At 41.6% G+C, this 72,089-nt stretch overlaps 1 protein-coding gene and 1 long non-coding RNA gene across 3 annotated transcripts; one reads left to right on the top strand and one right to left on the bottom strand.

Moving 5' to 3' along the window:
• The first annotated feature begins 8,644 nt into the window (after nt 1-8,644).
• Nucleotides 8,645-55,015, top strand: LOC116964817. 2 transcript variants are annotated; one of them, XR_006164879.1, is made up of 6 exons: nt 8,645-8,730; nt 34,296-34,393; nt 39,130-39,225; nt 52,715-52,794; nt 53,265-54,198; nt 54,789-55,015. It is a non-coding gene; the product is annotated as an uncharacterized LOC116964817 (long non-coding RNA). The 2 variants fall into 2 exon arrangements; XR_004408965.2 differs by having other exon boundaries at nt 53,265-55,015.
• On the bottom strand, nt 18,359-35,953 carry LOC104368903 (long-chain fatty acid transport protein 6-like). The gene is given in 10 exon segments (XM_033005615.1): nt 18,359-18,535; nt 21,445-21,575; nt 23,258-23,355; nt 23,722-23,920; nt 26,061-26,151; nt 27,940-28,134; nt 31,530-31,654; nt 33,359-33,517; nt 34,333-34,545; nt 35,476-35,953. Coding segments are annotated over 10 exon segments (1,866 nt in total).
• Nucleotides 55,016-72,089: the final 17,074 nt, after the last annotated feature.

Here is a 72,089-nt window from a genome sequence, read left to right on the forward strand (position 1 = left end):
TTCAGGAGAGATACTGTGTTTTATTCAGGTCTGGGTGCTCGGTGGATCTTCCACAAATCAAACACACCTAACAGCAGGTTCAGGTGCTGCTTTTATACACAAAAGTCACAGGTTAGTACTTTTCCAAACGTGCCAATTAGATACTGATTGGTCAGTGATTATAATACATTTATAATAGAGATTATGTAAGGCTTTTGTCACTACACATGCTCAGGGGAAGGGTCTTTAACATGGTCAGGGGTCGTTCTGACCTGGGGATGTGTTTTTTAGTATTCTAACAAAGAGTTCACTTCAGGACGCTTCAAAAGTTAGTTTCATTGCCATGTTGCTTAATTGAATAGTCACTTTGCCAGGTTGTCAATTTGATGTATGCTAACTATTGTCTATAACCACCTGCAGGTACAGAGTGTACTTTTTATCAATTATTAACCGTGGCCACTTGCAAGTGTGAAGTGTACTACGTCAGTGGCAGTAGGCTCATAATTTTTTATTGATTCAGTAGTGTTCCTTACCTGTAAGGTGCAATGGACGTATCTGTATATGTTGAATCCCATATAGGTGTACATCTACAGGAAGACAGAAGTCTAGTTTTTTGGCTGGTTACTCAAATGACTATAGTTTAAGACATGAGGAGCAGTGCTTTGTATGTTATGCTAAATGGAATGGTGAAAAATTGAACCCTTAAAAATTGTCAGACACATTTGACTAATTTTTCTAAGTCAGATTTAGCTCATGAGTATTTGTGAGGTAGATGGCTGTCTATGTTGGTTGTAATGGGAGCTTGCACCAAAGAAAACTTCGTATGACTAAGGGAATTCAGAGTCGTTCATCTGACCAAATGCTGATGTCTAATTTGGGGTGAGTTGAATTGCTTACTTGACTCTCCTGTCAAGGTCTCAAATTAACTGTAACAGCAGGGTAAGAATGTGGCTTATACACATTATCTGTACCTTGGTCTTGAATCAGTTGGCCATGATTAGGGATCTAGTGCTATTGTAGATGCCTTGGCAATAAATGCCTGACCTTTAGGTGCCCGTGTAGAAGGTGCTGAGCTTCGGAGTTTCCAGTCTCATGCATCCCAAGTGGCACTTACATGCCTCAGTTTAGGTAGCCAGTCTAGCCCCTCAAGTTAGGAGACCTAAATCCACTTTCAGTATTTTTGCTCTCTACACTTTCAGTTTTTTTACCTAATGGAGATGTATGCACATTTCATAATATTTTTAAAAGTAAATAGCATAGGATTTCAAAGGCTCAAAAAGAAATTAATAATTTTATTTAATGTTAACTAATACCAGCAGTGAAGATAAAATTTTCTGCATAGGAAAATTGTGTGTTATTACGAGATTAAAATTACTAACGTAACACATATTTGCAAGAGATAAATTCATATTGTGAAGAAACCTTAATTAAGGGTATTCCAAAGGTTAACTAAAAAAAACCTCTTAAAACTCTTAAATGTAGTGATACTTATTTTTAAGTAAGTAAAAGCCCAGAAGTATAGCAAAAAAATTACCAATTGATCAGCTTCTTGTTATGTGTCATGAGCTGCAATTTGTTTTACTCTTGATATTACGTAGAACTCATAAACTCATACCACAGACAAACCACTGAGCCCTGAATTATTTAGTATGCTGTAATTATTCTGCTCAATTTCCCTTGAACAGAAACCATTTTGATGCCCAAGAGTATGGTATGACCCAGTAATGAAATATAAAGGAATTTAATTTTCTTCTGGTGGAACTCAGATGGAAGAATTTTTTTTTTTTTTAATGTGATTAGATAAAAGTAAAATACTTCCCTGTAACATCTCAGTGTAGAATGAAAATATGCACAAATTACTGAAATGCTTCTGTAGTATAAAAAACAAGTAGTTTTGATAGTATAATTTTGACACATTATGCCTTTTAATATCCAGATAATGCAATATAGTGCTGCATATAAATTTGCATTAACTCTGAACCTGGCTAATACGCCCAAGGGCATTAGCTTGTGCTATTTTAGTAGCATAAGAGTCAACAAAATGAAATACTTCCAGTTTTGAGGGAAAAAAATAATAATTGTTTTAAATGATGTATGTTATATGTATGAAGTTTTTTTTTGTTTTCTTCTCAGGCAAAATAATAGCATAAATTTTGAAGTTCCAGCTATTTATTTCCATTTTTTATTAAAGTAATTCTGAAGTGGTGACTTTTCTTCTGGAATAAAATTTTTGAATTTTACAGCAGAAAAGGTGAATTAGAAATTCCCATAAGAGTGTCTATGACTTAAAAGTGGCTAACTTTTCAGATTGTCAAAGAACACTGAAATATGTAAAAGGAAGTAAACAGCTTCACAGTCTGAAGATTATTTTGTAGCTTGTCCCCCCACTTACTGAATTCTTCCTTAATATCTGCTGAACCCTTTTCTATATTTTAAAAAATGGAAACATATAATCTAAAAAATCTCTATAAAAATAAACATATTCTAGAAGGCACTTTCCAGCTCTTCACATCTTACTATTCAACTGCATCCCTAACAAAGTAAAATAATTATATGCCAAAAATGGTGTCTATTAATCACTACATTTTATCTGTGAAACTTATGTCTAGCAAAGACTAGAATCTTAAATCTTAAACTAGACAAGTAATAGGCAAACCAGGAATGGATGGCTGAGTGGCCAGTTAGCAAGTCGTAGTGCTGAAACAGCCAGACAAAACTAACTCTTGATTAATGTCACATGGGGATTTGGGGGTTGAGTGGTGTAGTCATACTAGAGATACTGGAGGGACATAAGGAGGTAAAGACTAAAGTTGTTGTGGTGGCAGAACAGGATGTTATGGAAGTTTTTGATCATTTATCAGAAAAAAAAAATAGGACTCAAATCCATAAGGAATGAAAAATAATTTTTATAATATTTTGGAATGCTTCCTTATTCTGTAGTTCTGTGAAGATACTCATTTAAAATACTTAGATTACATGAAGCATCTTGTCTCAAGTTGTTCTTTGCAGCATGTCAACACTACAGACTTGTGTCAACCTTTCAAGGATGTAAAGAAATATAATCTCTGATGTAATTTTATTAACAGAGAACTTTACTATGAATGTAATAGATTGTTTTTAAAAAAAAGAGTTTATTGTTGTCTGTTGATTTGCCTTTAATAAGCTCTGTGGGTAAATCTGTAGTTTGCCTGAATTCATGAAACTGTGTTCGTACTAGGAGCCATTTGCCTATATATTATGCCAGTGTATTAGTACTCTGGTAAAATTTAGCCATAACCTCCCAGAGAATCAAATTGAAATATTCAGATTTTTCACTCCTTGAACAATGTTGACTGCTCATGTAATAACACACAACAATGAGGTTTTTTGATCCTGCAAAGGTAGAGTCAGGATTCAATCTCATTATCATCCAGAAGTGATCTGAATTAAGAACAGATAGCAATCTGCAAATATAAAACCCACTTTTTTTTTTTTTTTTTTTTAATATATATATATATATTTAGTTGCCGGTTTATACATTTGAGGTGAAATATAATAATGATATGGAAGACTTTAACATTTTCACATTTTACTCTGGTAGACTCAAACCTGTGTTTTTGATTTTATTTCTTACACAGTTCCTGTCTTACCGATCAAGTATAAGACACTGCACTGACCTGTCAAGGGGACGCTTACCTTACTTGACTCTTGATGATGGCTAATTGCTTGTAAAGAAAGATCAAAAGCATCTCTTAAACAAGAGTCAGATGAAGATCTGAATCTGAATATAGATTCTTCAGAAAGGATATCTTCTAGTGCAGTCTCAGATGTAACATAGGCAAGAAGAATAAGTCTTTAAAGCATGGGGAAAATCCAGACAACATGAACTGAATGGAGAAGGAAGGAAACAACTTCTCAGTATGAAGTGCCATCATTTTCACATCTTTTAAATAGGGATTTTATTGACAGCTAGTTTAAGTTATGGGTGATTTGAAAGTACCTAACATACAGGCATTCCACACCTTAATTTTGGTATTTCTTATAATTGTTGTTCTAGACTACTAATGCAGATCATAGTATCCTGATTTGTTTTTTAAGAAATGTCAAATGACAAAAAGATACTTCTATGTTATCTTGTCTTGGAATAAGATGACATAGGAGTCTGGCAGAAAGTCTTCCAGTGATCATCAGGGAATTTTTCTGGCGTGTTGGCCTGTGTCAAAACAGTGTAGAGCACATCTGAGGCATGAAGGTCTTGAGCAAAACTGCAAGAATGAGTAAATCCGACAAAATGGCTCTAAGAAATCATCTCTGAGCTAGATGCCTAGCAATTCCATGCTGTTTGCTCCTGATTTGTGTTTATGTGCTAGGGAGACCAGAGTTAATTTAAAAGAAAATTAAAAAAAAAAAAAAAAAAAAATTCTAATCGGGGTGTTTTTAATAGCTACCAGTTGGAAGTATTCAGTCTTTTTATTATCCTGTTTCATTTCTAGGTGAAAGGGCTGCTGGAATCATCCTTCAAAGGATTATAGCAGAGTGTTTGCCTTCTGTGCCTTCAGGCATCCCTCAGATAGTTTTCAACTTGCCTCTGTTTTCTGAGCTTTCATGTTTCCATCACAGAGTTGAACAGTGTGCCAGAGAACATCTGTCGCTTATTTGTGCTTTCATTATTTTGTACTTTGATTGCATTAGAAATTTTACCTGATGATTCTGACAATAGTATTATCAATGTTAACTGATAAAACAGTTTGTTTCTGTGGCCTCCTTTTAGCAGTACTTCCTGTACTTGTACTTCCATTTCTGAATCTGTTCCCCTGTTTTAAAAAATTGTGTCTTCTCTGTGAAACACCACTTTCAGAAATAATTTGTCATCTGGTATAACTGAGTTATATGCTAAAATACTGATTTCTTTAGTAGCAAAAATATTTGCTTATTTTCTTAGTTTTCTCCTCACATGCTTCTTTGCTCTTGTATGGAAATGCAGGGGGGAAGGAACTCTCTTGAAAGCTCAAGAACCAATTTACAATGGTAGAGGGAGAAATAATAACTTAAGAGTTACACGTACTTGTGCTTCTCTGCACATGTTTGGGCCATTTCTTCTGAATCCTGAAACTACAGTCATTTTGTGGTGCAAGAGACTCATTCCTCAAGCATCTTCTACCTAGATCCTAGTAAATGCAATTGTAAAGCAAATTGGTCTTATACTAAGTCTCCTGCATCGAATTGGTCTGTTTTTTTACAGCTAATAGTTTCTGGCATACATGAATTTCAGGCTTGCTTGATGTGATGTTTGACATGCTCTTTGTGTTCCCCTTTTTTCCTCATATTCTCCTTTCCCCCTTCCCAAGGCAACTTACTCCATGACTGAAAACTCCCACCTCATATTACTGTGACTCCAGTTCACATAGTTGGTGTCACTAAGCAGCAACAGCAGGTCTAATCAACAATCTGGGGGACAAAACAGGTACTGAGGATGCCCACAACCCAGGCAGTGGTACCCCCCCGACCCAAGGGCAGTCCTGCTGCACCTGAACACACCAGGGTCTGGGGTGCTTCAACATCGGGGCTGTCAGCAGTACCAGACAAGGCACAGGGATGAATCAGGTCCAGGGTCCATCCAATGATTCCAGACAGGAGATGAGGCCAGAGGTAGGCGTAGAGACAAGAATACAGCAAGGTCCATTGACAGGACAGGACAACATAGTTCAGGTAGGAGTGGCTGCTCAGGCCTAAGCTTAATAAAGCTCTTGGGGCCTTTGGAGAGATGGAGATCCTATGTGACTGTTGGTCAAGGCCATTGAGGCCAGTTAGTGGTATTTGCCCATGGTGGTGCTCCCTGGAACTTGATTCTCACCGTTTCTGAGATGCTGTAATGCCCTCTGACTCTAGCTGGAGCCCCATGTCTTTGGCAGTTTTCTGAAAAGTGTTTCTGAAAAAAAAAAAAATCATTCAAATAACTTTTATGCAATGTCGATGAGATCTGCCATATTCAACCACTTTGATTGATAAATATCATAATATTAATGGAGAACAAGTAAGGTGACATAATCAGATATTTTAATGTCATTAACTTTGCATTTATTTGATACAGTCAGTACTACATGCATGGAAAATATTTTTTGTATGTGTCATTTTATGGTGTTTCTAAGTTGTAAACCATGAACATTTCAGACAGATTAACCATTTTCTTAGTTTCTAACTGTCTGGGGTGTGTCTGTGTTATTAAGTGGTTATCTTAAAAATGAGGAGGTAAATAGGTAGGTGTCTTCAAATGCTAACCTTGTAATAAAAGTAAAAAGAAAGTGGTAACAAGGCAAGTATAGACACTTATAAAATCAGCATTATGTGAGCAAATAACAGTGCTTTTGTTTCTGAAAGGGATTTTCTTGCCAGAAACTTCAGCTGGATGCAGTTTAATAACTTTTTATTTCTATATGAATGATCTTGTTGCAAAACGTAACTTTCATGCCAGGGTGTTGAAAAAGTAATTTTCAAGGATATGTCTGTGTGCAGTGGCCAATTTTTTTTTTTTTTAAGGATTTACTGTAATGAACATTAGTAACCTGTATTGTACACTAGTCCATTAACCACTTAATAAGTGGCCTATGGGCTAATTGCAGCTTCACAGTCCTGTCTCAACAGTGCTAACAATCCCCTTACAGCATGAGTGTTGCTGGTCAGTGAAATACTAATACATGCTAAGGTAATCCCATTTTGTATTTTCTCAGCTAACACAGTGTCCACTCAGGTGCCACTGTGTCGACAGCACTGAAGATTGCTTTAACATGAGGTAGTCAGCTCCATTTACGACTGAAAGCAAAAGGAATTCTGGAAGCTTTCAGGTCAGCTGACCATGCAAAGATGTGCAAAGATGACCAACATGGTCTGACTGGGGTAATCTGTGGTTAGTATGTCTTCCTATGTTTTCATCTGCCTGTAAACTATGATAGCTGAAAAATAACAGCTTGGAGAAATTAATTTAAGAGTTGCTTTTGCAACTACTACAGAATGTCAAGGCAGGAAGGTTTGTGCCTGATTAGCTTGTGGAATAAGCAAAACAGAGAATTGCCTAGCTGGAGGAATTAAAAACACAGACTGCAGCAGAATTTCACATTTGTGATGGCAGTGACTACAGCAGTCTGCCTAGACAGCACAGGCTAAGGTATAGCAATAAGTCACTTCTCTCATGCACTCTCTTCTTTAAGTAGCTTAGTGAAGATCTGTCACCCCAGTAAACAGCAAGGGTTGAGGTTTTTTTACCTTAGTCTTCTTCTGACAATGGGGGCAAGAAAAGATGAAGATGGACTTGGGGGGAAGGGGCTGTAGGAAGTATAGAGAGGCCAAGGACATGCTGCACTCCTTATCCTGTCTCCTGTCCCTCAGCACTGCATTGCCTTCCAAAGGTTGGGTATATGCTCTTCGCATTGTCAGAGGTCAAGGAAGTGCAGTGGTGGTAAGGAGGGAAGCAATATGCCATACTCAGATGTCATGAGACCTGATAGTTACTCTGACTGTCAGTACTGATTATTTGTTTTTCTGAAGTTAGAAGTTCAGAAGTATTTGCTATGCCTATATATTTCAGAAATACAGTCTTCATCAGTTTTTCTGAAGGATTTTAGAGCCTTACTATTCATTTGGAGCTCTTACCTTGGAAAGTGATAAAGGTTCCATCTGGAAGCTGCTAAAAATCCTTTTCGGAATGAGTGTTAAGTGTACTCATGATTTGATTGCTCCGTATTTATTTGCATTTATCTAATAACAAAATTACTTAATTTACATGCTTTGCAAATGCCATGTTCAGAAATTACTAGTAAGTGAAATATTTTGAGGAAGACTGCCATAGTTGATCTTTAATAAAAAGTCAAGAATTATCTCCTTGAAGTTTCAAAAACAGATCAGAAATATTATATGAGAGGTATTCCTAAATATAACCTATTTAGAAGAACAACCATTTAACACACTTCTCTGTTAAGTGTTCCACAGGCAAGAGATCTGTTACTTTTAAACTGTTTTTCAACACAAAACATAGCAATTCTTAAAAATCTTTGTCAGTTGAAATTGCTAAATAATGCTATATATGTAGAAAAGCTCTTTGACAGGACTGACAGAAAATAATTAACAGAAAGACCTATTGCTACACAATGCCTTTTTCCATTCGTCTTCTCAACAGGCAGACTCCAAATGGCTGTTTACTGTCTGTAATATTCATAAGCAGAATATCACACATCCCATTATCCCTTTCAGCTGTCGCACAAACCCTACTGTAAGGCTGCATAAATATATCTGTCTGAGAGTCCTTAATACCTTTGCCATATTGTTGTTGCTCTTCTTTCTGGGAAAAAAAAAAAAAATAAGAAATGGTCCAGGTGATTTACGGATGAAAGACTTCACAACTAAGGGTTGTAAAGCAGGTATGTTTATTCGGCGCCGGGCACATGGGGGATCGCTCCGCCACAACAAGCCTGTGTGTCCCCGCCGCTCCCGCCTTGCTTATATGTTACAAAGTGTTGCATATTCATGAGACTCCTATACATATTCATAACCCATCCCCGCCTGCCCTCCCGTCTTATTATAATTAGGTCTCCTCCTCCTTGTGGCTGCGCAGTGAGTTCCTTTGGTCCTGGGCAGGGGTCGTGAAGAGCTGGGCGGTGGTCGTGGGAGGAAGTATCTCCTCTACCTCACTGCCGAACTTTTCATCCTGAATTCCTGCGCAGTCTCTGTCGCCTCCTGGACCCGGGCCAAAACGCAGAGCGGGTTTGTGCTGGTTGTGAGGTGATCTTTTACTAATACACAGTTATTTAAGGAAAGAAAGGGGGGGGCTTTGTTTTGAACAGGAAATAGAGGTAGAGCAATACAAACAATGTATCTTGTCTCGTGCAGGCATAATACCAAATTTGGTTAATATCCCATTTCACAGGGCTCAAGACATACTATAGAATATTTAGGTTTTTTTACAATGGAAATGGTAGTTGTGTTAAGATTATCTAACTGTTCATCTTTACCGTGTCCTTCTCAATACTATAGTCTTCTAATTTTGGGGGGAAGGTGGCTGAGACTCCTAATCTGTTGATACTGACATTTTTCCTCATTATTATTTTCTTATTTTTCTGATTTTCTTATTGAAGTAAGTAGATCGATCCTTTAGCTTTCTTTTTCTTTATGCCCTGAAGTACAAGTACAGAGAATTTTTGGTAAGGATTCTCTATATTGTAGTTTACATAAAATGCAGATGTATTATTAGTACTTATGTGGCAATGTAAATGTCCATTAACAGAAAGAAAAAAGGTATGTAAAAAGTAAACATACGTACAGAGTGAGAATAGGTGAAAATTTATATCACCTACTTTGTACAAGTAAATAACAGGGTTTTTTTTAAATGTGGAGAGTTTTGTACTTCTAATTTTTGTGATTCCATTTATTATTTAAAGTTCAGTTGTGGATTGTAGCATATTATGTGTTTTAGAGGAAGAGGCAGCCTACACTGAAGAATATGTTAGATCATAATCTAGATTTCATCAGTGCTATTACTTCAAGAGCTACAACTGCCACCATACATAGGAATGAATGAGTTTTAAGATGCAGGCAATACAGAAGACAGTATGAGTATCTGCTATTGAATGGGCCCATAACTTCATGCAGCAATTGTTGTTATGATAATGATCAAGACAAAAATTGAAATTTATTTAGTTATTTTGGAAGAATTTCTTAACTTGGCACCAGTGTTGCTTTCAGGAAGTCACTGTTTCAGGGAAATTTTGTAATTCATATGTGAAGGATAAGTGCATATGTCAATATACCTGTGTAGTAAAAAGTAATGGGAGCTATGATGTTATCAGATTTCTGTTATGAAAAAGGCTATGAATTACTTTATAGACACTTTTCTTTACTCATTGCTCCAAATTCCAGGGTGATCTAGTTGAAAGACTACTGTATATGTAGTTATTTACAGTACAGCATGCCAACATTGTTTAATTTAGATAAATTTCTTCACGGCTTTAGAAAGAAATCTTTGGTGACTTATATTGAATTTGATAAAATTCAAGCAAATACTTGCATGTTAAAATAGACACTAAAGCAAGCATTATCAAATAGTAAACACACTGTGATTTTTAAAATATTGTAATGTTTTTTAATTTTTTAGGGATATTTAAGTCCAGATCCCAAGAAACTTGGAACAGTTTAAAACTTACATTTAGTCTTTTTTGTAAGCACCTTCCCTTCTTCTTGACTTGGGGCCTCTCAGAATTTTGGTTTATCTGTAGGGCCTCTGAAGATGGTGTAAATATGACTCTTGAATAGAAGTCATAGTAAAATAAAGCAATATTATTTTGAAAGATGTTTCTTTATGTCCATTTAGGTTAGACTATTTTTCCTGCAATTAAGGAAAGATGATCACTCATCTTAGATCTTTTATTTCTCTCATTTGTCCAATTTCAGTATGTTTAGGTAGCAAACTGATCTTCATGTTGCTTTATTGCATGAGGACTCAACAGCTCAGAATACTTGGACTGAAATATGCTCACCCCTCTTCCTCTCTGCTATTTGTGAAGGATATTAGCGTATTTTCAGCAGCAGTGACTGTGGTAAAACGTGCCTTATTTGTGTATTTCAAAGCAGCAGTTATACATGTTTTTGAACAGGATGAAAAGAGCCTTTTAGTTTTTTCTTCTCAATATAAATTTTTCTGCTAGTGATATTTATGTTTTCTTTTAAGCTTGTAAAATTATCTGTATTTGTGTTGCTGTTGATTTAAAGCAGGGTATTTTGTATAATATGCCAACAGTTACCAAATTCTCTCATTTAATTTCTGTCAGTGTTCTTTTAATTAAAACCCCTATTTGTGGAAAATGTTGCACTATGTCAAATTTGTTTGACATGTGTAAAAATTACATAATTAATCTAGTCCTATCAGAGAAAACAGACAAGTGTTTTTAAGTCTAAGGGAACACTAGCAATGCCAGATAAAATTAGCAATACCACGTAAAACCTCTGGGTTATTTTAAAATCAGCATGTAGCATGTGAATTAGAATGCCATGCAACACTTCAGTAGGCCCTGAACTTTTAATAACATTAGTCTGCTTTCTGACAGTTTGTTTAGCTGCCTGCCTGAGGCTTGGAGCTCCTGTACTGGCTAATACCTGCAAAGGGTAAAAACCTGCCAGGTTTCTGGACGTACAGGGTTTCCCAGTTACTGTGCTGCTTAGCTGTCAAGGCTCCAAAGATTTGTGGCTATAGAGTAAGAAACATCTATTTTTATTTCTTCCAAAAGAGGCTGTAGGAGGGTTGGTTTTTCTCTTCAATGCCTTCCCTCCTTTATGCATTTTCTCCTTGAGCTGGTCTCCCAGGGAAGATTTTGAATACTTAACTTGCTTTTCAACTCAAAAAACCAGATTTGTTCATATCTAGGGATGATTCTTGCGCAAGTTAAATCATGTACAGGAACAGTGTAATGATGAATTTGTGGTGCTGCACATCAGCCCAGACAGAAGCATTTTCTGGGGGCTGCAGGACTGTTACGTGCATGACCCTGACATGGGCAGGAGCCTTGATGGTAAGAAATGTTCAGCTGCTGTGTGGAACAGACTGCAGAATCTGATCAGCACTCGGCTGTTATATTGGAAAAAATCATCAGTGACAATAACAAACACTAAATCTCAAGTATAAATCTCAAAAGTTTCTTGACAAAAATGACAAGAGGCATGTCTTTGCCAAATAGTTTGCTTATGTACAAACCATAAATACCTCTTTCTGTACTTTTTACTGATATATAAGCTTAACACAAGGCAGCATCAAGGTATACAAACTTAATCACTTGTAGCATGTATGTACACTTCTGTGTAAATACTGCTGTAGCACATACATATAAATACATTGTCTTCTGAACTCCTTTCCAGAGGTGATTTCTTTCTGCTTTTAGCATGGCAAAAAGATGCAAGTATCACTTACTTTCTTCAGATCTTAAAAAAAAAGGCAGCATTACCAGCAAATAAAAGTCCCGGTATCCTTTCAGCTGAAAGGATTCCAGTTTTAGAGTAAAGAAATGAGTGGCCCCTCTATAACTGTTGAAATCATTAGCGCGTTAAGGATGTTTTTTGTCTTTTATAGGACTTTTTGCCGATTGCCAGAAACATTTAGGTCTGCATATGAAATACTCAGTCCCTTAATTTCTTTAAGGGTCGTCTTATTCTATAGGTCACTGTTGTTTCACTTCTGTGACACAGGTTAATGCATTATATACTTAAAAGTTTTTCTGTGCTAAAAATTCTTATTACACTTTTTAAAATCAGTTTTTATAATGGTTGTTTGACTCTGGTTTAAACACCTCATGAGTTTCTGCTGTTGTAATTTGTTTAAAGTTGTTGTACAGGCCCTGGTGGAGTTCTTTTATGAAAGTAAGTTTCTTAGGTAATATAATTTTCAAAATTGAATGCATGTCTTCCTCCAAAACAAAAGCAAAGTCACTCATACAGAAATTTGAAATATAGAAATCAAGAGATGTTACTGATACTGTTTGAACTGAGTGCTGAAATGAGAAAGAAACAATGCAACAAAACAGACAAGATGCTGAAGTCTGATATGGTCATGGAAAGTACCTAAGGAGAAACAAAAAACAAAAGAAATATTAACACTGGAAGAGATGACTAACAGCTTTGAACTGTGAAGCAGATGAAAGTGTATGGAAAAATAGCTGACTCTGCCATCTGTGAACTGTTCTTACCACAATAACCTTACCAATCTTGAATTTTGTCAGGTCACCTAGACCTTATTAATGCATACAGAAGAGATTACTTTTAGTGCTGAGATAAAACTCCTCCTGTTTTTGAATGAAAATCAATACATCTTCACTTAAAAAAAAAAAATCAACTGTAAAAATATAATAATAATATAAATATAAATATATTCCCAATAATTATGTCACCAACAAATCTGAATCATGAAAACAACATACGCAACCAATCCTTGTGCCCATATGAAGATACATGATCTGCTGTGAATGCCTGTCATGACTGGATGGCTGCTTTTTTTACGTCACAGTGTGATGATCTCAAGTAAGTCCATAAGAAGCTATTGGAAAAACCCTGACCAGAAGCTTAGGGCACATGTGAGCTAATTTTTTTTGTAAAAGCTTCCAGCAACATATATTTCACAGCCTCCTCGGCAGTCTACCAGTTTCTGTGAGCATGTGAGTGTGTTTCATAATACCCAGCTAGCTTGTTCTCTCACTTTGAAAGCAGTATTTGGTTCGGTTTTCAGGCATTGAGAGCTCTTCACCCAGAGATACCGTCTGTGCTGCTGCTCTGCTGCTTGTGAAAGTGTGTGCTCATACTCTGGCTTTGCAGGACCAGAGGAGAATGAAGGGAGACCCATATGAAAATGAATTCCTTTTGAAGAGGACTTTCACTTCACTTTGCTTCGCTTCATTTCGCTTCGCTTCGCTTCTTAACTGTTCTGTGGGTATTTAATGTAGGTGCAACTCAAAGCACCCAGGCTTGAAAGTTATATCATTAGTAGGAAGAGATAGGTGCTTTCAGAGGCAGCTTGCATGCTTAATTTAGGTGGATGATAAGTGCTATTATTGGTAGAGGTAATAAAAATTACCTTTTAGCATTTTTGGTTGTATTTTCAGGGATAGATGCAAACATAGCTGATTTGCTCTCTCTGTGCTCTAAACTGTTCTGGAAGCAATGTAACCATGTCAGTCTTGCAGAAAGAACAAGCTTTCATGCAGGTCAAATTATCTTGGCCACTGTGCTTTGTACCCAGAGTAATCTCAATGGGTTTTGTGATTGAAACTTGCTTTACATGGTCTGCTAAATAATGAACAGCCTTGGTCTGCTTGTACCTTCTTTAGAAGACATGTCCTTTTATTTGATCGCTCTGACCAATAAACCCTCCTCTTCAAAAAGTTGCTGATTGGTTATTTCCTTTTTGTGTAAGTACAAATCATTCCTTCTTGCATTTAGCTCTTTATATGTTTTTCATCTTGTTGCTTCCTCAGTTAATTAGGACTGTTGCATTCCACTTGTACTGGTAGCTGAAAAAAAGTACTGATAGCAAAAAAACTACTGGTAGCTCGGCCATCAATGGTCAGAAATTTATTAGTATATCTTTTGTTCCTTAAAGCGAGAGATTAAATTACAATTTGGAACTGAACTGGTAACAAAAGAGATGTTTCTTTTCTAGGGCTTTCAGAAAACATTAAGCATAACCACTTTCAGATGGAGTGAGCTGGGACATAATTTGCTGCCTGTAAATATGTGTAAATGAATAAGCTGCTGACTTCTAATCATGCAGCCAGGGATAGAATTGTTTTCCTGTGCTCGTGCAGCCAGGGATAGAGTTGTTGTCTTGTGCTCTTCATTATTTTAACTTTTTCTGAAGAATGAATATTGGAAAGGAATTGAACGTAGAGAGGAAAAGGGTGAGGAAGAAAGGAGGCAGTAACAGACAAACAGTGTTCTGTAATGTGTCTCTGTGGTAAGAGTAAAGCCTAGTAGGTGACCAGACTTTTCTCTGAGCTTCTGGGAGCTCTCCAACATTATGTTTATTGCTAGAAAAGACTTATCTCACCACTGTGTACGAATACCTGAAGGCAGACTGTAATGGAGGCAGAACCAGGCTATTTCCAGTGATGCCCAGTGACAAGAGTCAGTGGGCACAAACTGGAACACAGGAGGCTCCTTCTGAACGTCAGGAAAAAGTTTTTGTTGTGGGGGTGACCGAGCACTGGTGTGGGTTGCCCAGAGAGATGTGGAATCTCTCTCCTTAGAGATACTCAAAAGCCATTTGGACAGCTGACTCTAGGCATCAATGCTGGAGGAGAGGGGTTCGACCAGAAGATCTCCAGAAATCCCTTACAGCCTCAACCATTCTGTGATTAAAAATCAGACTACTGCTGTTCTGTAAAATTCTGTGCATTGGAACACTAGGGAAGAAAGCAAGTACAAGTAATGTTCAGAAATGCTACCATCTTGTGGTGCCTGAAATGACTGAATATACTGATAGCATTCTTGCAGTTGAATCTACCCACACAGTATATAATTACATGTAGTGTCTACATGCCTGCTAAAACAAGTTTTTAAATTAGTTTTGTGATCCTTTAGAACTATTGTAGTAATTTCTTTCAGTGGATCAGGTTTTTTTGGTTTTGAAATTAAATACTTTTTAATTACTTTGCAACAAATTATTTTAAAAGATTATAAATGGTCTATGGCTTAGTGGCATATAAAATATTCGTTTATAAAACAAAAGACTGTTTAGAAGGGTTCTGTGACTCTCAGAAAGACCCTTGAAACAGAATAAAAATATTATTTGCTGTGGAGAGCTTACAATTGATGTGCTCCTTTATAGCTGACGTGATAATGTAAATGTAGGGACTTCATGACACCTTAGTTCTTTTATAATGCTTAGTGAAGACTTTGTCCCCATTGATTTTATACTTCCATTAGCATGTCTTGGTGTCATATGACATCTGCCATATGAGATCTAACCATAACTCTTCTTGGCACTAAGTATTATGCCTTTATCTCTTTACATTGTCATTCTCAGTTACTGGAGAGATTCTCTTTGTTTTATTAGAGAAGATACATTAAAAATAGATTTTACAAAAAATGTACATAGTTTGGGGTTCTCAATTACAATGTATAGAAAATTAAGCCAAAAGCTTCTAATATTACAGCTAAATAAAATTATTGTGCTGGGAATTTGTTTCACATGATTTAATGTGCACCATAGTTTATCTAAAGCAGAATGTTATCTTATGTGCAGTATTTACCATTTAAATGCATTAGTATATCTACAAAACTGTGTTGTATTAGAAGCTTTTTTTACAGCTTTATAAACACAAAATTACACCTACTTTCTAAAATTGACTGTCACCTGTAGATCTTGAAGTATCCTTCTTGAGATTATGTAGATAACAAGTTTATATAAATAACGATAGCAAGTTTATGTGACAATATTATTTAATGTAACAAATGTTACTGTTTTTTAAAAAATTGGGCAAATGAATAAGTTACAGGACGTCTCAATGTGAAGCATATCTTTGATGCATTGTATGAATACTGCCAGTTATATTTTATGCTTACTGTCAGTTCTATTATGTAATTTTTTTCTGGTTGGCCTATGTGCAAGCGAATAAGCTACTGACTTTTAATTGTGTATCCAGGCTTAGAAATGTTGTCATGTGCTGTTCTTTATTTTAACTTTTTCTGAAGAATGAATGTTCGGAAGGAACTGCATGTAAAAAGTAGGAGGACAGGGAGGAAAAGAAGAAATAGCACACAGACAGACAGTGTTCTGTAGTACATCTCCATAATAAAAAGAGAAGTGACCAGACTTTTGCCTGAGCTTTTGGGAGCTCTCTGAATGTTGCAAACTTAATTGAATGTATTGGTATCAGCAGGTATATAGGGATAGTCCCCATAAAGCTTAGTGGTATGCATGTTTAGAGGGTACATGCATGTGTTTTTATGTAAAATTTTAGATGGTAGGAAAAATACAAGTATTTTGTTTACGGTAGCCAGTTCAGAGCTGTCTCAATACCATGTCATTTTCTGAAAATTTTTGACAGTTTGGAAATAAGATGCCAGTTTATAAGATGAGCTCTACGTGAGCCTTATTGTTTCATGTGTTAGAAGACCACAGTAGAAGTGTCTGGATGAACCACTTTGAGTCATGAGTAACTGATCTGTTCCTTTCTTGACAGTAGGATGCTCAGAAACTGAGAGCTCTTAGCAAGTCATAAGATGTTCATTGCCTCAGTCAAAGGACATTTTTGGGTGACCTATAGCCACATGTTGAATTCAGACCATTGGAATTCCTTGGGCCTTCCTCAAACCCACATTGGGCTCAGCATTTTTCCTAATCCACCAGCAGCCAAGTCTTAAGAGTAAGAACCGGAGACAGTGTTTTTATCATGGACTTCTGCTTGTCTCACTCCAAACTCACAAACCTTGTGTCTCATAGGAGATGTCAGTGTGCCACAGGTGTATGTAGTACACAGAATATAGTATGCTGTCCAGTTCTGTACACTTGTTTTATTTACCAGCTTCTAGATCTCAAGCAGCCCATTTCCAGTGGCTGTATTAGGTCTTGTCACGCACACTTCTCATAACTTGGAATGGCAGAGGCATCATGATGGATCTTAAGAGATACACTGCATCATCAGGAGTTGCAGGCCTTTATGATCATAACTGAGTTTATTTTGTTAGTCACATTGTTTCTTATGTTAGATAATGAGCTTTTGTGGGGTGCAGCTTGCTTTTGTTCTGTGCTTCTACAGTAGGCCAGTCGTGTTTTGGTTGGTCATCATGTTTCAATGCATTACAACAGTAGTAGCAGTATTAGCAGTGGTAGTAATAGCACATACTGAAAACCAATAATAAGTCACGTTTGAGAAAAAGGTAACCATGCAAGTCTGTAAAATGGGCTCCAAATGGGGCAAGAATTAGCTTAATAAAATTGCTATTTTATTCATCCAGACAAAAGATCCTATGAATTCAGGGGCTTTCCCTCATGTAAGTGTGGACTTGTTTGATTTTTAAATGTGATCAGATATGTACAGTCAAGGAAAGTACATACAACACATGTGTACTAATATTTTATTCTCTGATCTGCTTCTGCCTATAAAACTTTATAGCACCTTCTAAGAGGTTCTAGGTGTTCACTTACAGCAAAAGCTGGAAGTTATAGTCATATCTGTCCTGTTTTCATGAGAACTCTATTTCAGGAAGATGACGGTATGTTAAGGAAGAGGTCGTGTGCCAGCAGGGATGAATTGTTGCAGATAGTTTAATCTGTATTAGTTCTAGTGTAAGTTGTGAAAAATAATGACCACCAAATACTACTACTGTATTTTGACACAATGCTTGTTGTCCATAAAAATCTGAAATGGAGCATCACATAAAATACTGCAATTAAATATTACATAATATAAATAACAAACACTGAACTGAAGTCTACCTGCAGTGCATGTGCAGTGTTTTACTTATGTTTCTGACTGTCCATTTTATGTTTTATTAATGCCTATGACATTATTAATCTACCCATTTATGCATTCTAAAAGCAAAATCAGTATTATGATATGAAGGAGTAAAATATTCGACTAAGTTAGGATACTTGTGGCTTAGACAATAATAATTTGAATCAGTGAGAAATATAAAATTAAAATTTGCATGTGTGAGCCCTGGAAGTAATATGAGCAGATGCAACATAGCTTACACAGTGCACATAACTATTGTGACTCTGTCGTATGAAGAGACAAATTCTATCACAGGGAGATGAATTTGATTGTCTTACGGTTTTAGAACAGATACTGCATACTGGCTTTTGTTGAATTAATTGCAGGAGCATTTTTGAAATTTACTTGCTGTGTTGTAGAGTAATTTTTCGTATGCTTTATAAATGTATTTCACCAGAAACGACGTTCTTGTATACCTCTCTTGTCAAAGGAATATAGGAAAGTGCAGGTTCATGCATGAAATATAGAGGTTCGGATATAATTTCTGGATTAAATCCTTCGTTCACCAGATGCATCTTCTGATGCTTGAAGGTTGCAGTAATTTACATAACATCCTAAAAAAGAATTAATTCAAGTAAAGTGCAATATTCAATTTCAGCATATATCAGTGCAAATATAATACAGTTATTGAATAAAATGGATCATACAAGTTTACTATAGAGTGTCTTCAGTTAGAGAAAATTATCTGATTCACAGGAGCAGTGAAATTAAATATAAATGCAGCTGTTATTTCTTACTAATTTCTCTATCAAAGCCACATGCAAGCTTGCAAGGTTTGGTTTCAGAATAACCATTTTCTTTAATTTTCATCAGTACAGCTGATAACAAAATCTGTTATCGGACACTTAGTGATGCCCTGCAGAGAGCTGGATGATTTTATGGTACTGACTTTCCTCTGACTTCCAACTGTTATACTTCATTTAAGACATTAAACCCAAAAACGTTAAATGCCTTCTTGTGTTACTTGTTTGTGTAAGCAGTTGCTGTACAGCAGTTATTCTAATGCCAATTCATTAACAAGTTGGTCTGCATGCAATAGTCAGTGTTTGAGAACAGAAGTTGCATATAAAATATTCTCATGAAAAGTGTGGCTCCCATTAAGTGAAAATTTTAAAACACACTGTTCTCAATCATTGTTATTACTTGTATGATGTTTTCAATGTAGACAATATTTTCTTTTACTTCTCATGCCAAAACAGTCCACTTTTTAGTTCTTACTTGTTTTTCTCTCTTGATCTGTAACCTGCCTGATTCTCTCTTCACACTGCTATTCCACTTCCACAACTCCAGGGTCATTTTGTCTTCGGCTCTGAGCTGAGACTAGTAAGTGTGTGGGTTCATTCTCTCTTTTGGCAGCACTTAGGATAGGAACTGCACTTAGGCCACGAAGTCATTTCACTTCGTGAAATGTTATAATAACATTATAGTTAATAATAATGTTCAATATTTACCTGGTGGGATTGCTTAAAATTGAATAGCTAGCATGAATTTGTCTTGGTAATTATCTAAAAAGTTGCTATAAGACTGAAAGTCTGATAAAGATGGTATTAAATATTGTAAATGAGTATTATGAATACAGATTGCTGAGATTTTTTGTTTAAATGATCCCCTTGATGTTATTTTAATAAAGTCAGATTTTTCTACATAGAACTAAAAGTTTTGGGAAAAAGAACCAAAACTGGAACAAAATGAAAAACCCAAAACAAAGTAGAGCACAAATAACACAAAACTGAAATCACTCCCTGGATGCTCTTAGAAAATTCTTCCTAATGTCTTTCAGCAAACGAGAAATGAAGTTAGGAAGTGTCAAGTGAAAAAATTACTGTCTCAGAGCCTTGGGGTACCCTGGTTCTTGTACCATTGTCCCCGTGCCTGTACTCCTCTTCTAAAGTCAAAGAGGTTGAGAAGAACAACTCTCATTCTGTCTGTTTTTCACAAAACCAGTCAGCCATGGTTGCAAGTTGTATTAGAAGGAGCCTACGTACAGACTGCTGAAAATGTTTCAGGATTGATTTTCTATTGAATCCAATTCTGAATGGGAATTTCATATTTTTGTCAGACTTGATTAAGATGAACTCTTTCTGAAGACACATCTTTTTTTCAGAAGGGACTTAATTTTCTGTCCACTCAGAAGACAGTTCAGCATTCATCTTATTGTCCTCCCCTAAGATGTGTTTTAAAGTAACAACATGAGTTTATAATTTTTATTTTTAAATAACATTAGCCATATCTACTTCAATAGGAGTTTACATATATGTAAATATTAATTATTTAGTAGTGATCATGTCTTTGGTAGTAAGCTCCCTTCAATTATATAAAAAAAAAACTTTAGTCAGAGAACACATAAATGCAAACAGGTTTAATCACTTCCATATATACAGGCCCTAGAGCTCCATATAGATTTTCTCCATCTGATGGAACCAGTAAGACAAGCATGTTCCAAAGGTTTTTTCCAGAAGAGGGCACTGCTGTGCTTAGGCACCATAGTATAACCTATGCTAACTGCATTTAAAGATCATTTACTTAATAAGAGGAACCTATTAATGAAAAAAATAACATTTGCAATTCTTTAAACTCTCTTAAAACTTAACACTTCTCACTAGATGTATACATTCTTTTACTCCTCTTCCTCTCCAGTCTCACTTGCTCTGTTACATTCACATCTTGTTCACAACCAAATTTGTGCTTTCAGACAATTTGCTAATATTGAGGGAGAGGCAAAACTGCTGAATGCCTTTCAGCATCCCCTAACAGCAGAAAACTGTCTGCTACAAACTTTCAGAAGATGCAAAGTGGGGCCCTTTCCTTCTCTTTGCAGTTCATGCTCTCCTGTCCTGTTGCAGATGGTCATCCTGTAGGGAGTACACAAGGGGTGTAATCCTTGAATTTTTAAGGTGCTTGTTTAAAAAGAATTGTATCCCAGTTCTGCTTTTATACTCTACAGCGTGTGAGTACATTTTAGTTCTCAGATTACAAGATCTTCACTGTATTTATCTTACTATCTGTTTGCAAAGAACTAGGTATTTCTTTGATACTTTGTCGGTAACAGTGGATAATAATCACTTTAAGAACAACCATATTAGGAAAAGGTTTTAACTGAATCATGTAATCCTTTTATAAAAGCACACTGTTATGTGTAATATTACCCATTTGCATCTGCTTAGTCTTGCATTGGCTAGAACACCACACTAGTTAAAGATGAAGATCTTTGAAAAAAATCCAACTTTGCCAAGTTACTAATCACATCTAGGATTTTTAGGTATTAATGGATTCTTAAAGCAAAATATAAGTTTAATTCATCAAATACTTGCATCATAGCAACAGTAATTCAGACTGATATTACCATTTGTGTTTCAGCTCTTGAAACTGTTTGTAAATTAATTCCTGCATTCCATGATTATAGAGACCAATTTTCAGGTCAGATAGAAGATAAATACAAGTAGGAGGCAACTGATTATCTTACCATGATTCTCACAAAGCGTGCTTGGGCATAATTTGGGAGGAAATCCACAACATGCTTATAAAGTCTTTCTCCATTAAAGGGTTGGTCAGGTTTAAGCACAATAGCTGCCATCCCTGTTCTTCCTTCATAGTCTGAAAAAAAATGAAAAATATTATGACAACTAAGAGTGTATATGAGTCTTGTATGACATTTGGAGGGGTTTATTATTGGTCAGAGAAAATATTTTGATACTGTGAAATATCTGCCCTCTCAGGCATCATTGAGTAGAAGGTACATGATACTTTATATTGGAAGACTTAATGTTACTTTCAGTGTTTTTATACAATTAAAAAAAATGTCACCAACCACTTTTAGGAATTCTGTATGGCTGGCAGCTGGCTGCTAGGTTGTCTTGCTACCTTGCTTCATCTTAACATTGGTAACATAGTGGTCTAATGAAATCAGTGACCATTAGTTCAATAAAAAACTGAATGCATTTCCACAAAGACCAGTGAAAAAGATGGACATAGACATTTATGAGATTGTACTTGGTCTGTATAAAAAAATCTAGTGGCTCTTGTGCATTGTATAAGCAGTGCTGTGTGTTTTCTGTTCTATTCCACAGACAGATTAGTGAAAAATAGGGGAAGTGCCTCCTAGTAAATCACAAGTATCAAATTATGTTTGACATAAAATCATAAAGAAAACCTTTTTTAAAAAGATGTAACAAACTTAGTTCCTGATTTCTCTTTATTCAAACACAAGTAAAAATTCCAAATGGAGAAAACACCTAAATTAGAAGAAATGAGCTCCCACAGTTAAATCTGTCCAGAATGAGAGAGAAGCTTTGAGGTGTGGCCAAGGCACTGGAAATGTAAAATATGGGTGTTCCCTTTCAATGAAAATTAACTAGCAGTTGTTTAATTGATAATATGCTAAAAGGTTTGTTTTGGCAATCTTTGAGACTCAGAAATACAATTTGATTCAGAAATATGAAAGACTGTGCTATCTAGATTTTATTAACACTACAACCAAGAATTAATGTAATTCATAAGAGCTTGTCGTTTTATTTTGATGTGCTTTTCACTGCCTGAGATAACAATAGCCCTTTGAGGAGTTCTTGTCAACTCCAACTGTAGATGAAAATAAGATACGCTTTCCAAGTCAGGTTATAGTTCTCTTTGCATGAACTTGAGGATGCCATCTCTCACAAGTGAACAAGCTAGATTTTGTTTGCCTTCATCCAGAGGAAACATAGAGCAGTTATTCAGTACCACCAGAAAGATTGCCTTACTCAGCCTGTTCATTCAGTGTATGCAGCTTCTGAGTAATTTTCCACCTCATCTTGTAATTTAGTTGCCTACAGTTTTTCAGCGTGGCATTTTTTATTTTTATGAAGCACCATATGTGATTTGGAACATTCCAATGATGAAAAAATATGTATCTTAGAAGAACTGCACTTAGAAGATTGTGACAGGTGTTTTCAAACATGTCATCTCTTAATATGCCCCTGTTTTACCATTCTTCAGACGAAAGCCTGTAACCTAAGGGAAGTCTTCTGTAGTTTATAACTTTGCAATTCTCACATCTGTGTTACAAGTTTTAATTCATCTTGATGATTCTAGCATTCATTAAAAAATTTTGGCATGTTGTCTTTATTAAACACAGCATTTTATTGAAACTGAAATTTCAAGGCACTGTAGGAAAGCCTGAATTGCTGAGTTGACACCATTTATTTTACATATAAGTATGCATTCTGTTGCAAGAATAGAAAGGATAGAGTAGGAAATTACTATTTTCATTTTATATTCTCAAACTATAAGGAATGTCTTACTTTTTATGCTTACACCGTAAACATTAACTTCTTGGACAAAATCCATCGTACCAATGATCTCCTCAGCTTCTACAGTGGCTACATTTTCTCCTTTCCACCTGTTGAAAATATTTTAAAATATAATGTAGATAATAGCTATGAAATTTTTATTCTATACATGGCTATATGTGATGGAGCACTACTTTTAATGTGGACTACTGTTATTCTTAACTGAAGAGCGTAGACTGTAAATCCTTTTCTGATTTAGTGCCATCTCATTTGAGACCCCAAACTTAAGAGAAATATAAGTGCCATTTGACTCAAATTTGAAAAATTCTACTGTGTTGATTTGAACTTTGGTGGAATTTGATTGCAATCCTTAATGGTTCTGTTAAAAGAAAATTGGTCAGACCTATGTCATCCAGTCCTTCATATATATGATTTCTTCCAAGCTCACTGGGTTTACTGTTATCTCTCTACTATACCTGAAAGTGTCTCCCATCCGGTCACTGAAGTAGATGAAGCCATCCTCATCCATAACTAGGAGGTCTCTTGTGTTAAAATACACATCTCCTTTCACAAACACATTACGCAGGAGTTTCTTCTCTGAGGCTTCATTATTTCCAACATATCCAGAAAATGGGGCATCCTGAGTAACTTGAGCAACTAGAAGACCAGGTTTACCTGTAGGCCATGAAAATGAGATGCAAAACTCCCTATTTACAGTGAGCTATTTAGAACATAAAGTACCATATTAAAAATCTTTTGGAAAGCCATATCTGTTCCACTCATTGCTACGCTTCCATAACTATTTCCTGAACAGCATAAATAGGTGAGTGGAAGAGGGAACATAATTTTCCTTCCTTCTCTTCTGAAAAGCTAGACCTTAGGGAAGAGCTATTGTACCTAAATTACACTGAAAAAGCATTTGCCCAATGAAAGGATGATGATTCTGTCATCTGGAAAGGGTGCTGGTAAGCAAACAATACACATGGGAGCAAAACACAGCGCCTAACCTCTTATGCTTTATGTTTTTCTGGAGGACAGGGTTGCTACTGCTCTCAGCACTGTGCTGGTGTGCAAATGCACATTGTAAGCTGTAATGTACCTGGGACTCCGAACGTCAAGGAGCCTCTGGAACCTGCAGCGTATCCCTAGTGGGCATCACTCCTTGTTGCTGACTGTATAAGTCCCATTTATATGAAGGGAAAATCTTCCATTGGCTTCACTGTTAAAATGCTTTTTTATTATTCTATATCTATGATGGTTATTGGCTTATTTCTCAGTCTGTTCCTGAGGTTAAGAGACACTTCCATTTTCTAAAGATTTTTATTGTTTTTCTTTCAGCAGATGTATGGACATGTTTTCGAACAACTCTGCCTCTTCTATTACATCCTCTTTATTGTTTTGAACTCTAAATGTGGAAAATAGAATGAAAGCTTGTATTACTGTTCAGAAGAGCAGCTGGCGTGGCTGCAAATAGGATACATGCCTTATAACAAAAGACAAACCAAACTGAAAATACTGAATTTTAAAAAGAGTTGTCCTAAGCCCCAGTCAATTTTACAGCTTGATTCTTTATTCCAATTTGAGAATTCTCACATTACATCAAGTGATGGCTTCAGGGTTATCTAAAAAATATATGTAACAACCTGCAAAATTTCGCTAGTTGTGTCATGAAACCGGGCATTTTCTCAATTTCACTGAGAAACCCAAGAATTTCTATCCAGTTTATAATGTAACTGTAGTGAGGAAACAAGCTCTTTTCAATAAAAAAAAAAAAAAGTATTTTGCTTGACTTAGATATTATTAGCAAATAATGTATTATCAGAAAAAAAAATAATAATTGGTACTTTGGCTTCCAATACCACTACCAAAATATATTATCAGAAATAACTAATAATAATTGCCGCTTTGATGACCAGGACTACTATGTGTCACTGAGATTGGACATTACCATGACAAACACTGTAATGTAGATTAGCTGTACAAGCTTCTCTTTTGTCTTCTGGACTTTTATCTCAATGATAGTTAAATCTACATACTAAAACTAGTGATGTTAAAGACCTTTTTCCCACAGCTATTAACTTTGACACACATGGATTCATGTGTGTGTGTACACAGACACACAGATATTTAATGTGACTTTAGTAAAATGCAGTGTTAGGTCTTTTGTGAGAGTAAGTTTTTAGGATTTTTCTCAAAGATACTTTCCTCTGTGAGGCCATCCTATTTTTGGTGTGGGAGCTTCAGTTCTTAGAGTAGGAGTATTCCATTCTAAGTAGGATTGTGGAGATTTTATGCACCTAAATAGTTAAATCTGTTTTGGTCACTATATGTAAAGATATGAAAAGTATTATCCAGATTTTTAAATTGTACTGTTCTTCCTCAAAACTTTAAATTTGGAAACTGGAAAGCATTTGTAAACATCTGGTCTCAGAACACATCATAATTAGGAATTACTGTGTCTCCATTTTATTTGGAAAAAAAGCAGCACTAAGAAATCTGATTTGTTCAGGAATACGAACAAGTTTTTGCAGGTGAGAATAAAAGTTTCTGAGCCCAGGATACTGATTTTGTTCTTATATTATTTGTTTTTTGGTTATTCAGGTATATTATAAATATTTGGATATGTTATTGGGTATATGAGCAATAGATTCCTATTTGGATCTATTGACAATATGTTTTTCCTGTGTCATTTTCAAGTTCTAAGGGCATGTCAAGAACGTGTTGCTTACAGAACAGAGGGGTAATCCCTGCCCCAAAATATCACCATCTAAATTGATGTATCTGTTCATTAATAGATAACAATATTTTTCCTTACCTATGGGTGCTTTCTTACACCTTCCATTTTCATCCTTCATAAGTTCTTGTTTCCAGACATCATACTTCAACAACTCAAAAGAATGTAGGAACTAAATTTAAAAAGTGCATATTCATAGTTAAAAACCTCACTGTCTTGCTCACTTTCTAGTTGTTCTGATAAAAATTGCTTTGAATTAATGGATAGTGTCCAACTGACTTTGGAAAATTTGAAACAGCCTGAAATATACTGACAGTATTTTGAGAAGCAAATGTCAGAAAGTGTTCAAATCATGGTAAGCAACACTACATACACATATAGAGATTAAGTGTTCAGCTCTGTTGTCAATAAAAATAAATTACTTGTTTTAGAGTATGGTCAGGTTCAAATACTTTATATAAAGTAAAGTGAAACAGTGCTTTTGATCAAATTGTCCATTTTTCTTTAAAACTGCTATCCATTTCTAAGTAGAGGTTTAACATTACTGGAATGCAAAGCAAGAAGATTCTCTGACAAAAAATACAAATTAAATTTACAGCTATCTAAAAAATTACTCCAGCCAGATCCAAGTGGAAACTTACTGCTCAGTGGTTTGATTTAGGCTTTCTGCCTTCATCCCCTGTCCACATACTTAAAATTGCTAAAAGATCAAAAGCATTGCAGTGTTGTTATTATACCCATGGGAAGTCATTTTCAGCATCTCATTAAAAGCAGAAATCATTTGGAAGTCATTAATCTGGTTTTGATGTTAGCTGATCTGAATTTTTAGTATCATTTAAACAGTATTTTATTGTAGTATAATGTTCATGATTCACAAAGAGTCTATACAAATAGGAAAAGCATTCACGACTGTCTAGGCATTTTTATGGGTGGTAGATGTATATCTCCAACAAGAGTTTCAACAGTAGTCATATATATAAATTTTATAGTTCCTATATCTTGAGATTTATATTTTTCTCCTTTATTTGATGAGAATTTTGATTTTTTTTTTTTTTTTTTTTTGCTTATCTAATTTCAGAGAAGAAAGTGTGAGTCTGGTTTTAATGAATTAAGATGCAGTCAAAGACTAAATTTTTGTAAATTTGCTCTGGAACACGTATCTCCTGATTCATACCAAAAGTCAAATCAAAACCAATTTCTGCCTCATCACTTAGTATCTGTGGGTTTTCTGGATGATAAGTAAACTTCAACAAAAAGTATCATTAATAATTCATTAATTCCCTCTTCCAGTCACCTATTTATGCTGTTCAGGAAATAGTTATGGAAGCGTAGCAATGAGTGGAACAGATATGGCTTTCCAAAGGATTTTTAATATGGTACTTTATGTTCTAAATAGCTCACTGTAAATAGGGAGTTTTGCATCTCATTTTCATGGCCTACAGGTAAACCTGGTCTTCTAGTTGCTCAAGATTAATTAAGATGCAGTCAAAGACTAAATTTTTGTAAATTTGCTCTGGAACACGTATCTCCTGATTCATACCAAAAGTCAAATCAAAACCAATTTCTGCCTCATCACTTAGTATCTGTGGGTTTTCTGGATGATAAGTAAACTTCAACAAAAAGTATCATTAATCAGTCCAGTGGATAAGCAATTCTATACAGTCAGGTGTTTTCTTTATATTCTGGGGGAAAAGTCAGATACACAAAGCAGTAGTTTCAGCTTCTGTGAACATGTTCTGTATATTTATTCTAGCTTGTCAATATATACACAGATAATAGAGTCACGCAAGGGGATAAGAAAAAGGTTTCGGTTTCGGTGAACCAAATTTTGCTACATCTGGACTGTAGTAAGCAGGTTCTTCCTTGTACACTTTCCTGCTCTTTATAATTTCTGCCTTTCATCATCATTTTTTTTTGGTTGGACAGTTATTGGTTAGTTGGTTGATTTGATTACATTTACCTTTGAAAAGATGCCAGCATGGCCCACAGCTCCTATTTTATTAGTATAGTTCAAGAAACTAAGATTTCCTTCTGTGGATCCATAAAATTCAAATATTTTAATTGGGCCAAACCTCATCAGAAATTGCTTCCAGACAGCAGGTCTGATACCATTTCCTAGACCAGTGCGCACTTTGTGAACTCTGTCGTCTTCTTTCTGTGAACAGCCAAAAGGAAACATTCTGCAGCTGGGAAAAGTGGTTCTAAATACCTAGAGTTGATCTAAAAATTTTTAATAGGACAATTTTCCTTTAGAAACTGCAACTTTGACTAAAATAATTCACAGAAGGATATTCCTTTTGTAAAAATCAAACAGAAAATCATTAGCATTCTTGTTGGTCTGAGGTTGAAGGATTTTAGTAAGATGAAAACATTTCTGTAGCTCTTTGTATTTTCACTTATAAATTCTGTAACTGAAATGTATGTTACAAAGTTTAAAATAACTATTTTATCTTGAAAATGTACATAATTAGGTTTTAAGTAAGTGCCATTCCCTATAGAATGGAAATTAATTTCTGAATGAAAGAATGGAATTTTTCTGCATAAAAAAAATTGTGTCCTAGAAAACACTTGTGACACGTTGTGGTCAGTTCTACATGTAAGGATATTTGGTAGTAAATTTTGCACGTCTGCCATGTTGCCTAAGTAACCTGAAAAAGCAGCAGAATGACTTAAAGCTCCTTACCATATCTCACTATGATTAGATGCAGTTTTTAAACTTAAATCCAGATTCATAAAGGAAGGTAATCAAATCTGCAGTAAAAATGTAGTTGCTAACATGTCATTTTTTCATGTCATTTTTTTCATGGGTGTGGCAAACTAGTCAGATGCTTACTTATTCAAATGTTTTCTGCATGGGCCCAGACTGCTCAGCTCCCTATATATAGGATTATAGTCAAGACTCTGCCCATGGAAAAGCCCCCACTTTTTTTGGAGATGTAATTGGAATTGAGCAATTAAGTTAATGCCATGGCTGAATGACAGCAGAAAATAAAATCCTTTCAGGTCCACAGGAATAGTTTCTTCAAACCAAATAAACCCATTTTGTTTCCATTTCAGTGATATGTTAAACTTTAAAAATTGTACAAACACATTTGATTTCTAAAGATATTAAGGTGATTTTGAAATGGAACATTGCCTAAGAATTACACTGATATATTTTAACAGAATCAGTATTTCAACTTTTTCACCTTTTAAAATATTAATATAGAATTATTTTGTGAGCTCTGGATTAATAGACAAGTTCATTTGATTCTGAACTGCATTTTATGGTAGATAAGTTATTTGCCACAGTAGGACCAGCTGTAATGGAGACTAAACTCCACTTGTTAAAAACAGGAGTAGAGACTTCCCTGCTTCTGCTTAATGAGCTCTGTTTTATTTTGCAGTTTTAATGGTAAACCTGAAGGAATAGTGTAGTTTGATCAGTTACATGTATGTGATCAAACCCAATTATGAACCAGTTGGCAGGCTGAGTGGGAGGGTTACTTCATGCCTAATATTGTCCTTTCTTCAGCACTTGGTCTTCAGGATGAAGTAATGGATTTTGTTTTGTTTTGTTTCGTTTTGTTTTGGTTTTCAAAATGGCTGGTAAGATTCTAGGATTTAGAGGAAATCTCAGGAGCTTCAGAACAGGAGAAATGTTATGCTTATCTTGTTTCATACCTAGTTTAACAATCTGCAGGACTTCTCTGCATTACCTTGAATTTTAAAATGTCTTTATTTATGGTTTTCTTTTAAAAAATTCAACATACATTCTGTTTTGTTTGTTACTTACTGTGGAGTACCGTGTTTAAAATTTAATTTTCATAGGTACATGGGTGATGGGTAAGCTTCCTGTAGACATATTTAGTCAGAGAGTAGTGTCTAGAATCTCTGTCTACATCAAGAAATCCAAGAGTGCCTCCTAGTTCCCAAATCCATGTTCTTTCTCAATTTCAGTGTGAGACCTAGACATGCTCCGTGAAAAGAGGTAAGGACAAACATCCTGGATATGACCTAGAGCATACTTCAATGGGTCCTTCATTTAGGTAGTCCTACTCCTGGGCAACACCAGGACTGCTGTGCTGTGTCATGCCACAGCACAAGGAGTCTAGGTGAAATACAGCTGGCTGACTTACTAGCCTGCACACGTTTATTTCACTATGAAAGAACCCATGTGGTACACTAGAGGTTATATGTATTATACTTTGTTGAGATATCTGATCTTGACAGGACTCTGGATTTACCCCGATCCACTTCTGGTGGCATCTTCAGCTTCCTCAACTCATCTAGGCCTTCCTTCTGTTTTTCCCTCTACTTGCCAGTTGCCAGTTAAATATCAATATCTTCTCTGTTAAATTCTTGTTACTGAACCAAGTAAAGAAAGTTCTCCCTGCCTTTTCCTTCAGGAGACAGCTTTATGCAACTAGTTTGGCCTAGCTAATTATTCCTTTGTTTTTTTGATCCATGGGCTACTGACATAATGTTTGTAGAGACTTGAGTTCTGGCCAGCAGCTTTCCTGGCTTGTTCCCTTTAAAACCTTTTTGTCTTTAACCTCTCTCCTACATCCGGACCACACAATGATAAGTCTCTGTTCAAATCAGCTGGTGGTTTCTCTCAAATATTCCCTTGTTGCTAGTTCCTGCGGCATTCTCACACCAGTGCAGTAGGAGATCATTTGAACCATGTGCTTGTACATGATGCTTTCTGTGGTAGGTAGGAATACTTGTCACCTCCCTTCAGTAACTTTCTAACTCCCAAGTATAAAATTAAGAAAATTAACCAATCTTTTCCACCATCACTGAGAAATAGGCGTTGCAATATAATAAGTATTTTCAGACTTGCTCATTTGCTGCTGCTGTGTTTGGTGACATCTTACTTTTGTCCTAAATCTGATCATGATTTAGCTTCCATGTTCTTTAGGACTGTTATCCCAGGGGTGACCAAGGTTTTGCACCACACTATTAATTCTGTGGCTTTATACATTTAAGTTTATCATCACATCCACAGCCGTGGAACCAAATGTGCCTTTGGAATGCCTCTTCAGAAAAAAATTTAAACAAACGGAAACTCATTCAGCAGTTTCAAAGCCATACAAAAATTAATTATCAGCTATTGAATACTGAATAGAATATCCTTCTCTTAATAAGTAACTACTTTGGAACAGTGCAGTGCAAGTAGTTAATAATTTAATCTGGATGATGCTGTTGTTTGATCATTGAGTCTGATAAAACTCTAACTGCTTCTGTCTTTTCCTTACTGACCTGCTACTTGTCTGTCACTCAGATGAAAAGCTAACAAGCTCAGCTTTCGAAAGGAATTTACATTAGTGTCTGGGCATAACTGTCCCATCCTGCCAGACTTGTTTCTGTGTAACCACTAAGTTTGCTGATATAAACTCGATTGCTATCATACAACTACAAGGAACACAAGACCCAAATTTTGTGTACACTGGAAAAAACCTATCAAACATTAAAAACAGTATACTATTGAGAAACGTGTAAATCTATATGACTTATAAAATATATGTTTGCTATATTTTAAAGCTGCATTTGCAAACAAGAACTTACACTGGGCTGGTTACAGAGGTAAGGACAGAGTTCTCCTATGTACAGAAACACTGTAACATTGTATTTCCTACAGTCATTCCAAAACTGGCTTGCAGAAAATTTCTTCTTCAAAACACAAGTTGCTCCTAAGTGATGAAAACAGACAAGAAAATTCAAATAAATTTTAAAATATATTTTTTCTTCTACTATTATCGTTTAAAAAAAAGTTGTCATTCTCTTAATTCAACTAACGATAAATTCAGCTATTTAAACAAATTGTAAGCTGTTTCCCACAAGATCGTTCTGTTAAAAGTTAACTAGCACAATGGAGCCTTGCTTCTTTTTCTGACTAGTAACTAAAAACTACATAAGAAGCAGTAGAAGCGAACCTTTCAGTCATCTCCAGTTGTTAAGGAGTAAGTCACAGCCTAACCGTTTTGTTTCTTTCAAGGTCGTGACAGGTGTAACTCTAAAAAAAGGAAGCTTGAAGTGGGGGAGAATGTAGCTCACAGCTTCTCTATTTGTATGAGAAGTTCTGAAATGGAAACCGGCTCAGCCTCTGTTGTTTCTGTCTCCCCTTTTCCTGTTTCTTGGCAACTCATCATCCTCAATTTTTTGTTTCTGTGGCCCTGAAGTTCCTTCAGAGCTTTCCATTCCAAAAGCCATCTCATCCTAGACCTCTCATGTCTACTACCCAGTCCCTTTTCAGTTTTTTCTAAGTGTTATCAGCTGAGAATTTGCAAATTTCCCTATTTTTGTCCTCTCCAGAATTCCTTTTTGCCTCTGTCCTCTTTGTCTCACATAAAGCTTTTCAGTGCCTTTTAAGTTCTGAATCCCTTCTAGTCCACTTGCTCCTAGCTTGCCAGTTCCTCCATGACAGTTACCATCTCATGCAATACTTGAAGCCCTCTCTGAGCTCTTCACTCTTACTCCTCTCAAAGCCTTGTAATTGGAATCCCAGGCCCCCCAGTATCCCCATCTGAATGGCCCGTGTAAGAAAGCTGCTGTTACCATACTTTTTCTGTTCCAAGACAAATCATAGCTTCAAATGTTTCTATACACTACTTTCCCCGCTCCTTTTGTGTTTCTGTTAGTATCAGTCTTGTTATTATTTGCTGTAGTTGTCTGTCCATGCTGTTCCTGAAGAAACAAAGCACTGAAATGTCTTTTATAACAGGTCAGATATATGCTTACCATACTAAAAAAACAGCAACTGGGCAAGATTTTAAGGACAGGAAAGGAGGACATATCTGAAAAAATATCTGATTGCTAGCCCTCTACAAATAAGTCCTATTATCAGAATTAAAAGGGGAAGCTCCATCTTTCTTCCTTTCCTTCACTTTAATAACATTACTCTAATTTTATGGTTGTTACTAAAATATGTGACTCAAAAACCTCCAAAACACATTTAGTTGACCTTATTCTGAAGGTTAGTTAAAGCTTCCACAATGCATTTGTTACCATCTGACACTAAAAACCAAGCCTGATTTCTCAGATGCAAGTGTGAATACCCTTTTAGACGTTTTGTGTAGTATGTAAATACGATTTCCACTTAAACTACAGAACATATTCAGTGGTATTAGTGATACACAGACCTCAAGCCATGTTATGTTGGATCTGTGCAACAACTGGTGTCTGTTCTAAGCTTCAAAAACTATGCATGTATCTTGATATTGTTTGCAGACTGGGGAAGGTGATAAAAATGAGAAAAATTACAAAAGCCTATTGGTAGATGTAATATTTGAGTTACTCACCAAATGGATCTACTCACCAAATGGAGTTACTCAACAAATAATAAAATCTTACAGCCTTCTCAAATTAATGAAATTTCACTAGAAGGTAGATATTACCTAATTCAATGCATCCAGTGATGCCAAGAAGAGAAGCACTGATGTGATACAAGGGAAGAGTGAGATAGATAATATCCTGAGAAAATGCACCACACTGAGTAAATCCTAAGCAGGCTGATAGAACTATTAGATGAGTGATTATAGCAGCTTTTGGGAAACCTGTCAAAGGGAGAGAATCAAATATTTGTAAATGTACTGCTTGCATTAATAATTTTGCTACAAAGAGAATTCTGTTGGGAATGTACAGAGAGAATCGTCTTTTCTTCTGAGTTTTTGTCTGTTCTGACCTTCAGTCTTTGCCTCATGATTATATCTGCTTCGTCTCTTAGCTTCTTCAGCCTTTTTAACTCTAAGGCTGTCTAATCCTCTTGTCTGCTTTGTTTGTAGGAGAAAGTCCATACCCTTCACAGACAAGTGCAGACTGACTGTGCAGACAGTGTACCGTCACCACAAAGTGAGAATGGGAAAGTTTCTGAAGAGCCACTGTGCTACTCATCTGCTATTTGCAATAGGAGTAACTTTTACAAAGTTGTCTGGCTTGACTAGATGAAGGATTCTCCTTTCCTTCCCAGAGAAAGAAGGTGAAGCTTCATTATTCAGGCCAGTCTCAGAAGAGTTTTCTCCCAAGGCCCAAGCACTTGTGCTGGCTATATTTCTTATCAGTATAGACCTGTGAAATTCTATCACTATAGAATCTGAGCAGCTGTTAGAGACTGACTTTCTTGGTCTTACATTTGAGAAATAAAGTTCAGCCATAGAATAGCTATGTGAAATTTCATTAACTGGAATTACACCCTTGTTGTGCCAAGGCAAAAATGGTTTAAATTGTACTATGCTTTTAACTAAATGAATTCTTCCCTATCTTGGTTTAAAAAATCAATTTCTGTCTTTCTGGGTGCCTGTCTTGTTGCTAAATGTATACCACCTTAATTTTCAGAGAGCTGCAGTTGTACTTTGTTAGTACACTTCCTCACCTGTGCTTCCTGATGTGAAGATATACAGAGCTGTGTTTCTTCTGTTAGTGACAACTTTAAGGTGAGATGGAACAGGGTGATCTGGTACCTTGTCTAGTTTGTCTGGTATAGTGTGAACATGCTGGAAAGGAGAACTGGTGCTCATCAGCCAGACAGCAACATTATTTTCCAAGAGATGAAAAATAAATTCTTTTTCTACTGATCCCAAACAATCTGCCAAGTCAAAAAAATTATATGCTTATTATTAAAATAATCACAACCTGATTTACCTGCAATGGAATTATATACCCTACCACTGTGTACAGTGAACCTACCACAGCCCGCAGCAGGACTAACCCACCTGTTGGGACAGAGAAAAAAAAATCTTGACAATTAACTTCCCTATAATTCTCATGTGGCTTTAATCGGAATAGGTAAAACCCCCTGATCTTACTTGGTGACGCTAATATATGGGATTTAATTTAATCAGTATGTTACTTGTTTTAAAGCTTGGTACACATACCGACTAATGAGCCCTCATGGGTTCATACAGAATTATGAAAGTACTGCCAACCTGTATTAAATATGGGAAAAGAGGAGTAGAAAGGTTAAATAAATTGCCCAATATTACATAATGTGCCAGTAAGAGGGCCAAAATTACAGCTTGACTTGCTGTACTCTCTGCTCCAAACAATGCTACCTTGGGACCATCACTTTAGAGTACTTCTAAAGTAACCATACATTTGTATGTGAAAATTTTGAGCTGAAGGAAATCACCACTAACAAAGGGAATCTGAGCCTTACTGTTGTCAGTGGCATTGTATCAACAGAGGCTGGCAAATAGAAATGGAAGTGAGATGATGCTGAAGTATCTCCCCAGGCTGTTCACATGCTGATGCATGATTGTTTCTGCTGGTACATTGTCCAGTACTTGGAGAGTTTCAGATTTATGCCTGTTATTATACTATTTAATTCCACATATTTTTGGTGCTTATACGCTAGAAATTTAAAGGAAGCTATCTCTTTCCCCTCTTTTTTTAACTAACATATGTGTATGTATATATGAATTGCTCGCATCTTGGAATGGCTCTGATTTTCTGTTTTTGGTAGAAGGCATAAAGCAGTAGAAAGTCAGTAGTAAGTCAAATACAGTATAGAACTTACCTTCCCCTATCACCAGTGCTTTTGCTGCACATGTATTAATACAGTGCAGGAGAGATCTAGAGTGGACATTGAAGTTGAGAAAAGCCACCACGCAGCCCAGCTTGGACAGCCCAAACCAGACATGGATGAAGTCAGGTCCATTACCCATGAGCAGGGCCACAGTATCACCTTTTTTGAGGTTACCGTAGTGTAGGAAGACCTGTGCCACCCTGTTACTCCTCCTGTCCACATCCTGGTAGGTGTGCACCTTCCCTTCGTAGATGAGGAACGGCTTGTGGGGAATCTTTCCCACTAACTGCATGAAAAGGTCAATTATGGAGAGGATTCCATTGCTTGCCCGTTTGTTTACCATTGCTTTTAACCTCTTCCTCCTCAAGAAGTAGATCAGATCTTCCCAGAAATATGGGAAAAAGATCTTCAGAGAGACATACAGCAGCACTAGTCCTCCAGCAACTGTCAAAAGCCACGTGCATACCATGCTTGGAGGGAAATAATAGATTAACTATTTCAGAGATATAAAATACAATATAATACATCAATATAATTAATAATGAGGTATAAGACAGAGACTAGAAGTTAATAAGGTAATTTTAAAAATACCATATTTGAGTTTACTAGAATACAAAAGCCCAGGACAACATAAAGAAGGAAAAGGGAGCAAAGACTAAAAAAGATTGTGCAGTTTATAAGGACAGAGGAGTTCATTCAGAGTAAAGAACATGGCCAGGATGACATTAGAATGACAGAGACATTGACAATTAAATACAAGATGGCAATTTAGAAATCTAAAAAGCATCCAAAGAACAAATAAAAGAAGATATAAGCTCAAGAAACAATTTGACACTGTTTTGTTTTTTTTTAACTTGGAGTCAAGATTTTGTCTAGATTATTTATAGTACTATAAAGTACTATATTGTTTATAGTATAGCAAATCCTAAAAAAAGATGGAAACAGTTAAATCATACAGTATCATATATATTATGAAAGCATGTTAAGTATCATGCATCTGCATGCTGCACCAAATACATTCTTCTTTTCTGCCTGAGTTATATTTTGGTTCAGTAGAATTTGAGACCATCATCTAATCCTCACAGGTTTGAACAGTCTGATGAACAAACACAAATTTCAGTAAAAATACTGTGAACCTTCTGCATTTTCTGAAATAGCCAGTTGTTACCTTAGGATTTTTCTGGCATTTGCCATAAATGGTGATTAATAACTTTGCATTACTTACATGATTTTCATTATTTGCAGTAGTAACCTGAAGTCTCAAATCATGAACAAGCACATACTAAGGCTTAGAAAAAACCCTTTATAGCATAACAGTTATTAACTTCGTTAATATATCTCAGACAACCATTAATTGCCATATTTTCAAATGATCATAGAGGAGAACCTGTAAAGTTCATGCAATATCTCTACAACTTGCTATGTGTAACATTGCCCAGTCTCCTTTTTAAAGTTTCATCCATGATTATTACAAATATTTGAAAGATCTTATGTGACAATCTAGGATTCAGGAAAACTTCAGCAATCTGGGAAGCTTTTCTAAATGATGTGACCTCTACTCCATAGTTTAGAAATATTTTACTGACAAGATGTACTTCTGGTATGTTCATCAAGCCTGTTTACATTCTCAACAATATTCAGTGAATATACTAGCTTATGGATTCTTTGCAACAAGGAAGATCTTGTATGTACCGTAATGCGTGCATAATGTTGTATGAGTAAAAGAGTAGCCCAAAAATGAAAGCATTGTGGCATTAATTTCATACAATCATATAAACCAAGTTAAAGTACGTAATGCATGACATTGTAAAGTTATAAACAAAATTTTTAAACCTATCACTTTCTGAACTCTCTAATTTGTAAAGGGATGTTCTTATCCTTCAGTCTGCCAATTATTCTTCTTTATTATGTCATGTCACATATCAGGCCATTTTTTTTTTTTCTTTTATATACTAAAAAAAATGAAAGTAGCCACAAATTTACTGTTACAATAGATGTGCCATTAAAATACCTTGTGTTTCATGTCATGTGGCTCTCTCATCAACTTTCTGGCTTTCTCAGGTTGTTGTTATTTACTGGCCAAGAGCACTAACAGAAGACCTTACGACTTTCATGGCTATTCAGTTCTCCTCAGCTGTGACTTGGGACATTTACTCATTTTAATTTGACACGTGTACCAGCATTCAAGATTCACTATAGCTCCAGACAGCCAATTTAGCTCTGAAAGTGAACCAGTAAACACATGGACATAATCTTAAGAGCAAATAAGTAAAAGTGATGGTGACATTATACTAGGCTCAGCCCTAGGTTTCTTTTAGGCAAGATCAGAAGTAAACTCAATAAATAATAGGCTGGCTATAGCACTCTTAGTGCCATGGTGTATAAGTGAGAACTCGTAGTAGAATAAAACAGACAAAAGACTAAAGCAAGCTACATGAAACAAATTTGGTCTTGAGAGTTGTTTCACGATTAATGTAGGTTCACCCTTTCACTTGAATGTGCATGGGAAGGCCCACCAATCTTTTATTTTAGAGTTGTTTGAGCAAAGTAGTTTTTATAATGCAGAAAAATTAAATATAAGTTAAACAAAGGAAATGGCAGGAAAAATGTAGAATATGTCTCATTCAGACTTCAAATAATAATCCATCTAGTTGTCCAAATTTCTTCTGTGGGAAGAAAATATATTTTGAAGATGGAAAAAGCCTTTTAATAGCCTTTTAATGATCTTAATGTTTTTAACAGTTGCTGCATAGCCGTTGCTTTAAAATTTGGAAATACAAAATTGCTATTGAATTCAAGAAAACTGGTCACCAAACTCAATAGTTTTGTTTTGATGGGGTCTTTTTGTGTTATAGAGTCAAAAGCAGGGAAATGCAGAGTTTTGTTTACTGACTCTGTCTGCTTTGTTCCTCTTTGTTTCTTTTCAGCTTTACCTCTGCAATCACAAAGATTGAAAACATTTATTTTTAATGAAAACTGAGATTCTTAAGTATCTCTGGGTATTTAGAGCTTAAGCCTGAAGTAACACACAAAAGACTAAGGAAGTAGTCAATGGTATCGAAATGCACAATACGCTATTTTTCAGTATTTAGGCAAGGACATGAATAATGACAAAAAGGGTTTCCAAATACAGTGAGGCCAAACATTCACTAAGCATTCAAGTGCATATTTATTTTCCAAGTAATCTGCCAGCTTTTCCAGTAAAACAACATGCTACCTTTTCTGAAAGCAGTCTAACCAATAGACAGCAAAAGTTCAGTTTTGAAGCTCACTGTGCTGTTTAATTAATAAGAATAGATTAAGATGTATATCTGATTGAGTCACAGAGACGGAGAAAACAACTTCAGAAAAGTGACATGCAAGCAAATAAAAGAATTAGTCTATTCTGACTTCAGATACATATAGCGGACATTGTGTTGTGTAAATAATATCTATAAAAGAAATGCAAAGATTATAATTTAGCTAAGTTTATGGCCAGTGCTATTTCCAGCATCTGAATGATAAGCAATCAAATATTTTCTTAACAACTTTTTGATTTTATTTTTTAACTGGTGTCCTGTATTCATTTAGATCCTTTCTGCTTCTGTGTATCGCTCATAGGAGGGTTGCATGGGTAATCTGAATATGTTCATTTTATCCAAGCAGATGTTCTCTTGAAGCTTCACACCTGTAGTGTTTCACTGGTGACTGCGTGGCTAGACATCCAGCTGAAGACTCCTTTCTGTCTCCGGGATGTCCCAGGTCTGCTGTTCCGTAGTTCCTCAGCTTTGCAGCTACCTTCAGGCATGTGAGCGAAAGGGAATCTGACCTTGTACCTTGGAACACAGTGTGTTTGCTGACTGTATTGAGAGTTAATTAGTAAGAGAGAAATAAGTCAATTAATGTCTGCTAATATATGCTTAAGAGGACGATAAGCAGCAAGACATAGAGTTATACCAAAGGACTAATCTGTTGAAATAAGTATTTCAGGGTAATAGAAGCAGCTTAATGCTGTTTCTGTGCGCTTGTAAATACAGTACATTCAGTATACAGCAAACACATCCATAGCATTTATCTCACATTGTCATATATTCTCTGCAGTAGGTACAAAAGCCTTATTAGGTTGAATAATATTTTCTGATTAACACGTTTCTTAAGCTTGGTCATACAAACTTCAGAGGACATTCTTGTTATAGAATGTAAAAGCTGAAAAAACCCACTATGATAGATGTCACTGGCTGCCTAATTGGTTGAAGAAGTAGGTAAGATTACATAAAGACAGGAAGGTGTATACACTGCTGGCTAACAATTGAAATCATATGGACCAAGCATTTAATTTCTGAAACTCAAAATTACAAACTGAATACCTTTTGGAAAAGGTTGACTAAATACATATAGATTATCTGCATTCCTGTTTGTGTATTTTTTAACTTTTTATAAGAAATATCTTTCATATATGCATGAACATTTTCTGAGGCATAACTATGGTATTTAGTTTTTAGAAAATCTGTAGGCCATTATTTCATGCAATTTATTTTACTGTATAATTAATATATTACAGTATTTAATTGGAATAGAAGATATTATTTAAGCTTACAGACTTTGTTCTACTAACATACTAAATTTTTTATTTTATTTACTCAGTTTGAAGGACATAATTCTGGGCTGGTCATATGGTACACTGGCACTTTATGGAATGACTGGACTATCATCCTGACTGATCACCTTTGTGGCTTTCCTCTGGACCCTCTGCAGCCTGTCTACATGTTGTTTGTACAGTGGGGACCAAAACTGAACACAGTATTCCAGGGGTGGCCTGACAAACACAGGGTAGGGTGGCATAATGACTTCATTATCTTTGCTGGTGATGCCCTTGTTGATGCAACCCAGCACCCTGTTGGCTTTCTTTGCTGCTGCAGCACACTGTTCACTCATACTGAGCTTCTTGTCCACCAGGATCCCCTGGTCTCTTCCCACAGAGCTGCTCCCCAGCTGGGTAGATCCCAGCCTGTGCTGCACTCTGAGATTAAGTTTTCCCAAGTGCAAGACCTTACCCTTGTCCTTGTTGAACTTCATAAGGCTCTTGTTAGCCCACTCTTCCAGCCAATCCAGGTCTTCCTGCAGGGTGCTTTCCCTTCCAAAGTGTCGGCTTCCCCACTCAGTTTGGTATTGTCAGGGAACTTCATCAGGGCACTCCTGACCCCATCACCCAGATCACTTACAAAGATATGAAACAGTGTTGGGCTCAACAGTGATCACTGGGGCATCCCACCTGTGACAGGTTGCCACTTTGAAGAAGAGCTATTTCCCACCACCCTCTGGGTGCAGCCTGGCAGCCAGTTCCCCACCCACCGCACAGACCACTTGTCCAGACCATAACGCACCAGTTCCTCTAGGAGGAGGCTGGGGGGAACTGTATTGAAAGCTTTGCTGAAATCCAGGTAGACAGTGCCTGCTGCTCACCCCACATCAACCGAGCAGGTTCCTTTGTTGTAGAAGGCGATCAGGTTTGTCAAGCACAGTTTTCCTTTGGTGAATCCATGCTGGCTTTTCCCACTCACGTGCTTCATTTGACTCATGATAGCTCCCAGAAGGATTCATTCCATAACTTTCCCAGGGATTGAAGTAAAACTGGTGGGCCTATAATTTCCTGGATCGTCCTTTAAGCTCTTCTTGAAGGTGAAGGTGACATTAGACTTCTTCCAGACTTCTGGGACGTACCCCGGTCTCCTGGACTTCTCAAAGATTATGGAGGGTGGCCTCAAAGTGACATTGGCCAGCTCTCTGAACACCCCTGGGTGGAAAATGTCAGGGTACTACTTCCCTTTGTTTACTTTATATAAACAAAATGAAGTTATTAGAATAATTATTTACACAACTCAAGTATTTTCACACAATCACAGAAGGGTTGAGATTGGAAGGGCCTGCTGATTGTCATCTTGACAAGGCTGCCAGATCCAGCAGAGAAAGCTAGAGCTGCTTACTCAGGATCATGTCCAGACTGCTCTTCAATATCCCTTCTCCTATCACTGGGCACCACCGGAAAGAGTCTGGCTCCATGTTCTTTGCAGCCTTCCTTCAGGCCTTTCTGTATATTGATCAGATCCACCCTGGAGCCTTCTCTTCACCAAGCTAAACAGTCCCAGCTTGCACAGCATTTCCTTAGAGGAGAGATGCTCCAGTGCCTTAATCATCTTCATGGCCATCTGCAGGAATCTCTCCAATATAATCATTTGTCTCTTGTACTGGGGAGTCCAGAACCAGACACAGTATTTCAGGGGTGGCATCACCAGTGACAAGTAGAAGGCAAGGATCACCTCCCTCGACCTGCTGGAAGAGCTCCTCCTAATGCAGACCAGGACACCGTTAGTGTTCCTTGCGGCAAGGGGAGATGTTGGCCCATGATCATCTTGGTGATAACCATGACCTCCAGGGCATTTTCTGCAAAGTACCTTTCCAGCTGGGCAGACCAAGGCATGTGCTGGTGTCTGCCAGTGTCCTTCCCCAGCTGAAGAATGTTGTGCATACCCTTGATGAAATTCTTGGGGCTCCTTCCTTGACAGAATATGACCCTAGGTATTAAAATATGAGAGGTCAGATGTGAAACAATTTGTATAATTTTAAATATATCCATTTGGTAAAAATCTGAAAACCAATCAGGTTTTGAGACTGTATGGCACCTTATAGCTGGAATAATGATGAAGTTAAGTTTGGTGTAAATTCCTCTGTAAGGAAATTAGCATAAAACCAGTCAAATTAATCAGACACACGTTTCCGTGAGTGCAAATTCCTGTATGAGCGCATCTTATTTCTGAACCTGTTTGTGCTGGTAGGTCTGCAAAATGCCTTACCTAGTGGCTAGGGTGCAGCTCATCGCTTACATGTTTTGCAATTCAAGGAGGAATACTTCACTAAGATGAGGACTGAAGATGCTAGAAATGAGCCAGTGATGGTGGCCAGTAGAAAATACATAGGACAAAGCATAAGACAAAGGCAAGCAAACGGTGATATTGCTGCAGCACACTCACCTGGCAGCTGGCAGCTCCGAGACTTCCCGACTGTGTCTTGAGGTTTGTTCCCTTCTCTGACGTGCTTTTCTTCCAGGGGCTTGGACCCCTTGGTTCTGAACATTCAAAAAGCTTGGTATGCACAAAACTGGGCAGCAAGAAGTTCCATTGCTTCAGTACACGAGACCCACCACCTCCCGTCCTAGTCATCCATCGTCTGCTTTCAAGTCATGCCACCTTTCTTTCCATTCCACCCTTCTCCTAAAAGAGACAGATCCATTGCGTGTTGTTTTGATTCCAGCTTCCTATACCTCTCGCTTTGTTGTGAGTCCTGTAGTTGCCACTTCAGCACTGATGGAGGTTCCCCACTAAACAAGAGCTGTGGCAGGCGATTCATGCAGTTGTCGAGCCACATCTTCAGCCCCTTTCTCCTTTTTGCAGGGGGTTTTCCTTTCATTGCAGGTGCAGCTACCTCTAGATCAAGTGTAATCGGAAGAGGGCCGCATTTCTTGGGCTTTGACAAATAGTTTCCCAACTTTTAGTACTCTTCAAAGTGAGTGGTACAGCTGGTGGGGCGCTCTGAACATTCTCCGGCGAGGCTTTGCTTGCCAGCTCTGCCTTCTGCTTAGATTCCAGGGTATGACACAGGCATTTTTTGAAGTAATCAACACATTTTTGCAGAATATATTTAAAAGGGAGAGCTTCAGCCACATCGCTTCCCATCAAAAAAGAGAATATCCTGTCCTGGAGGATTTTTACTAGATCCTGGGGAAATTTTACAAGAGCACTTGCTACCTGCAGCTGAAATTGTCTGAAGTGGCATCATTTCATACACCTGGTTTATAAAACCTTCCATTTTTAGGGCTGTGAGATGTCTCACCTGATGGCTGGTGATCTACCGGGTTTTTGCAAGTGAAGGAGCTTTACTTTAGCAAAGGTAGGTATGGGAGAGTGACAAATACTGTAATGCCCTGCAACCGACTCTTCCAGTATGGTTCCAGTCAGAATTCCTCTGAGTGGCAAAATGGCCTTTGACCCCGGACCCCAAAAGAAGGCATGCACGTTGTGTGTACACACCTCTGAAAATACGTGTACAGGCCCGTGTCCATTTGGAGCTACATTGGCTCAATGGGTTGACTAGTCAGATGGGTACGGCTGCTTGCAGGGAAGAAGACGCAGTTTCTGAAAGCATCACTTTGGGTGTTAGGGTGAAGTCGTGGGGTTGTGTTCATGTTTTTTTGCAGCGTCATTGTTGTATTTCCATCAAACTCCATGCCTGGCATTTACAAGTCACTACAGGAAACTGCTTGGCTTGGATGGAGATTTGGGGTAACCTTTTCAGTTCTGCTAGTGTAGTTTTCAGCTACAAAGGGAAATCATGCATACTCACAACGGATCGGTGTTCATGGCTTATTTGAATCTCGGTGTAGAGACGTAAGGTGACTGCAGAAAGCTGTTCCCCACGCTGCCGACCTGCGGCAGGGACAGGAACCCTGATAGTCGTCGGGATTCTCACAGGTAAAGGCAAATCACGCTGGACATTCCTTCGTCTGGTGTGAAGCCCTCTGTAAAGAAGTTAGCATAAAACCAGTCAAATTAATCAGACACACGTTTCCGTGAGTGCAAATTCCTGTATGAGCGCATCTTATTTCTGAACCTGTTTGTGCTGGTAGGTCTGCAAAATGCCTTACCTAGTGGCTAGGGTGCAGCTCATCGCTTACATGTTTTGCAATTCAAGGAGGAATACTTCACTAAGATGAGGACTGAAGATGCTAGAAATGAGCCAGTGATGGTGGCCAGTAGAAAATACATAGGACAAAGCATAAGACAAAGGCAAGCAAACGGTGATATTGCTGCAGCACACTCACCTGGCAGCTGGCAGCTCCGAGACTTTGTTCTTTTCTCTCCTGTGCAGAGAGCAGCACCAAGCCATGACTGTGCAGCAGGGGGGATTTCATCGCTGACATAGTGGGGCTGCACCGGGCAGTGCAGTCTGGTAGGAGCGCCGAGTCCCGGCACGTGGGCGCAGAGGGTGTGGCGAGGAGGGGGACGGGCCTGGATTATGAGCATTTGAGTTGGTACGGCCTGACGCTGGAGAGCTGCCGGCTGGAAGCATCTGCCCCGGGACCATCTGCAGAGATGCAGGCTGAGGCTGCTGAGTGCCTTCTGATGGACTTGAGGGCCAGCACTCGCCCCGGTTGCTGGCCTGGCCCTGGTTTCAGCCGCTCCTGGGGCCTGGTTTTATTTTTGCCTGGGAGGTGGCCTCTTGGGTGGCTGGCAAGAGCCCTGGCAGCTGCCGGCCCTCCTCTTCAGGGCTCGCCGTGGCCCCCTCCTAGAGCGGCGCCTGCCCCGCCTGGGAGTGGAGGGGCCTGCCACAGCCTCCCCCAAACCCTCGTGCGGCTCTTCCTGCTCCCCGTGGGTGGGAACAGGGGCCTCAGGGGTGCTGCCGGGACTCCCACGAAGAGCAGCGGTTGAGGTGCTGGGGCGCTCCTCTTCATGGGCTCCATCAGGGCTGCCGGAGGGGGCTGGGCCAGGGGCAGGAGACTCCCTCTGCGAGGCAGCAGGACTAGGGGCTGCCGCGGGGCTGCCTTCCCGCTCCTCGGCGGCATGGCCACCCTCTAATCCCAGCAGATGGTGGGCCTCCCTGCTGCACCGTCGCACGACGACAGCAATCAACCGGCGTACAAATGTCGTCGCGCGAGTCTGGAGGCAGCTCTCCATCACCCGGACCAAGGCGTCTTCATCCAGCCCGATCAAGCCCAGCAGAGAAAGGATGAGCTCCTCAAACACAGCCGCTGCTGAAGGCTCCTCCGCAAAGATCAGCCCCAGCTGCAGCTGCAGCCAGGGCAGGAAGCGCTGGAGGAGAGCTGGGTGGTCATCAAAAAGGGATGCCCAGGTGTCAGGCTGGAGGCCACCTGGAGCAGCCCTGGGCACTGGCTCCACTGCCGGCAGCTGGGGTGTTGCAGGGCGAGGGAGGCTGTGGGTGGCTGCATGCCTGGGCGCTTCTCCTGCCTGGCGGGTGTCAGCTGAAGTTGATGCCAGCCCAGATGGTCCGATGACAACCTCCTCAAAGTCGTCATCTGCCCGCACCGAGTGCATGATGGATTGCACCCTCCTCTTGCAGAGGGGGCACTCGGGCTTGCTCTCAGCCCACCGCAGGATACACCGGTAACAGAATTGGTGGAGGCATGGCATCACGTAGGCAGCATCGTCCCAGCTGTCCAGGCAGATCGGACAGCGGTCGCCGACCTCGATGGCCATGCCTCTTCACTCCCTGCGGTGGGCTTGGGGGAGCTGGGGGTGACAAACTGCTCCCTTTCACCGGCGCTGCAGCAGCGGGTGTCACACTAGAAAAGGAAAGGAGGCCACGGTGAGGGTCTGGCCAGGGGAGGGCTGGAAGAGATGCCCAGGTCCCTCAGGAAGGAAACCCTCCCGTCTCCCCAGGGTGAGGTGTCCCTGCCCAGCTCACCTCCGCTGCAGCGCCCGCGTGTGCTGGGTGCCCCGGCTGCCTGTACCTGGCAGGGCCGGGGAAAACGCTTTGACAGCTCTTGGGGGGGAACACTCCACAATCAGGCCACCAGCACCAAGACTTCGCTCAGCAATGCAGCCTTGCGAACTGCTCAGCTGCAGTGTGGGCACGAGCCAGCTGCGTGGGACTCGGGTGCCCAGATACAAGCCGCGCGGAATGCCTGGTCACAGTGCGTCGCTAGGTAACGTCACTCGGTGCAACAGAGCCCATCACCTGGGGAGCTGGTGACATCAGTACCCACCTCTCAAGGTCGTCTTCCTTCACCGCTCAGGGATGTCGTGACAGACCATCCTCACCCATGGCAGCTGCCCTGGCAGTGCTGCAGCCCCAGCAAATGCACCTGGGTGTACCACAGCCCCCCTGCCCACTCCGTCCTCCCATCTCTTGTCTTGTGTTTGGCATCAGTGTTTCAAGACAGTCACTGAGGCCTTGTCCGTGTCTTCCCAGGGCCTCATCTTGCGTGTGTTTTGGCTACTGCCTTCATGGCATTCATATGATGAGAGAGAGATAGCCGCACCTTGATCAGACCACCACCAGAATGTCTGTATAGGAAAGTCAGCACCCTCCTCTCCTCCATGCGGATGAGCTCATACCAGAGTGCACAGGTACACCTTTGGAAGAGGCCACCTTCCAGAAGGACTATGAATCCAACAGCTATGAAGACATCCTGCCTATGGTGAAAAGTGTAAACCTTTATGGAAACTTAAGTATCTACGTGGAAGGGGGACTGGCAGGGGACAACATCACAACGTGATGTATCCACAGTTTGTCCCGTGTGAACTTGGGAAGCCGGTTAGGTGCGCTTACTGAAGGCACACAGGAAGTGAATATCTCCCTATGCTTTCTGTCCTTGGCTTTGTAAAGCTTGAATGGCATCTCCTTGGACTGAGAAGGAAAACCAAAACATCTCGTACTTGGTGGACATGCTCGTGAGAGAAATGTAAAGTAAAATGTCCGTTGCTTTTCTGGAAACTTTGATTAAAAGCTCCCTCTGGTATTACCTGCATTACCAAATTAAATTTATTCTTTTAATTTTCAAAAAAAAGAACGTGACGAGAACGTTACCTTTCACGTTTCGTATCAGATGGTGATTTATTCAAAATAAGAAACTGAAAGGTGCCGCCTGCCCAGCCAACTGCTCACTTGGGTATCCTGAGTATGGCAGCCCCATGCCAATCTGTAATGCTTCAACAGGAAAATAGGGTTTTGCCAGTCTCTTCCTTGGGATTTGGTTCTGAAGTGGAAACACAGAGAGTCCAGGACTGTAGTGATGAAGAGGGGAGCTCAGGGGAAAATACTTTCCTCTCCGGTTCCTCTCTTCTCTACCAGGAAGGGTGCAGAGCAATGGAGAAGCCCTTGCAACCCACATGCGCCTGGCCCAGCACAGGGCACGTTCTTTACAGGGAGGTACCTCCAAAACACAGTGGGGCTCGGAGTTATCCCAGGCCCATCTCTCACTGAGGCAATGCCTGGCTCCCAAGCAGCAGCTCTTCTGGTGGAGGAAAGAAGCCCACGCAAACCGAGATGTTGGTTTGTAACTTTGAAGAAGGACATCTGGGGAAACAGGAGAGCTCAGAGGAGGTCACTGGGGCATTTGTTGTTGGAAACTTGCTGGTGAGGGGCCTGTAATAGGGTGCCTCCTTTCTGCCCCTTCCACGGAGCAGCAGGAATCCGGAGATCCAGGAACATGAAACGAGTTTAATTCAGTCCCTGCAGGATGCCCGGTGGCACACTTGTTGGCAGCCATGTCACACGCACGGGTGCCAGAAGCCAGAGGGCAGCCTTGCGGTGCCCTGTGGGGAAGCGGGTGTCAGCATTCAAAAAGCATCAAAAAGCACGGCTTACTACCTGCATTCCCTGGCACAGTGGTCAGAGGAGAGTGATTAACCTCAGCAAGTGTTTAGTCAGTTCACAAGAAACCACTACCACCTGTGGAAGCAGCACCCAAAAAGCTCTGGCCAATGCCAGGGTAGGGGATTGGGGCAAGGCAAACAGAGGAAGGGGAGAAGGATGGATGTCTTCCACCTCTGCTGTACAGAACAAGCATTGGTCAGTTCAAAGACTCTCACAGGCAGATTTCCTGGAACATCCCCGTGTACATGGGAGCTCAGATAACACTCCTTTTTCGCCAAGCATTTTTTAATTTAGTCTCCTGCCAAATACATCCACTGCAACTAAGAAATCCGAGAAACAGTTTTTCAGCCATCACCAATTTTGTTGTTGAGGAAAAACCTTCGTTTTACTTTTCTGTAGGTAAAAAACCTTTTGTCCCCAAGTACGAATCGGTATCTCCATAACGAAGGAAGCAGAAAGAGAGAATGACAATAATCTTATGAATCAGGTCTTGCATAAAACCTCCTAGAAACTGGCAAAAATGTGGAGGAAAATCAGCTACCCATACCCTTTTTCCACCCAGAAATTCACCTTTGATGGAAGTTTAGTTGGGCTCTGTATTTAAGAAAACCTAACCTAAACATTCAAGCTGGAGTCTAAGCTCCCATTGCATGCAGAAGATACCATTTCGCATATCTATTTTCTAAATGTCTGTTGTCGTTTGAGCCTGGTCAGCAGCTAAATGCCACGCAGTCGGTCACCCACTCTCCCCACTTGGGAATGGGGAGGGAATCGGATGGGCAAAGGGAGACTCGCGGGTTGAGATAGAAACAGTTTAAGAACAGTGACAGAATAGTACGGTGACACCAGTACCAACGGGTAACGTGCCATACAGCTGCTCACCAGCCGCCGACCGACCGACCGACCGACACCCGCCTGCTCCCGGCTGGCAATCCCAAACTCAAAGGCCCCACAGCCACACTCCCAGAAGTGGCAGCCCCTCACAGCCCACTCCTGCCTTTATAGAGTGAGCACAAGGTCACATGACAGGGGATATCGGCCAATCGGGGCCCAGCCCTCCAGCTGTGCTCCCCCCGCCCCCGCGCACAGGTGAGGGCACTGGGCCCTGGGGAGCCCCTGGGGTCTCAGGGTGCTGCAGCTCCTCCCGCTGCCAGACCAACGGGAGCTCTAGTCCAGCCCCAACCAGGACAATGTCTCATGGTAATTTTCAGGCTTATTTCCATAAAGGTATGTTGAGGAAAAAAACAACCAACCAACCAACCCAAATCAAACTCATTAGTTTAAGTGAAAGCTGATAGTTGTCTGTACTGATCCCTGATCATAGCCTCCTCCCCTTGAGCTTTCAGAAGGACACCGAAATTTATGAGAGCTCTGGTAAAAATTCCGAGTCTTTTCGAAGCTGACATCATTTTTGCGTGGTGGTTCATGGTGGATACAATCTCATATAACATTAATGACTGCAGTCTTCTGCCTCTTAGTAACCCAGCCTTTCTTTCATTGGAAAGAAATGTGTGCCTCTCTGCACCGAGTCAAAAACTATTAAAACAGATGTCTGAAGTCACTGGAACCATTTCAAAGAAATCCTGTTTCTGCCCACTGATTAGGAGGAGAAGCAGATAATTAACTCGGAGGTTGGGGCTTGCAGCACACCCATCTAAACAAGGCTTCAGATCACCTCACTGTTTGGTATAACTGCTTTCCCAAAGAGAAGAAATCACCTGCTAATAACAAAGAAGCATTTTTACTAGCACAGGTAGCCTCAGCTATCCCGAGTTGGCCTTGCCCTTTTTAAACCTTTGAGTAATCACAGGGTAGATCTTAAAATAAACTGATATAAAGATGCTGATAGCAACAAATGATCATCTGTGTCACTTCAGCTGGCTCAGTGGCTACTGCGTGCCCAGAAGAAGAGCAGGCAAGAGCTCAGGACGTTACCCCGGCTTTCAAAACCTGCCAAGACAGTCTTCTTAATGACTATGCTTAATGAGTAAAAACTCTGCTTGTGTTTCTTGTGAACGCAGCAAGCAGCTGCGAAACTGAGGGCTTATGTGACGTAGGGCTACCAAGGCTGAATGCTCTGCACTTTAGAAGGCAGTAATTTCCATGAGATTATGCAAAGGGACTAATACGCTCTCCTTTGACGCAAAATCATATTCTAGTGTCTCCCCGGTGCAGTCCTCCAATCCTTATTTTTCCCTTTGTGAATTCAAAATAAATAATCCCTATTGCTTGCTTCTCAGACGCTCTGTGCTTTAAAGCTTTGACCTAATGGTTTGGTTCCAGATTTCAGTCAGGCTGACTTCCACCCGAGGTGGGCTATTGATGCTGGGGACTTTTGTAGAGTCTGTCTGGCGAGGAAAAATGCAGAAAGGGAGACAGTAAGAGCTGTAGCTTGGTGTCAGCGGGGCCTGGCTGGACGACCGTACTTCAGTTTGTGCTGATGGCCTCTTGTCCTTTCGCTGGGTACCACTGAGAAGAGTCCGGCTCTGTCATAGAGCCTGTCCCCATCAGGTACTTACTGGTAAGATCCCATGAGCTTTCCTTTCTCCAGGCTGAAGGGGCCCAGCTCTCCCAGGCTGTCCTCGGATAGGAGACACTCCCATCCCTCAGTCACCTCTATTGCCCTTGGCTGAACTCATTCCACTATGCTCAAAATTCTTCTCAGTGTGTAAGCACAGGCACTTTGCTACTGGTCATGACAGCAGCGCAGGTTTTAATGGGAATAACCCCGAGGCCTTTAGCGGGGCAGCAGCCCCAGCAGCCAGGTCTGCTCAAGAGCTGTGCTGCTCTTTGCTGAAACTCCTGCTTCAGGGGTGCGTCCCGCCACAGCCGCGCTCCAGCTGATCCCAGCACCGCGAGGTGCCCACTGCAGCCGGGGGGAGCCCGCGCCGGAGCAGGGGGAGGAGTGAGAGGGACAGAATGGCTGAGGGAAACTGGTAAGTGCCGTTCAGCCCCCGGCCCCTGTGGTGCCCAGTGGAGCTGGAGGAGTCTGAGGGGCAGGGGGGGTGCTGGGCTGGGCAGGACGGGGGGGAAAGGTGCTGCTTTAATGTCCGCCTTGGTTTCTCACCACCCAAGTCTATTTCATTTGGCAGTAACCGGGATTAACTCCCAAGTGGACTCTGTATTTCCCACAACGCTAGCTGGTAAGCAACCTCCCCGACATTATCTCGACCCGTGAGCTTTCCCACCCCATTTCCTCACCTCGTCCTCCCGTGGAGGGCCTGGGTAAGAGTTTGTCCCTTCACCGTGGTTGGCCCTCCACAACCTTAACTTTGCTGCCAGCCACCGATAGAGCATATTTTTTAGAGGACGTTTCACGAGACCTTCTGCACCACTTCTGATTCAGCAGAATTGAAACAGCTAAAAAGGAGTTTTCCTGCCAGGAGCAATGGAGACACAGGGTTGTTTTGACAACATCAGGTGTCACAAAGTGATTCAGCAAAAACAGGTTGTGGCAGAAGTACTTTGTGCCACCCAGAGGTTTGCGTTTTTTACTTTACATCTTGAGAATACTTGACTTGAGAGTTATTTGCATTTAACGATACTCCAATTTGTTATTCAACACGAGTTGAAGTCGGGCAACTGTAAATCTCCTCTACAGCAGGTCCCTTTTATGTACACAGCCCGGACTTGAGTAATATTAAAGACATGTCACAAGAATAAAGCGCAACTCTGTCCTATTATTTAGCTATTTCTGTTTGTAGTGCTTTGTATTCAGCAATTGCAGGTTAAAAACTGCACTGCAGTTGCATGGTATTTTGTTGCAGGGGCTCCTGAATCTGTGTTGCATTATCCTACTGGAGAATCTGGAGGAAAGAAGGTTTATTCAAATACCACACTTCTGCATTGTGTTTTCCTCCAAATAGCAGCCTGCGTGGTGGGGAGCTGCAGTGTCAAAGAATATAGGGGTTCTCCCTTGCCGTGCTAAAAGTGTCAAATAGGAGGTCTTCCTTGCCGTGCTAAATTTGTTGTCATATGTAGCTCGTACTGAGTTCAGGAGTGGCACCTGCCTGTGGGGACTGTTACCAAATGCAGAGAGATGTATTACACTGCTGCAGAGGAGAAGGCATTGATCTCTGTTGATATGCAGCCCTGGAGTTTGTCACGACTGACAAACATCTTGCTATTATTCACGCTTTTATTCCCCTCCCCACCCCGCCGCCCTTAAAGGCATCAACAGGAGTAGACTATACTGGGCATGGGCCCATGTTGTTACTCAGGCAGAATGCCCTTTGAAATCAACCAACTCTTTGAAACTATGGGGAAACACTGGTAACTTGTCCCAGTGCTTGCAAATTATGTTCCTTCAGCCTCCTCCCTGCTTTATTCTCCTGAGTGGTACTTTGATCCTTTACTAATACTAGTAACATACCCATGGTGCACTGGCTGATAATGGAACTACTGAGAGCAAAAGAAAAGTGTGAAAATGTGGCAAGTCTGGCCTTGGAGCCTGTAGTAGCCTTTCAAAAATGTCACTGACGCTTATTCCAAAGCTGTGGTGTGGTCTTTTGAGGTTTGCCTCCTGCAGCTGTCAAGAAAGCAGAAGGCTGACCTAAGCTCTCAGTTTTGCTGTGTGACTAGACTGAAGGAAATTAGGTTGTGTTCTCACACCTGGTCTGGAATGAATTTGTTTTGCTGTGGACTGTGGCAGCACGTGGATGTAGCACTACTAAACACAGGTGATGTAAAGCTGTAACAAGGGTGAAGATATTGGAGAGGATAATATAAAAGGACAGAGAACGATGGAGTGTTTTGCTCGGTAACCTACTAGCTCTCATGCTTTTCCTTCCACTGCTGTGTTTTTGAGTTGCATCTTTCAACCTTGTCATTCTGACTGCTCTTTGATACCTCTCACCTGCAGGACTTGATCTACCCATGGCCAAGGACCGGAACATTGCAATAACTGAGGAAAATGAAGCACCTATGGAACTCACCCCTGTGGTAAGGAGAGGTCTGATACAAGGACATCAGCTTACAGCAACGCTATAGGGCAATACAAATTAGAAAAGCTCTGCAAATCAGGATTTAGCCTCCTTTCCAAAATGTTTCCCTTCATTAAAGTATTTGGCCCCAAATTCCTTTGATTTCTGTCTCTTAAAATGAGAAAGGAGTGTGTGAAACTTCACCACTCTTCAGGACTGAGATTTTCTCGATCTGTTAATGTGCAAGTGTAACCCTATTCATAATGGAGCGAAGAAGTTACCCTGAAGTGCAGTGCCCCAACTCCTCCATACGCTGTACTGTTATGTGCTGGAGGACATCTGCAAGAAGACAATGCCCCAATAGCTGGTTTGAATGACAAGTCAAGTTCCAGTTAATTTAAATGCAAACTGTCTTAGTTCTGAAAGGACGATAGAGCAAAAACGGCTGTTGAATGACATGCTTTCTATATCTGTCTTGTAAGTGTCTAGGAAAAGCACATACTGAAAATCTCTGGATTCAGGATTGGAGCCTGGAGCCTGCAGTTAGAAGACAGACAGTGCCAAAGGGGACAAGGCTTGTGGCAGAAGGGAGGTTTGTTCCCTGTGCAACTTAAGAAGGTGCAGAGGTACTTGCTGGAGGAAAAGGGAGCCTTGGGGACTGGATTGCTTGATAAAAGGTGTAGGACAGTGAGAGTGGAAAGAAAATTAGGGTTTCCTCAGGCAGCTGGCTGTTGGAAGAGGGTTCCCAAGGCAGAAGCATCTTTTTGTGTAGGAGGCTGGAGGGTATCAAATCCCAGAAAACAAAAGAATGGGGGATGGGAGGCTAGAAACTAAGAGCACGGAGATGGAGGAGTACAGACAATGTGGCTGGAGTTTTGTTAGCTTTTATTTTAAACAAACTTTCAAACTGATTTTGTCTCCAGCCACGGGCCGGGATGCTGCAGTTGCATTACCGTGGGTTGACTTTAACTAGAGCCCAAATATTTTAGTTAAATTAACCATGTCCTCCTGACTACTGACTGCTGCTTAAACTTTCATTATCATGTGGGGTTTTCGTTTGTTTTGTTTTAAATTGGTGGGGATTCTAAGGTACATATGGTCAAATTCTACCCCAGTTACGCCTCAATAAATCGGGAGTAAAGTTGATGATTCAAATTGAGTTTGTGAGGTCTTGGCAAACAAAAATGAAGCCATAATGAGCTATTTTAAACAATATAAACTGGAAACAGCGAATGAACTACATTGGACTATGAGCTCACAGGAGACTTTTAACATCTTAGGACTTCTGCCACAGCTTCCCCTTTTTTCTTGCATACCTTCTCGATACATTTCAAGAAAATTCCCTTGTGCTTTCACTTGGTGCAGAGGGGTTTGCCATGGTACTGGGCCTCCTGGCCACATGGGGAACTGCTGCCCTTGGAGGGTAAGTGTCCTTTTCTGGGTATGGCCACTGCTGGAGATATGCTACTCCTCTTTGCCAGCTGTGCTTATCCTATGCTTTCAACCCCTCAGCTAATGGCACTGCCACAAACTCTGCTTCATATTCCACCTGCTGTTTTCCTAATTTCCCAGCCTTTTGAGAAACTCTCTCCTAATTTTTGCATTCCTCTTTTCTTTAGACCTCAGCAATCCTCTCCTTTTCATACAGCTCTTTGTGATTTAAGAAAAATATCAATGCCACTTTGCTCTTAGCAGCAGGAATAAAAACAGATGGAAAGATCATGTGCCTATTGATATTTCCAACACTGTACCTGTATGGTGGAGTGGCTGTTTTGCTTCTTTTCCTGCTCTTTGGATCAGTAGCTGGTTTTCTTTCTGTAAAGCAGCTTGAAAGCTTTGCTATGAAAGAATGGAATCCTATCAACTGACATGTCAGAAAAGCATCATGACTTTGAAGTAGATTTTTTGATTAGGTAGTGATTTTCCATACAGAACAAATCCCTAATAATAGTAAGTGGCTGCCCTCTTCATCCTCTCTGGCTTAAATTCATCATTTTCTGTTTTTTCTGTAAGTCAATAGAGGCCTTGTTCCTTTCCTGGGAGATGCGACACCTGCTCCAAAATAGTTGCTCCTATGCATACTGTTACAACAGACTCTATGTGTAAGTATCTATGCCTGTATCTACTCCTATGTCTATGCCCATGCCTACACCTATGCCGACACCTGTACTGATAGCTATATCTATATAATTTGTATCATTTATATATCTCAGAGAATTTGGGATTGATTTGATGACCAAGTTTAGAAGACTGGCAAATCTGACCAGTTTCAAACTGCATTGAATGAATTCATTACCACCACACCGGGCAGTTCTTACACATTATTCGATACCTGTACTTATACTAAAGTCTGATACAATCGTATTCGATGTGTATTAGTCTTGCACAATGATACTCTAAATTAGCTGTGGGTATACAGTACCATGGAATTGATGCCATATAGTGAATCCGTATGGCCAGAGTCCTTGGTGGTTCCTTGTCCTGAGGTCACGGTGAGCAGCAGAGAGACAAATCAGAACCACACCGTGTTTTCTTTCCTCTCTTGCTCTCCTTGCTCGTGCCAGTTTTTACACTATGGCCCCCTCTTTACAAAAATAGCAGGGTGGGCAGTAGGGTGTCCTTTCTGCTTGCTGTGTTGGTTATTTTAATTTCTCTTGTCTTGACACTCATCCTTCTGTATTTGGGAGGATGCCCTGCATGCCCCGATGCTTATCTTGCCCTTTTTTCTCCACTTTTGATACTTGTGTGCCTCCTTTGTGCAATTTCACCCACCTTGCCTTTTGAATGATCATACCGATCATATCCTGATTTTAAATTGTGCTTGGAGGAGACTATTACAAAAAACTTACTTGCCATTGTTATAGCAATTTAGTACACCTATATTCAGGTTCAAGGCAAGCTCTTTCTAATTTAATCTTGATTAGCACATTTGTATCTTGTAGGTGACACAGACCTTTGCTCTGGCTACAATGCTGACACACCCACAAATACCTACCTGTTCCCCACAGAGTTAGAGGGCTGTAGCTTGCTTCAAAAGGAATCCTTCAAAATCCAGAGAAGGACATTCGAAGCGCATTCCTAGGTTACTCAAAGAGTCAGAGTATTGAAGTCTTTAACGCCATGAGGCCAGAACGAATCTGGAGGCATCTAGTGGTACAGCTGGTGGGGCCCTCTGAACATTCTCCGGCGAGGCTTTGCTTGCCAGCTCTGCCTTCTGCTTAGATTCCAGGGTATGACACAGGCATTTTTTGAAGTAATCAACACATTTTTGCAGAATGTAATTAAAAGGAAGAACTTCAGCCACATCGCCTCCCATCAAAAAAGAGAATATCCTGTCCTGGAGGATTTTTACTAGGTCCTGGGGAAATTTTACAAGAGCACTTGCTACCTGCAGCTGAAATAGTCTGAAGTGGCATCATTTCATACACCCGGTTTATAAAACCTTCCATTTTTAGGGCTGTGAGATGTCTTACCTGATGGCTGGTGATCTACCGGGTTTTTGCAAGTGGAGGAGCTTTACTTTAGCAAAGGTAGGTATGGGAGAGTGACAAATACTGTAATGCCCTGCAACCGACTCTTCCAATATGATTCCAGTCAGAATTCCTCTGAGTGGCAAAATGACAAGGTTAACACAAAGGACACAGACACCAAGCTAAAGAAATGGGATTATTTTACTTTAGTTTAAAACAGCAGAAAGAACAAACAAGTGATTAAGAAACATAGTGATTAAGAAAGATACATCACCAACTGCCCTCAGACTTTACCATCACCCCGACCCGTGCCTCAGCTGGGGAGCCCCGTCACAGCGAAGGGCCGGAGAGCCTTTCCCGGCAATTGGGAAGTCCCACGCAGGGCGTCCACTCGTAGGTGGGGTCTCCATCTGTGCTGTGAGAGGGCCCAGCTTTTACACAGTTTAACAAACAAATCTATACAAAATGCACGGGAGATAGCTGGTAGGTTGACATGCCTCGCTCAGGCGTGTCCGGATCTGGCCAGGATGCGGGCACGTCTGAGGAGCTTCTGTTTTTCTTTACATTGGGGATTTATAGTTACTTCCTGTTGTTTACTGACTGTGTTCAGGGGTTGTTCCCAGGGCTGCATTTCATGCTGATAAGATGCTGGCTGCTGGTCGGGGGATTCACTCAGATGTCAACTTTGGTTTGAGGCCCACTGTTTGGGCCTTTTTTGTTTCAGTCGGTCCTTTGACTTATGAGTGAAGATCACAACCCCTTTGGAAGAGCCCAATATGTTCGTTCTATCCGTTTGATACCATACCATACATAACAATTATATAAAGTAGCAATAATAATGATAAGTAACAATATTACAAGAGGATGTATTAAAAAGTTCAACACTTGGGTTGCAGAGGGTGAATATCGAGTAAAGGTGTGCCACCAGTGGTGTGCCGTCTCCTTCTCCGTCTGGCTCGCTAGCGACATCAGTTGATTCTTTGTGATTACAGTCTGTATCACAGAGTCTGACAGAGTTTTATTTCGCCGTTCTAGGTGTCGTCACAAATGTTCTGACTGTTCCATGATGGTGTTCAGTGGAGACAGAGATAAGCTGATTCCATTAAGTCCTGGGCTTTGGGGATGTCCGTACATGTTTACTTGTTCTTCATGCGCTGAATAAAAAGTATACATCTGTCCGTGCCAGATGAGATAGAATACATTTCTGAGGCATCCCGAAAATGGAGCAGTTAGATGATACATTTCTATAATCTTTTTATCATTCATCACTGTGCAAACATGCTTAGCACTAATTTTTAGAAACATATCAAAGCTTTTGGGCACGATTGTCCGTTTACACAGATTCACTGAATGTTCCAATAAACATGGTTCATATAACCACGAGCTTTGTCCACACAATACACCATTTGCTGTGGACGTACACAAACCTAATTTATGGGTTCGATTCCTAGCGGGTGGAAAGAAATGGTGAAATGAATAACATGTCTCTGATATTGTTGAGCCACTTGAACACAGGTAGACGGAATGCGGTACAAATGATCAACAGAAAGAGGAGGTTTAGATTTTAACGTAGTAAAGAAGTCTCCCCAGTGTAACTGATTTTTCATTACTGAATTATTACGGCATATTAGTGTTTCTGTTTATTCCATGGGAAGGGTTATTGCATGAGTAGCATTCACCTCATGACCACCTGTTCGATTAACACATTTGTAGTAATATTTCGAACTGGGTAGACCTGACACATTACAACATTTAAGAGATGCTTTACTAGATATAGTGACGCTCGAATTATCTGTAGGACAGGTTACAAAAAGACGTCCACGATCTCTCCATCGTGATGCTGGTCCTGAAGGCCACCAGAACGTACATGTTTCGTTACATACTGAATACGGAAAGTAAGATTGGCTATGATACAGGCAGAAGTGGCTTTGCACTGGAAATCATCCTGTTGTCTTGTCTTGGTTGCATTATTCCGTTGCCACCTAGGCGGTGTCTCTCATGGACCTTCCAGTGGCCATCCTGGGGTAAAAGCCTTTCCCAAATGGACCATGACGACACACAGGCAAATCCATCTTAGCAGGATCTAAAATGTAGAATCTTGAGACATCCTGTTGTTCTCGCAGATAACATTTAGTTGCAGGAACATATTCCCATTTTTCCTGTGCAGGTTTCATGATTAAAACAGTATTGTCTTTTCCTGTGGCTATTACTTCAGCTGGTTCAGGAGGTCCGCTTGAAGTCTGGACCTATACTTCAGCTCCGTTATTGAAATTAGTTGATCCAAACCCTTTATCTCCAAGAAGAGTGGTGACTTGAGGTGGATCCCCTTTTTCCACAATTGCTTTCAAAGCTGGCGGTATCAATAATTGTGCTATTCTGTCATGGGGATGAACAAGCAAATCGTGTTCACCATTATTTAACAGAATTACTTTAATTTCTCCTTGGTAATCTTCATCAGTCACTCCTCCCATGGCATGAATATTTTTCAAGGCTAGGCTCGAACAAGCAGTTATCAAACCAAGGTGTCCCGGAGGAATTTGAATTCCTATTCCAGTCCTGATAAGTCTCATCCGTTTTTGGTTTATCCCGATCAATTCCAACGCATGCAGATCTAGCCCTGCAGCCTCTGGAGTGGCCCGGTAAGGGGCCATCGCACCCGGAACAATTTCCCACTCAGTCAAAGTCTCACTTACTGTCAGAGGTTTTATTTGCAAATTGGATGTAGTCATGCGCATCAGAGGGGTTTCCATTTCCCCAACGGTCCTATTGTTAGGAATGTGTAGCACATCGGTGAAATGAGTTTTCCATTGGGATAGGTTCCCATCTCGTAGCCTCTTCAACTGCTCTTTCAACAACCCATCGGTTCGTTCAATCAATCCTGCAGCTTGTGGATGGTACTGTATCTCAAAACCCCACTGACTACTTTGCTGCTCAGCATACTGTTGGACAAATTCGTTTCGAAAATGAGACCCACTGTCAGTTTGAATCTGCAATGGAATTCCATAGTCCAAAATTATTATGTCTATAGTGCAGATAGCACTGTGACGAGTAGCTTTCTTACAAGTATGGACAATCAACTATCCAGAATATGTACCTACAGCAGCGCAGACATATTTACACTCTCGGTCCTGGGGTAAAGGTCCAATATAATTTGTTGTCCTTTCACAATATTAGGCACCGGGCGTTAGCTAAATCTATTACAGCCTACCAAGTCCCTGAATGCTTTTGAACCTTTTCTATTAAAGTAATAGTATCTGGTACAGCTGCCGTAAGCAGTGGGGTGTGTTTGTTTAATTCCCTAAAATCTACTGTCCTTCTCCATGACCCATCACTTTTCTTGACAGGCCGTACCGGATTGTTCCAAGCTGTGGTAACTGGTTTCAATACTCCTGCATCTAATAAATCTTTAATTGTCTGCGATATCTCCTCATGCCCTCCTGGAATTATATATTGTTTCACAGTCACTAATTTAGTAGCAGCAGGAATCTGTACAGGAGGCATTTTCACTTTTCCTACTAAAACTGTTCTAATACGGATATGATTTTTCACCCCAAACTGGTACTGACCATCTGGGAGATTCAAAGTTAGTCCCTTCAAAATGTCTATTCCTATTCTGTATTCAGGAATGGGGACAATCATGACTGAATACAGTCGTTTTGGGAGGTTTCCTATTTTCATTTCTATTTCAGTTTGTACAGCTTCAATTTGTTTCCCTCCCAGACCTGTAACAGTTACAGGTTGTCCTTTAAATGTCTTTGGGTTCCCATATATCAAGGAGGCCTCCGCTCCTGTGTCAATTAAGGCTTTTACTGTTTGTGAGGAGCGTTTTTTCCAAAATATCTGGACCTCCGCATGGGGCCGTCGGTCCTTCCGTGCCCATTGCACTGGAGCTTGGCCGTAATCTCATCCCTGTTTACTACGATGGACTATTTCCCTAGTCTCCTTCCATGGGTATGAATCAGAATACGGCTCCCAACCCCCCCTTTCCCCCGGAACAACTGATCTGCCCGCGGAGGGCCCACCGTGTGCAGATGGGAAGTCCCGCTGAGGCTCAGGAAGAGGTGCCGTAGGCTGAGTTACCCCTGGATTCTTAGTTTCACAACTCTGCACTTTTCTGCTAGGCTTATTCAGCCCTCTTTTTTTGCATAGTCGCCACAGCTCGTTAGTTGGAACACCATCAATCTTTTCACGAGACGTGCCATCCTTCAGTAAAGCTGTAAACCTTTCCTTGCGAGAAACTCTGTTCTCACTTCCTTTAGGGCTGTCCCGCGTATCTGGGTTTCCTGCACTTCCTTGGGGGCCCCATTCTCCAAGATCACCTGGCTGCTGTATTTTTTCAATTATCTCATCAAAGGGATTTCCTGTCCCATTAATTAAGAGAGCCATTATGACATGTTTATATGCTGGCGGGGCAGTTTTAATCAATCGATTCCTATGAGTGACAGACAAGGCAGTTTGCATCATTGTGTCAGGGTCTCCTATAAAGATTGCCAATTTCATCCCTTCCTCCTTTTCTGCTGTACACCATCTCGCAAAGTATACCAGGGATGTTCCCCACCTGGCCAATCATTCTCCGTGGGGTATTTATTAGTACATCCCCAGGTGGCCAAGGTTAACAAATTTGTATCCTGAGGATTATTTTGGAATGCATCTTGCAGAACGGAGTCAGAACTCAAATCCAAAAACTTCCTAGAGTCCCCTGGATGTAGGGTTACCCCTGCTGCTCCCTGATCGTGCAAACGCACCATCCAAGAGAGCAGGGGTTCCCCCGGTCTCTGCTTAAATCTTTCAATTATGTAATTTATTTCATGCTGAGTATAATCCTCTATCACATCCTTCCTTACTTGTTGCCCGCTAGCATCCAGTTCTATCTTCCGTCGCCACGCTGGTTTTACATCCACAAGATCATCTGAGGAACCAGCCTCATCACAACCTGTAGAATCCCAGATAGCTCCATCCCATCTGTCAGGACCCCACTGTACCCCTGCTTCTGCAATCACAGCATGCACTTTCCTATGGTTTACTCGTCCCCTTCTTTTCTTATACTTGTACTGTGCAACCCTTACTGCAGCTCTTTCAGCTGCAGTGTGATAAGTATCCAACTTATCGGCAAGCAACTTGTTTTGACACTGTAACATTACCATTTGATTCTGCCAATCACACATCTGTCGCTCCATGTGGGAGAGCTCTAACAACAGTTTTTCTTTCTGCTGGTGCTGTTTCCGATATGCTGTTAACAAAACCCATCCCTGTCTTCCTGAACACACAGTTTCTTTTCATTTTCGATAGATAGTTTTGGGATGCATTTTAATACATCCAGTCATTCAGCTTCTTTTACCCGACTTTCCCACTGCTCACATGGTCCTATGACCTTAGCCCACTCGAGAGTCAGGGAACGATAGGGAAGGTCTTCCCAACCAGGAATTGCGGACAACTGATTCATTACGTTTAGATTTAAAAAATGACATTTTGATCTGATCCTGCCTGTGATGCCAAAATTGTTTTGCCAATTGACGGGGTTAACGCAAAGGACACAGACACCAAGCTAAAGAAATAGGCTTATTTTACATTAGTTTAAAGCAGCAGAAAGAACAAACAAGGTAATGCACATACTCATCACTACATAAAGCTAGTTACAGTGATTAAGAAAGATGCATCACCAATTGCCCTCAGACTTTACCATCACCCTGACCCGTGCATCAGCTGGGGAGCCCCGTCACAGTGAAGGGTCGGAGAGCCTTTCCCAGCAATTGGGAAGTCCCACGCAGGAGAGGGTCTGGCTTTTGTACAGTTTAACAAACAAATCTATACAAAATGCACGGGAGATAGCTGGTAGGTTGACATGCCTCGCTCAGGCGTGTCCGGATCTGGCCAGGATGCGGGCACGTCTGAGGAGCTTCTGTTTTTCTTTACATTGGGGATTTATAGTTACTTCCTGTTGTTTACTGACTGTGTTCAGGGGTTGTTCCCAGGGCTGCATTTCATGCTGATAAGATGCTGGCTGCTGGTCGGGGGATTCACTCAGATGTCAACTATGGTTTGAGGCCCATTGTTTGGGCCTAGTTTGTTTCAGAACTTTGATCCCGGACCCCAAAAGAAGGCATGCACGTTGTGTGTACACACCTCTGAAAATACGTGTACAGGCCCGTGTCCATTTGGAGCTACATTGGCTCAATGGGTTGACTAGTCAGATGGGTACGGCTGCTTGCAGGGAAGAAGACGCAGTTTCTGAAAGCATCACTTTGGGTGTTAGGGTGAAGTCGTGGGGTTGTGTTCATGTTTTTTTGCAGCGTCATTGTTGTATTTCCATCAAACTCCATGCCTGGCATTTACAAGTCACTACAGGAAACTGCTTGGCTTGGATGGAGATTTGGGGTAACCTTTTCAGTTCTGCTAGTGTAGTTTTCAGCTACAAAGGGAAATCATGCATACTCACAACGGATCGGTGTTCATGGCTTATTTGAATCTCGGTGTAGAGACGTAAGGTGACTGCAGAAAGCTGTTCCCCACGCTGCCGACCTGCGGCAGGGACAGGAACCCTGATAGTCGTCGGGATTCTCACAGGTAAAGGCAAATCACGCTGGACATTCCTTCGTCTGGTGTGAAGCCCTCTGTAAAGAAGTTAGCATAAAACCAGTCAAATTAATCAGACACACGTTTCCGTGAGTGCAAATTCCTGTATGAGCGCATCTTATTTCTGAACCTGTTTGTGCTGGTAGGTCTGCAAAATGCCTTACCTAGTGGCTAGGGTGCAGCTCATCGCTTACATGTTTTGCAATTCAAGGAGGAATACTTCACTAAGATGAGGACTGAAGATGCTAGAAATGAGCCAGTGATGGTGGCCAGTAGAAAATACATAGGACAAAGCATAAGACAAAGGCAAGCAAACGGTGATATTGCTGCAGCACACTCACCTGGCAGCTGGCAGCTCCGAGACTTCCCGACTGTGTCTTGAGGTTTGTTCCCTTCTCTGACGTGCTTTTCTTCCAGGGGCTTGGACCCCTTGGTTCTGAACATTCAAAAAGCTTGGTATGCACAAAACTGGGCAGCAAGAAGTTCCATTGCTTCAGTACACGAGACCCACCACCTCCCGTCCTAGTCATCCATCGTCTGCTTTCAAGTCATGCCACCTTTCTTTCCATTCCACCCTTCTCCTAAAAGAGACAGATCCATTGCGTGTTGTTTTGATTCCAGCTTCCTATACCTCTCGCTTTGTTGTGAGTCCTGTAGTTGCCACTTCAGCACTGATGGAGGTTCCCCACTAAACAAGAGCTGTGGCAGGCGATTCATGCAGTTGCCGAGCCACATCTTCAGCCCCTTTCTCCTTTTTGCAGGGGGTTTTCCTTTCATTGCAGGTGCAGCTACCTCTAGATCAAGTGTAATCGGAAGAGGGCCGCATTTCTTGGGCTTTGACAAATAGTTTCCCAACTTTTAGTACTCTTCAAAGTGAGTGGTACAGCTGGTGGGGCGCTCTGAACATTCTCCGGCGAGGCTTTGCTTGCCAGCTCTGCCTTCTGCTTAGATTCCAGGGTATGACACAGGCATTTTTTGAAGTAATCAACACATTTTTGCAGAATATATTTAAAAGGGAGAGCTTCAGCCACATCGCTTCCCATCAAAAAAGAGAATATCCTGTCCTGGAGGATTTTTACTAGATCCTGGGGAAATTTTACAAGAGCACTTGCTACCTGCAGCTGAAATTGTCTGAAGTGGCATCATTTCATACACCTGGTTTATAAAACCTTCCATTTTTAGGGCTGTGAGATGTCTCACCTGATGGCTGGTGATCTACCGGGTTTTTGCAAGTGAAGGAGCTTTACTTTAGCAAAGGTAGGTATGGGAGAGTGACAAATACTGTAATGCCCTGCAACCGACTCTTCCAGTATGGTTCCAGTCAGAATTCCTCTGAGTGGCAAAATGGCCTTTGACCCCGGACCCCAAAAGAAGGCATGCACGTTGTGTGTACACACCTCTGAAAATACGTGTACAGGCCCGTGTCCATTTGGAGCTACATTGGCTCAATGGGTTGACTAGTCAGATGGGTACGGCTGCTTGCAGGGAAGAAGACGCAGTTTCTGAAAGCATCACTTTGGGTGTTAGGGTGAAGTCGTGGGGTTGTGTTCATGTTTTTTTGCAGCGTCATTGTTGTATTTCCATCAAACTCCATGCCTGGCATTTACAAGTCACTACAGGAAACTGCTTGGCTTGGATGGAGATTTGGGGTAACCTTTTCAGTTCTGCTAGTGTAGTTTTCAGCTACAAAGGGAAATCATGCATACTCACAACGGATCGGTGTTCATGGCTTATTTGAATCTCGGTGTAGAGACGTAAGGTGACTGCAGAAAGCTGTTCCCCACGCTGCCGACCTGCGGCAGGGACAGGAACCCTGATAGTCGTCGGGATTCTCACAGGTAAAGGCAAATCACGCTGGACATTCCTTCGTCTGGTGTGAAGCCCTCTGTAAAGAAGTTAGCATAAAACCAGTCAAATTAATCAGACACACGTTTCCGTGAGTGCAAATTCCTGTATGAGCGCATCTTATTTCTGAACCTGTTTGTGCTGGTAGGTCTGCAAAATGCCTTACCTAGTGGCTAGGGTGCAGCTCATCGCTTACATGTTTTGCAATTCAAGGAGGAATACTTCACTAAGATGAGGACTGAAGATGCTAGAAATGAGCCAGTGATGGTGGCCAGTAGAAAATACATAGGACAAAGCATAAGACAAAGGCAAGCAAACGGTGATATTGCTGCAGCACACTCACCTGGCAGCTGGCAGCTCCGAGACTTTGTTCCCCCCTCTGACGTCCTTTTCTCTCCTGTGCAGAGAGCAGCACCAAGCCATGACTGTGCAGCAGGGGGGATTTCATCGCTGACATAGTGGGGCTGCACCGGGCAGTGCAGTCTGGTAGGAGCGCCGAGTCCCGGCACGTGGGCGCAGAGGGTGTGGCGAGGAGGGGGACGGGCCTGGATTATGAGCATTTGAGTTGGTACGGCCTGACGCTGGAGAGCTGCCGGCTGGAAGCATCTGCCCCGGGACCATCTGCAGAGATGCAGGCTGAGGCTGCTGAGTGCCTTCTGATGGACTTGAGGGCCAGCACTCGCCCCGGTTGCTGGCCTGGCCCTGGTTTCAGCCGCTCCTGGGGCCTGGTTTTATTTTTGCCTGGGAGGTGGCCTCTTGGGTGGCTGGCAAGAGCCCTGGCAGCTGCCGGCCCTCCTCTTCAGGGCTCGCCGTGGCCCCCTCCTAGAGCGGCGCCTGCCCCGCCTGGGAGTGGAGGGGCCTGCCATAGCCTCCCCCAAACCCTCGTGCGGCTCTTCCTGCTCCCCGTGGGTGGGAACAGGGGCCTCAGGGGTGCTGCCGGGACTCCCACGAAGAGCAGCGGTTGAGGTGCTGGGGCGCTCCTCTTCATGGGCTCCATCAGGGCTGCCGGAGGGGGCTGGGCCAGGGGCAGGAGACTCCCTCTGCGAGGCAGCAGGACTAGGGGCTGCCGCGGGGCTGCCTTCCCGCTCCTCGGCGGCATGGCCACCCTCTAATCCCAGCAGATGGTGGGCCTCCCTGCTGCACCGTCGCACGACGACAGCAATCAACCGGCGTACAAATGTCGTCGCGCGAGTCTGGAGGCAGCTCTCCATCACCCGGACCAGGGCGTCTTCATCCAGCCCGATCAAGCCCAGCAGAGAAAGGATGAGCTCCTCAAACACAGCCGCTGCTGAAGGCTCCTCCGCAAAGATCAGCCCCAGCTGCAGCTGCAGCCAGGGCAGGAAGCGCTGGAGGAGAGCTGGGTGGTCATCAAAAAGGGATGCCCAGGTGTCAGGCTGGAGGCCACCTGGAGCAGCCCTGGGCACTGGCTCCACTGCCGGCAGCTGGGGTGTTGCAGGGCGAGGGAGGCTGTGGGTGGCTGCATGCCTGGGCGCTTCTCCTGCCTGGCGGGTGTCAGCTGAAGTTGATGCCAGCCCAGATGGTCCGATGACAACCTCCTCAAAGTCGTCATCTGCCCGCACCGAGTGCATGATGGATTGCACCCTCCTCTTGCAGAGGGGGCACTCGGGCTTGCTCTCAGCCCACCGCAGGATACACCGGTAACAGAATTGGTGGAGGCATGGCATCACGTAGGCAGCATCGTCCCAGCTGTCCAGGCAGATCGGACAGAGGTCGCCGACCTCGATGGCCATGCCTCTTCACTCCCTGCGGTGGGCTTGGGGGAGCTGGGGGTGACAAACTGCTCCCTTTCACCGGCGCTGCAGCAGCGGGTGTCACACTAGAAAAGGAAAGGAGGCCACGGTGAGGGTCTGGCCAGGGGAGGGCTGGAAGAGATGCCCAGGTCCCTCAGGAAGGAAACCCTCCCGTCTCCCCAGGGTGAGGTGTCCCTGCCCAGCTCACCTCCGCTGCAGCGCCCGCGTGTGCTGGGTGCCCCGGCTGCCTGTACCTGGCAGGGCCGGGGAAAACGCTTTGACAGCTCTTGGGGGGGAACACTCCACAATCAGGCCACCAGCACCAAGACTTCGCTCAGCAATGCAGCCTTGCGAACTGCTCAGCTGCAGTGTGGGCACGAGCCAGCTGCGTGGGACTCGGGTGCCCAGATACAAGCCGCGCGGAATGCCTGGTCACAGTGCGTCGCTAGGTAACGTCACTCGGTGCAACAGAGCCCATCACCTGGGGAGCTGGTGACATCAGTACCCACCTCTCAAGGTCGTCTTCCTTCACCGCTCAGGGATGTCGTGACAGACCATCCTCACCCATGGCAGCTGCCCTGGCAGTGCTGCAGCCCCAGCAAATGCACCTGGGTGTACCACAGCCCCCCTGCCCACTCCGTCCTCCCATCTCTTGTCTTGTGTTTGGCATCAGTGTTTCAAGACAGTCACTGAGGCCTTGTCCGTGTCTTCCCAGGGCCTCATCTTGTGTGTGTTTTGGCTACTGCCTTCATGGCATTCATATGATGAGAGAGAGATAGCCGCACCTTGATCAGACCACCACCAGAATGTCTGTATAGGAAAGTCAGCACCCTCCTCTCCTCCATGCGGATGAGCTCATACCAGAGTGCACAGGTACACCTTTGGAAGAGGCCACCTTCCAGAAGGACTATGAATCCAACAGCTATGAAGACATCCTGCCTATGGTGAAAAGTGTAAACCTTTATGGAAACTTAAGTATCTACGTGGAAGGGGGACTGGCAGGGGACAACATCACAACGTGATGTATCCACAGTTTGTCCCGTGTGAACTTGGGAAGCCGGTTAGGTGCGCTTACTGAAGGCACACAGGAAGTGAATATCTCCCTATGCTTTCTGTCCTTGGCTTTGTAAAGCTTGAATGGCATCTCCTTGGACTGAGAAGGAAAACCAAAACATCTCGTACTTGGTGGACATGCTCGTGAGAGAAATGTAAAGTAAAATGTCCGTTGCTTTTCTGGAAACTTTGATTAAAAGCTCCCTCTGGTATTACCTGCATTACCAAATTAAATTTATTCTTTTAATTTTCAAAAAAAAGAACGTGACGAGAACGTTACCTTTCACGTTTCGTATCAGATGGTGATTTATTCAAAATAAGAAACTGAAAGGTGCCGCCTGCCCAGCCAACTGCTCACTTGGGTATCCTGAGTATGGCAGCCCCATGCCAATCTGTAATGCTTCAACAGGAAAATAGGGTTTTGCCAGTCTCTTCCTTGGGATTTGGTTCTGAAGTGGAAACACAGAGAGTCCAGGACTGTAGTGATGAAGAGGGGAGCTCAGGGGAAAATACTTTCCTCTCCGGTTCCTCTCTTCTCTACCAGGAAGGGTGCAGAGCAATGGAGAAGCCCTTGCAACCCACATGCGCCTGGCCCAGCACAGGGCACGTTCTTTACAGGGAGGTACCTCCAAAACACAGTGGGGCTCGGAGTTATCCCAGGCCCATCTCTCACTGAGGCAATGCCTGGCTCCCAAGCAGCAGCTCTTCTGGTGGAGGAAAGAAGCCCACGCAAACCGAGATGTTGGTTTGTAACTTTGAAGAAGGACATCTGGGGAAACAGGAGAGCTCAGAGGAGGTCACTGGGGCATTTGTTGTTGGAAACTTGCTGGTGAGGGGCCTGTAATAGGGTGCCTCCTTTCTGCCCCTTCCACGGAGCAGCAGGAATCCGGAGATCCAGGAACATGAAACGAGTTTAATTCAGTCCCTGCAGGATGCCCGGTGGCACACTTGTTGGCAGCCATGTCACACGCACGGGTGCCAGAAGCCAGAGGGCAGCCTTGCGGTGCCCTGTGGGGAAGCGGGTGTCAGCATTCAAAAAGCATCAAAAAGCACGGCTTACTACCTGCATTCCCTGGCACAGTGGTCAGAGGAGAGTGATTAACCTCAGCAAGTGTTTAGTCAGTTCACAAGAAACCACTACCACCTGTGGAAGCAGCACCCAAAAAGCTCTGGCCAATGCCAGGGTAGGGGATTGGGGCAAGGCAAACAGAGGAAGGGGAGAAGGATGGATGTCTTCCACCTCTGCTGTACAGAACAAGCATTGGTCAGTTCAAAGACTCTCACAGGCAGATTTCCTGGAACATCCCCGTGTACATGGGAGCTCAGATAACACTCCTTTTTCGCCAAGCATTTTTTAATTTAGTCTCCTGCCAAATACATCCACTGCAACTAAGAAATCCGAGAAACAGTTTTTCAGCCATCACCAATTTTGTTGTTGAGGAAAAACCTTCGTTTTACTTTTCTGTAGGTAAAAAACCTTTTGTCCCCAAGTACGAATCGGTATCTCCATAACGAAGGAAGCAGAAAGAGAGAATGACAATAATCTTATGAATCAGGTCTTGCATAAAACCTCCTAGAAACTGGCAAAAATGTGGAGGAAAATCAGCTACCCATACCCTTTTTCCACCCAGAAATTCACCTTTGATGGAAGTTTAGTTGGGCTCTGTATTTAAGAAAACCTAACCTAAACATTCAAGCTGGAGTCTAAGCTCCCATTGCATGCAGAAGATACCATTTCGCATATCTATTTTCTAAATGTCTGTTGTCGTTTGAGCCTGGTCAGCAGCTAAATGCCACGCAGTCGGTCACCCACTCTCCCCACTTGGGAATGGGGAGGGAATCGGATGGGCAAAGGGAGACTCGCGGGTTGAGATAGAAACAGTTTAAGAACAGTGACAGAATAGTACGGTGACACCAGTACCAACGGGTAACGTGCCATACAGCTGCTCACCAGCCGCCGACCGACCGACCGACCGACACCCGCCTGCTCCCGGCTGGCAATCCCAAACTCAAAGGCCCCACAGCCACACTCCCAGAAGTGGCAGCCCCTCACAGCCCACTCCTGCCTTTATAGAGTGAGCACAAGGTCACATGACAGGGGATATCGGCCAATCGGGGCCCAGCCCTCCAGCTGTGCTCCCCCCGCCCCCGCGCACAGGTGAGGGCACTGGGCCCTGGGGAGCCCCTGGGGTCTCAGTGTGCTGCAGCTCCTCCCGCTGCCAGACCAACGGGAACTCTAGTCCAGCCCCAACCAGGACAATGTCTCATGGTAATTTTCAGGCTTATTTCCATAAAGGTATGTTGAGGAAAAAAACAACCAACCAACCCAAATCAAACTCATTAGTTTAAGTGAAAGCTGATAGTTGTCTGTACTGATCCCTGATCATAGCCTCCTCCCCTTGAGCTTTCAGAAGGACACCGAAATTTATGAGAGCTCTGGTAAAAATTCCGAGTCTTTTCGAAGCTGACATCATTTTTGCGTGGTGGTTCATGGTGGATACAATCTCATATAACATTAATGACTGCAGTCTTCTGCCTCTTAGTAACCCAGCCTTTCTTTCATTGGAAAGAAATGTGTGCCTCTCTGCACCGAGTCAAAAACTATTAAAACAGATGTCTGAAGTCACTGGAACCATTTCAAAGAAATCCTGTTTCTGCCCACTGATTAGGAGGAGAAGCAGATAATTAACTCGGAGGTTGGGGCTTGCAGCACACCCATCTAAACAAGGCTTCAGATCACCTCACTGTTTGGTATAACTGCTTTCCCAAAGAGAAGAAATCACCTGCTAATAACAAAGAAGCATTTTTACTAGCACAGGTAGCCTCAGCTATCCCGAGTTGGCCTTGCCCTTTTTAAACCTTTGAGTAATCACAGGGTAGATCTTAAAATAAACTGATATAAAGATGCTGATAGCAACAAATGATCATCTGTGTCACTTCAGCTGGCTCAGTGGCTACTGCGTGCCCAGAAGAAGAGCAGGCAAGAGCTCAGGACGTTACCCCGGCTTTCAAAACCTGCCAAGACAGTCTTCTTAATGACTATGCTTAATGAGTAAAAACTCTGCTTGTGTTTCTTGTGAACGCAGCAAGCAGCTGCGAAACTGAGGGCTTATGTGACGTAGGGCTACCAAGGCTGAATGCTCTGCACTTTAGAAGGCAGTAATTTCCATGAGATTATGCAAAGGGACTAATACGCTCTCCTTTGACGCAAAATCATATTCTAGTGTCTCCCCGGTGCAGTCCTCCAATCCTTATTTTTCCCTTTGTGAATTCAAAATAAATAATCCCTATTGCTTGCTTCTCAGACGCTCTGTGCTTTAAAGCTTTGACCTAATGGTTTGGTTCCAGATTTCAGTCAGGCTGACTTCCACCCGAGGTGGGCTATTGATGCTGGGGACTTTTGTAGAGTCTGTCTGGCGAGGAAAAATGCAGAAAGGGAGACAGTAAGAGCTGTAGCTTGGTGTCAGCGGGGCCTGGCTGGACGACCGTACTTCAGTTTGTGCTGATGGCCTCTTGTCCTTTCGCTGGGTACCACTGAGAAGAGTCCGGCTCTGTCATAGAGCCTGTCCCCATCAGGTACTTACTGGTAAGATCCCATGAGCTTTCCTTTCTCCAGGCTGAAGGGGCCCAGCTCTCCCAGGCTGTCCTCGGATAGGAGACACTCCCATCCCTCAGTCACCTCTATTGCCCTTGGCTGAACTCATTCCACTATGCTCAAAATTCTTCTCAGTGTGTAAGCACAGGCACTTTGCTACTGGTCATGACAGCAGCGCAGGTTTTAATGGGAATAACCCCGAGGCCTTTAGCGGGGCAGCAGCCCCAGCAGCCAGGTCTGCTCAAGAGCTGTGCTGCTCTTTGCTGAAACTCCTGCTTCAGGGGTGCGTCCCGCCACAGCCGCGCTCCAGCTGATCCCAGCACCGCGAGGTGCCCACTGCAGCCGGGGGGAGCCCGCGCCGGAGCAGGGGGAGGAGTGAGAGGGACAGAATGGCTGAGGGAAACTGGTAAGTGCCGTTCAGCCCCCGGCCCCTGTGGTGCCCAGTGGAGCTGGAGGAGTCTGAGGGGCAGGGGGGGTGCTGGGCTGGGCAGGACGGGGGGGAAAGGTGCTGCTTTAATGTCCGCCTTGGTTTCTCACCACCCAAGTCTATTTCATTTGGCAGTAACCGGGATTAACTCCCAAGTGGACTCTGTATTTCCCACAACGCTAGCTGGTAAGCAACCTCCCCGACATTATCTCGACCCGTGAGCTTTCCCACCCCATTTCCTCACCTCGTCCTCCCGTGGAGGGCCTGGGTAAGAGTTTGTCCCTTCACCGTGGTTGGCCCTCCACAACCTTAACTTTGCTGCCAGCCACCGATAGAGCATATTTTTTAGAGGACGTTTCACGAGACCTTCTGCACCACTTCTGATTCAGCAGAATTGAAACAGCTAAAAAGGAGTTTTCCTGCCAGGAGCAATGGAGACACAGGGTTGTTTTGACAACATCAGGTGTCACAAAGTGATTCAGCAAAAACAGGTTGTGGCAGAAGTACTTTGTGCCACCCAGAGGTTTGCGTTTTTTACTTTACATCTTGAGAATACTTGACTTGAGAGTTATTTGCATTTAACGATACTCCAATTTGTTA

The sequence above is a fragment of the Tyto alba genome, unplaced genomic scaffold (genome assembly GCF_018691265.1).
Source record: "Tyto alba isolate M040663 unplaced genomic scaffold, T.alba_DEE_v4.0 Super-Scaffold_13, whole genome shotgun sequence".
In the NCBI taxonomy this organism is placed as follows: domain Eukaryota; kingdom Metazoa; phylum Chordata; class Aves; order Strigiformes; family Tytonidae; genus Tyto; species Tyto alba.